At 35.7% G+C, this 62084-nt stretch overlaps 2 long non-coding RNA genes and 1 pseudogene across 4 annotated transcripts; all 3 read left to right on the top strand.

Annotated features, from left to right (window-relative positions):
- Window positions 1-1478: 1478 nt before the first annotated feature.
- On the top strand, window positions 1479-16191 carry LOC127842857 (uncharacterized). 2 transcript variants are annotated; one of them, XR_008031924.1, is made up of 15 exons: window positions 1479-1742; window positions 2223-2323; window positions 2830-2993; window positions 4634-4718; window positions 5200-5300; window positions 5808-5971; window positions 7611-7695; window positions 8177-8277; window positions 8784-8947; window positions 10587-10671; window positions 11153-11253; window positions 11761-11924; window positions 13564-13648; window positions 14130-14230; window positions 14738-16191. It is a non-coding gene; the product is annotated as an uncharacterized LOC127842857 (long non-coding RNA). The 2 variants fall into 2 exon arrangements; XR_008031925.1 differs by lacking the exons at window positions 8784-8947; window positions 10587-10671; window positions 11153-11253.
- An 8209-nt stretch (window positions 16192-24400) lies between these two features.
- On the top strand, window positions 24401-30181 carry LOC127842864 (uncharacterized). Of its 2 annotated transcripts, XR_008031936.1 has the most exons (4): window positions 24401-24436; window positions 26931-26996; window positions 27322-27434; window positions 28080-30181. It is a non-coding gene; the product is annotated as an uncharacterized LOC127842864 (long non-coding RNA). The 2 variants fall into 2 exon arrangements; XR_008031935.1 differs by lacking the exon at window positions 24401-24436 and having other exon boundaries at window positions 26875-26996.
- A 9179-nt stretch (window positions 30182-39360) lies between these two features.
- Window positions 39361-62084, top strand: part of LOC127840378 (N-acetylgalactosamine kinase-like) — a 117121-nt pseudogene continuing 94397 nt past the window's right edge.

Raw genomic sequence — 62084 nt, 5'->3', positions numbered from 1 at the left:
ATCCCCGGTAGTGGAATGAATGTTCACTGAACTACAGAGGAATCACACCCAAATGACTTTCTGCCACGGACATTATGGTGGCCACATCGCGTAGGAATTCCTTAGCAACATGCTCTTTTTGCATTGGTGACTGTGGACATTTTTGCAAAACTTATGCTGTCAACACTGGATTTTAAAGAGAATTACTTTTAATAAATGTCGCTAATACAGGACTTATTTATATGAGAGAGGGACTCTTGGATGCGCATTTAAGTGTCACTTTGTGTACGTAAGCTGTTGAAGAGCGATTTTAGTTGGCGCTTTTTAAGTGTTAATTTTGGGTAGCCGGCTGATCAGCTTGAAAGCTGAAAATTATGCCTTCTCATCATAATAGCATTAATTTTTGTAATTGCAATGTGGATGTTTAGATTGTAAGTGAAGCTTTTAATAATAATTTTCTTAAAAACATGATTTTATATGCTGGTCAGTGAGTGTTTTATTGAAAAAAGTGCTTAAAATTTAAAAAAAGTCTCCTATTTCATCAAGAAAAGTACACTGATTCACAATCAATACATTTATTTGGGCCTTTTTGCTGATATATTGGTGAATTTCGCATGCAATGATACCAGTTTTTGCCATGAAAGTACGCGTAACAATAATTGGAGACGCAAATCAGCTGTCGTCACTTAGACTAAAAATCATGCATTCCGACTTGACTGCGGCCAATTTAGTCACCGCTTTAAATGGCCATTTTAAGGCCTTTACCCCCATCCGAATGCACTGAAATTGCATATTCATTGTGGAAATAGTTGAAATCTCATGTGGAGAAAGTTTGAAAAAGATAGGACAAAGTTGAGTTCCCTTAAGGTTACATTACACTAAATCATTGTGTATCCCTCCGTGGTCCATTCGAAAGTAGTGCCTATTTCTAAAGAGTTCCTTTTCTCTTCTTGAATATAAGCCATTTAACAATGTGAGACATGACTTTTGTGGTTATTTGTAATATCCTGTATGTGTCTGGAGTACTTTGATGCCTTGGATTGGAAGCTAACTTAAAAGATGAACTTTTGAGGGTGTGTTTTCTATTGTGTGGGGCTTTTGTCGAAATTAGGATTCCGAAACACGTTTTTCTACGGTGGGTTCATTCGACAGCGATTTACTTTCTTAGAAGTTGCGAGACGGTATGTTTTTGATTGCAATTATTGGAAGATGACAGATCCATCTTTAAAATGATACCAGGTTCGGAAAAATTGATACGTCGAAAAGGCAAGAAAAATGCTGTGAAAGTTGTCAGTTTTATAATGGGACCCTATGGGAATCGGAATTAGTGTAATATAACCTTTAAAAAGCACATTTACTGCAATGTCAAGGTCACATGGATTCGTCTGCAAGCGAGACAAGTAGAACATGAATTTTAATTAATGTTTTGATGATTTGGGTGCTAAAATAGATGAGAGGTGTCAATATTTTGGTCCAAATGGATGTTTTTAGGTGGTTTTAGACGGTTCCGTATGGGTGGGGGACCTGGTATTGACAAGTAAGGGTAACATTTCCAACAAATCTTAAATGTAAATATTATTATGTCCATAGATTGAAGTTTCAGGTGGAGAGTAAGATGAAAAATATGCAAAATTACATGCATGCAACCCATTTATGCCATTTTTCTCTTTGTTTGTAGGCCTGACCGTTTGTCCTTGAGCCGTAGATGGTCAACAATCCGCTAGCTGTCTTGCTCTGACTGGTGCACTGGACATGATTTCAATGTGAGTCATCATACTGATTGTTTAATTAACACATGAATTTCAGTTTGTTCGTTAAAGTACTAACTTAGCTGTGTATTTTTACAGTGGACGTAGTGGTGCGGTGCAGGTGGTAGACTAGGTATTTCCATATATACACTATGTTTACAGAATTGCGGCCAGTGGAGCAACATAGCTAATGAGTTATAGCACTAGTTTTTCAGACAAATAACTTTATTTTCAACCTATAAAGCATATTTAGCTGTAGGTGGGGCCAATTGGCTGTAAGATCTGGCTTTTGTTCTGTTAAGCCCTTAGAGTAATGAATTTCAGAGTGAAGACCATAGCGCCTTTTCCTAGTCAAGTATCGGGCAGCTGTATGTCTTTTCAGAAATGCACATGTCTTTTTAAGCATGTCATTGTGTTTGCTTTTAATAAGATAGGCAATAAACTCATAACCTTTAGACAAATGAGCATCTGTAAATTCAGATTTCACTATTTCAGAGTCAGCCAGACCATGATTGAGCTTAAGGATTGTGCTGCGGATGCAGCCTGTGCAGTTCCGGGAGAAAGTCACTGTCTCGGGCAATGCGGTCTGGTATCAGGTAAGCATTATTGAAAGCCTCACACTTTTGGGGGGTCTGAAGCCTTGTGCTGTCAATGCGATCTGGTTCAAGTACAATAAGAATGCATTCTCAAAGCAGTACTTCATCAGATATGGTTATCTCAAGCTTACAGTTCGCGGGCAGATATGACTTCGATTTGTTCTTGCTAGCAGAACCCCTACAGGCCAAACTATGCGTTAAGCACTATTTTCCACAGCAACCCTTGCAGACAGAAAAACAATACTTAAAATTACTTCTGGCATTTATTTCTAATTTCCTACATATCTCTTTTGTATGTTTGTTTGCCCTTTTTTACTCTGACATGCCATCTTGCTCACATTGATGGAGCATACCTGTTTTTGTTTAGAGCCAAGTCCCCGGCTGCTCGAGTTTGCCGTGTCAATAATGAGAAAGCCATGGCATGATGTCTCCTCTATGTGTATCCTTATCTCAGTGTTGAACATAATTGCCAGTTTCAGGGGCCTAAACATTTTATTTTATTAAAGGTCTGGATGATCCTTGCCTGACTGCGGGTTTGTGTACACCTCAATCCGACTCTGTGTCCTGAACAGAGGCCGCAGTGGTGCAGCGCTTGTGGACGATCCATCAACATCCTGAAAGGTCAACACTACACTAAGCTGGGAAAATTGATCCTGATAGTCATCCCCAGGTAGTGGAATGAATGTTCACTGAACTACAGAGGAATCACACCCAAATGACTTTCCTGCCACGACATTAGTGTGGCCACTCGCGTAGGAATTCCTTAGCAAACATGCTCTTTTGCATGGTGACTGTGGACATTTTTGCAAAACTTATGCTTTCAACACTGGATTTTAAAGAGAATACTTAATAAAATGTCGCTAACAGGACTTATTTATATGAGAGAGACTATCTGGATGCGCATTAAGTGTCACTTTGTGTCGTAAGCTGTTGAAGGAGCGATTTGCGCCTTTTTAAGTGTTAATTTTGGGTAGCCGGCTTGTATCAGCTTGAAAGCTGAAAATTATGCCTCTCATCATAATAGCATTAATTTTTGTAATTGCAATGTGTATGTTTAGATTGTAAGTGAAGCTTTTAATAATAATTTTCTTAAAAAACATGATTTTATATGCTGTCAGTGAGTTTTTTATTGAAAAAAGTGCTTAAAATTTAAAAAAAAGTCTCCTATTTCATCAAGAAAAGTACACTGATTCACAATCAATACATTTATTTGGGCCTTTTGCTGATATATTGGTGAATTTCGCATGCAATGATACCAGTTTTTGCCATGAAAGTTACGCGTAACAATAATTGGAGACGCAAAATCAGCTGTCGTCACTTAGACTAAAAATCATGCATTCCGACTTGACTGCGGCCAATTTAGTCACCGCTTTAAATGGCCATTTTAAGGCCTTTACCCCCATCCGAATGCACTGAAATTGCATATTCATTGTGGAAATAGTTGAAATCTCATGTGGAGAAAGTTTGAAAAAGATAGGACAAAGTTGAGTTCCCTTAAAGGTTACATTACACTAAATCATTGTGTATCCCTCCGTGGTCCATTCGAAAGTAGTGCCTATTTCTAAAGAGTTCCTTTTCTCTTCTTGAATATAAGCCATTTAACAATGTGAGACATGACTTTTGTGGTTATTTGTAATATCCTGTATGTGTCTGGAGTACTTTGATGCCTTGGATTGGAAGCTAACTTAAAAGATGAACTTTTGAGGGTGTGTTTTCTATTGTGTGGGGCTTTTGTCGAAATTAGGATTCCGAAACACGTTTTTCTACGGTGGGTTCATTCGACAGCGATTTACTTTCTTAGAAGTTGCGAGACGGTATGTTTTTGATTGCAATTATTGGAAGATGACAGATCCATCTTTAAAATGATACCAGGTTCGGAAAAATTGATACGTCGAAAAGGCAAGAAAAATGCTGTGAAAGTTGTCAGTTTTATAATGGGACCCTATGGGAATCGGAATTAGTGTAATATAACCTTTAAAAAGCACATTTACTGCAATGTCAAGGTCACATGGATTCGTCTGCAAGCGAGACAAGTAGAACATGAATTTTAATTAATGTTTTGATGATTTGGGTGCTAAAATAGATGAGAGGTGTCAATATTTTGGTCCAAATGGATGTTTTAGGTGGTTTTAGACGGTTCCGTATGGGTGGGGGACCTGGTATTGACAAGTAAGGGTAACATTTCCAACAAATCTTAAATGTAAATATTATTATGTCCATAGATTGAAGTTTCAGGTGGAGAGTAAGATGAAAAATATGCAAAATTACATGCATGCAACCCATTTATGCCATTTTTCTCTTTGTTTGTAGGCCTGACCGTTTGTCCTTGAGCCGTAGATGGTCAACAATCCGCTAGCTGTCTTGCTCTGACTGGTGCACTGGACATGATTTCAATGTGAGTCATCATACTGATTGTTTAATTAACACATGAATTTCAGTTTGTTCGTTAAAGTACTAACTTAGCTGTGTATTTTTACAGTGGACGTAGTGGTGCGGTGCAGGTGGTAGACTAGGTATTTCCATATATACACTATGTTTACAGAATTGCGGCCAGTGGAGCAACATAGCTGATGAGTTAATAGCACTAGTTTTTCAGACAAATAACTTTATTTTCAACCTATAAAGCATATTTAGCTGTAGGTGGGGCCAATTAGCTGTAAGATCTGGCTTTTGTTCTGTTAAGCCCTTAGAGTAATGAATTTCAGAGTGAAGACCATAGCGCCTTTTCCTAGTCAAGTATCGGGCAGCTGTATGTCTTTTCAGAAATGCACATGTCTTTTTAAGCATGTCATTGTGTTTGCTTTTAATAAGATAGGCAATAAACTCATAACCTTTAGACAAATGAGCATCTGTAAATTCAGATTTCACTATTTCAGAGTCAGCCAGACCATGATTGAGCTTAAGGATTGTGCTGCGGATGCAGCCTGTGCAGTTCCGGGAGAAAGTCACTGTCTCGGGCAATGCGGTCTGGTATCAGGTAAGCATTATTGAAAGCCTCACACTTTTGGGGGGTCTGAAGCCTTGTGCTGTCAATGCGATCTGGTTCAAGTACAATAAGAATGCATTCTCAAAGCAGTACTTCATCAGATATGGTTATCTCAAGCTTACAGTTCGCGGGCAGATATGACTTCGATTTGTTCTTGCTAGCAGAACCCCTACAGGCCAAACTATGCGTTAAGCACTATTTTCCACAGCAACCCTTGCAGACAGAAAAACAATACTTAAAATTACTTCTGGCATTTAATTTCTAATTTCCTACATATCTCTTTTGTATGTTTGTTTGCCCTTTTTTACTCTGACATGCCATCTTGCTCACATTGATGGAGCATACCTGTTTTTGTTTAGAGCCAAGTCCCCGGCTGCTCGAGTTTGCCGTGTCAATAATGAGAAAGCCATGGCATGATGTCTCCTCTATGTGTATCCTTATCTCAGTGTTGAACATAATTGCCAGTTTCAGGGGCCTAAACATTTTATTTTATTAAAGGTCTGGATGATCCTTGCCTGACTGCGGGTTTGTGTACACCTCAATCCGACTCTGTGTCCTGAACAGAGGCCGCAGTGGTGCAGCGCTTGTGGACGATCCATCAACATCCTGAAAGGTCAACACTACACTAAGCTGGGAAAATTGATCCTGATAGTCATCCCCAGGTAGTGGAATGAATGTTCACTGAACTACAGAGGAATCACACCCAAATGACTTTCCTGCCACGACATTAGTGTGGCCACTCGCGTAGGAATTCCTTAGCAAACATGCTCTTTTGCATGGTGACTGTGGACATTTTTGCAAAACTTATGCTTTCAACACTGGATTTTAAAGAGAATACTTAATAAAATGTCGCTAACAGGACTTATTTATATGAGAGAGACTATCTGGATGCGCATTAAGTGTCACTTTGTGTCGTAAGCTGTTGAAGGAGCGATTTGCGCCTTTTTAAGTGTTAATTTTGGGTAGCCGGCTTGTATCAGCTTGAAAGCTGAAAATTATGCCTCTCATCATAATAGCATTAATTTTTGTAATTGCAATGTGTATGTTTAGATTGTAAGTGAAGCTTTTAATAATAATTTTCTTAAAAAACATGATTTTATATGCTGTCAGTGAGTTTTTTATTGAAAAAAGTGCTTAAAATTTAAAAAAAGTCTCCTATTTCATCAAGAAAAGTACACTGATTCACAATCAATACATTTATTTGGGCCTTTTGCTGATATATTGGTGAATTTCGCATGCAATGATACCAGTTTTTGCCATGAAAGTTACGCGTAACAATAATTGGAGACGCAAAATCAGCTGTCGTCACTTAGACTAAAAATCATGCATTCCGACTTGACTGCGGCCAATTTAGTCACCGCTTTAAATGGCCATTTTAAGGCCTTTACCCCCATCCGAATGCACTGAAATTGCATATTCATTGTGGAAATAGTTGAAATCTCATGTGGAGAAAGTTTGAAAAAGATAGGACAAAGTTGAGTTCCCTTAAAGGTTACATTACACTAAATCATTGTGTATCCCTCCGTGGTCCATTCGAAAGTAGTGCCTATTTCTAAAGAGTTCCTTTTCTCTTCTTGAATATAAGCCATTTAACAATGTGAGACATGACTTTTGTGGTTATTTGTAATATCCTGTATGTGTCTGGAGTACTTTGATGCCTTGGATTGGAAGCTAACTTAAAAGATGAACTTTTGAGGGTGTGTTTTCTATTGTGTGGGGCTTTTGTCGAAATTAGGATTCCGAAACACGTTTTTCTACGGTGGGTTCATTCGACAGCGATTTACTTTCTTAGAAGTTGCGAGACGGTATGTTTTTGATTGCAATTATTGGAAGATGACAGATCCATCTTTAAAATGATACCAGGTTCGGAAAAATTGATACGTCGAAAAGGCAAGAAAAATGCTGTGAAAGTTGTCAGTTTTATAATGGGACCCTATGGGAATCGGAATTAGTGTAATATAACCTTTAAAAAGCACATTTACTGCAATGTCAAGGTCACATGGATTCGTCTGCAAGCGAGACAAGTAGAACATGAATTTTAATTAATGTTTTGATGATTTGGGTGCTAAAATAGATGAGAGGTGTCAATATTTTGGTCCAAATGGATGTTTTAGGTGGTTTTAGACGGTTCCGTATGGGTGGGGGACCTGGTATTGACAAGTAAGGGTAACATTTCCAACAAATCTTAAATGTAAATATTATTATGTCCATAGATTGAAGTTTCAGGTGGAGAGTAAGATGAAAAATATGCAAAATTACATGCATGCAACCCATTTATGCCATTTTTCTCTTTGTTTGTAGGCCTGACCGTTTGTCCTTGAGCCGTAGATGGTCAACAATCCGCTAGCTGTCTTGCTCTGACTGGTGCACTGGACATGATTTCAATGTGAGTCATCATACTGATTGTTTAATTAACACATGAATTTCAGTTTGTTCGTTAAAGTACTAACTTAGCTGTGTATTTTTACAGTGGACGTAGTGGTGCGGTGCAGGTGGTAGACTAGGTATTTCCATATATACACTATGTTTACAGAATTGCGGCCAGTGGAGCAACATAGCTAATGAGTTAATAGCACTAGTTTTTCAGACAAATAACTTTATTTTCAACCTATAAAGCATATTTAGCTGTAGGTGGGGCCAATTAGCTGTAAGATCTGGCTTTTGTTCTGTTAAGCCCTTAGAGTAATGAATTTCAGAGTGAAGACCATAGCGCCTTTTCCTAGTCAAGTATCGGGCAGCTGTATGTCTTTTCAGAAATGCACATGTCTTTTTAAGCATGTCATTGTGTTTGCTTTTAATAAGATAGGCAATAAACTCATAACCTTTAGACAAATGAGCATCTGTAAATTCAGATTTCACTATTTCAGAGTCAGCCAGACCATGATTGAGCTTAAGGATTGTGCTGCGGATGCAGCCTGTGCAGTTCCGGGAGAAAGTCACTGTCTCGGGCAATGCGGTCTGGTATCAGGTAAGCATTATTGAAAGCCTCACACTTTTGGGGGGTCTGAAGCCTTGTGCTGTCAATGCGATCTGGTTCAAGTACAATAAGAATGCATTCTCAAAGCAGTACTTCATCAGATATGGTTATCTCAAGCTTACAGTTCGCGGGCAGATATGACTTCGATTTGTTCTTGCTAGCAGAACCCCTACAGGCCAAACTATGCGTTAAGCACTATTTTCCACAGCAACCCTTGCAGACAGAAAAACAATACTTAAAATTACTTCTGGCATTTATTTCTAATTTCCTACATATCTCTTTTGTATGTTTGTTTGCCCTTTTTTACTCTGACATGCCATCTTGCTCACATTGATGGAGCATACCTGTTTTTGTTTAGAGCCAAGTCCCCGGCTGCTCGAGTTTGCCGTGTCAATAATGAGAAAGCCATGGCATGATGTCTCCTCTATGTGTATCCTTATCTCAGTGTTGAACATAATTGCCAGTTTCAGGGGCCTAAACATTTTATTTTATTAAAGGTCTGGATGATCCTTGCCTGACTGCGGGTTTGTGTACACCTCAATCCGACTCTGTGTCCTGAACAGAGGCCGCAGTGGTGCAGCGCTTGTGGACGATCCATCAACATCCTGAAAGGTCAACACTACACTAAGCTGGGAAAATTGATCCTGATAGTCATCCCCAGGTAGTGGAATGAATGTTCACTGAACTACAGAGGAATCACACCCAAATGACTTTCCTGCCACGACATTAGTGTGGCCACTCGCGTAGGAATTCCTTAGCAAACATGCTCTTTTGCATGGTGACTGTGGACATTTTTGCAAAACTTATGCTTTCAACACTGGATTTTAAAGAGAATACTTAATAAAATGTCGCTAACAGGACTTATTTATATGAGAGAGACTATCTGGATGCGCATTAAGTGTCACTTTGTGTCGTAAGCTGTTGAAGGAGCGATTTGCGCCTTTTTAAGTGTTAATTTTGGGTAGCCGGCTTGTATCAGCTTGAAAGCTGAAAATTATGCCTCTCATCATAATAGCATTAATTTTTGTAATTGCAATGTGTATGTTTAGATTGTAAGTGAAGCTTTTAATAATAATTTTCTTAAAAAACATGATTTTATATGCTGTCAGTGAGTTTTTTATTGAAAAAAGTGCTTAAAATTTAAAAAAAGTCTCCTATTTCATCAAGAAAAGTACACTGATTCACAATCAATACATTTATTTGGGCCTTTTGCTGATATATTGGTGAATTTCGCATGCAATGATACCAGTTTTTGCCATGAAAGTTACGCGTAACAATAATTGGAGACGCAAAATCAGCTGTCGTCACTTAGACTAAAAATCATGCATTCCGACTTGACTGCGGCCAATTTAGTCACCGCTTTAAATGGCCATTTTAAGGCCTTTACCCCCATCCGAATGCACTGAAATTGCATATTCATTGTGGAAATAGTTGAAATCTCATGTGGAGAAAGTTTGAAAAAGATAGGACAAAGTTGAGTTCCCTTAAAGGTTACATTACACTAAATCATTGTGTATCCCTCCGTGGTCCATTCGAAAGTAGTGCCTATTTCTAAAGAGTTCCTTTTCTCTTCTTGAATATAAGCCATTTAACAATGTGAGACATGACTTTTGTGGTTATTTGTAATATCCTGTATGTGTCTGGAGTACTTTGATGCCTTGGATTGGAAGCTAACTTAAAAGATGAACTTTTGAGGGTGTGTTTTCTATTGTGTGGGGCTTTTGTCGAAATTAGGATTCCGAAACACGTTTTTCTACGGTGGGTTCATTCGACAGCGATTTACTTTCTTAGAAGTTGCGAGACGGTATGTTTTTGATTGCAATTATTGGAAGATGACAGATCCATCTTTAAAATGATACCAGGTTCGGAAAAATTGATACGTCGAAAAGGCAAGAAAAATGCTGTGAAAGTTGTCAGTTTTATAATGGGACCCTATGGGAATCGGAATTAGTGTAATATAACCTTTAAAAAGCACATTTACTGCAATGTCAAGGTCACATGGATTCGTCTGCAAGCGAGACAAGTAGAACATGAATTTTAATTAATGTTTTGATGATTTGGGTGCTAAAATAGATGAGAGGTGTCAATATTTTGGTCCAAATGGATGTTTTAGGTGGTTTTAGACGGTTCCGTATGGGTGGGGGACCTGGTATTGACAAGTAAGGGTAACATTTCCAACAAATCTTAAATGTAAATATTATTATGTCCATAGATTGAAGTTTCAGGTGGAGAGTAAGATGAAAAATATGCAAAATTACATGCATGCAACCCATTTATGCCATTTTTCTCTTTGTTTGTAGGCCTGACCGTTTGTCCTTGAGCCGTAGATGGTCAACAATCCGCTAGCTGTCTTGCTCTGACTGGTGCACTGGACATGATTTCAATGTGAGTCATCATACTGATTGTTTAATTAACACATGAATTTCAGTTTGTTCGTTAAAGTACTAACTTAGCTGTGTATTTTTACAGTGGACGTAGTGGTGCGGTGCAGGTGGTAGACTAGGTATTTCCATATATACACTATGTTTACAGAATTGCGGCCAGTGGAGCAACATAGCTAATGAGTTTATAGCACTAGTTTTTCAGACAAATAACTTTATTTTCAACCTATAAAGCATATTTAGCTGTAGGTGGGGCCAATTGGCTGTAAGATCTGGCTTTTGTTCTGTTAAGCCCTTAGAGTAATGAATTTCAGAGTGAAGACCATAGCGCCTTTTCCTAGTCAAGTATCGGGCAGCTGTATGTCTTTTCAGAAATGCACATGTCTTTTTAAGCATGTCATTGTGTTTGCTTTTAATAAGATAGGCAATAAACTCATAACCTTTAGACAAATGAGCATCTGTAAATTCAGATTTCACTATTTCAGAGTCAGCCAGACCATGATTGAGCTTAAGGATTGTGCTGCGGATGCAGCCTGTGCAGTTCCGGGAGAAAGTCACTGTCTCGGGCAATGCGGTCTGGTATCAGGTAAGCATTATTGAAAGCCTCACACTTTTGGGGGGTCTGAAGCCTTGTGCTGTCAATGCGATCTGGTTCAAGTACAATAAGAATGCATTCTCAAAGCAGTACTTCATCAGATATGGTTATCTCAAGCTTACAGTTCGCGGGCAGATATGACTTCGATTTGTTCTTGCTAGCAGAACCCCTACAGGCCAAACTATGCGTTAAGCACTATTTTCCACAGCAACCCTTGCAGACAGAAAAACAATACTTAAAATTACTTCTGGCATTTTATTTCTAATTTCCTACATATCTCTTTTGTATGTTTGTTTGCCCTTTTTTACTCTGACATGCCATCTTGCTCACATTGATGGAGCATACCTGTTTTTGTTTAGAGCCAAGTCCCCGGCTGCTCGAGTTTGCCGTGTCAATAATGAGAAAGCCATGGCATGATGTCTCCTCTATGTGTATCCTTATCTCAGTGTTGAACATAATTGCCAGTTTCAGGGGCCTAAACATTTTATTTTATTAAAGGTCTGGATGATCCTTGCCTGACTGCGGGTTTGTGTACACCTCAATCCGACTCTGTGTCCTGAACAGAGGCCGCAGTGGTGCAGCGCTTGTGGACGATCCATCAACATCCTGAAAGGTCAACACTACACTAAGCTGGGAAAATTGATCCTGATAGTCATCCCCAGGTAGTGGAATGAATGTTCACTGAACTACAGAGGAATCACACCCAAATGACTTTCCTGCCACGACATTAGTGTGGCCACTCGCGTAGGAATTCCTTAGCAAACATGCTCTTTTGCATGGTGACTGTGGACATTTTTGCAAAACTTATGCTTTCAACACTGGATTTTAAAGAGAATACTTAATAAAATGTCGCTAACAGGACTTATTTATATGAGAGAGACTATCTGGATGCGCATTAAGTGTCACTTTGTGTCGTAAGCTGTTGAAGGAGCGATTTGCGCCTTTTTAAGTGTTAATTTTGGGTAGCCGGCTTGTATCAGCTTGAAAGCTGAAAATTATGCCTCTCATCATAATAGCATTAATTTTTGTAATTGCAATGTGTATGTTTAGATTGTAAGTGAAGCTTTTAATAATAATTTTCTTAAAAAACATGATTTTATATGCTGTCAGTGAGTTTTTTATTGAAAAAAGTGCTTAAAATTTAAAAAAAGTCTCCTATTTCATCAAGAAAAGTACACTGATTCACAATCAATACATTTATTTGGGCCTTTTGCTGATATATTGGTGAATTTCGCATGCAATGATACCAGTTTTTGCCATGAAAGTTACGCGTAACAATAATTGGAGACGCAAAATCAGCTGTCGTCACTTAGACTAAAAATCATGCATTCCGACTTGACTGCGGCCAATTTAGTCACCGCTTTAAATGGCCATTTTAAGGCCTTTACCCCCATCCGAATGCACTGAAATTGCATATTCATTGTGGAAATAGTTGAAATCTCATGTGGAGAAAGTTTGAAAAAGATAGGACAAAGTTGAGTTCCCTTAAAGGTTACATTACACTAAATCATTGTGTATCCCTCCGTGGTCCATTCGAAAGTAGTGCCTATTTCTAAAGAGTTCCTTTTCTCTTCTTGAATATAAGCCATTTAACAATGTGAGACATGACTTTTGTGGTTATTTGTAATATCCTGTATGTGTCTGGAGTACTTTGATGCCTTGGATTGGAAGCTAACTTAAAAGATGAACTTTTGAGGGTGTGTTTTCTATTGTGTGGGGCTTTTGTCGAAATTAGGATTCCGAAACACGTTTTTCTACGGTGGGTTCATTCGACAGCGATTTACTTTCTTAGAAGTTGCGAGACGGTATGTTTTTGATTGCAATTATTGGAAGATGACAGATCCATCTTTAAAATGATACCAGGTTCGGAAAAATTGATACGTCGAAAAGGCAAGAAAAATGCTGTGAAAGTTGTCAGTTTTATAATGGGACCCTATGGGAATCGGAATTAGTGTAATATAACCTTTAAAAAGCACATTTACTGCAATGTCAAGGTCACATGGATTCGTCTGCAAGCGAGACAAGTAGAACATGAATTTTAATTAATGTTTTGATGATTTGGGTGCTAAAATAGATGAGAGGTGTCAATATTTTGGTCCAAATGGATGTTTTAGGTGGTTTTAGACGGTTCCGTATGGGTGGGGGACCTGGTATTGACAAGTAAGGGTAACATTTCCAACAAATCTTAAATGTAAATATTATTATGTCCATAGATTGAAGTTTCAGGTGGAGAGTAAGATGAAAAATATGCAAAATTACATGCATGCAACCCATTTATGCCATTTTTCTCTTTGTTTGTAGGCCTGACCGTTTGTCCTTGAGCCGTAGATGGTCAACAATCCGCTAGCTGTCTTGCTCTGACTGGTGCACTGGACATGATTTCAATGTGAGTCATCATACTGATTGTTTAATTAACACATGAATTTCAGTTTGTTCGTTAAAGTACTAACTTAGCTGTGTATTTTTACAGTGGACGTAGTGGTGCGGTGCAGGTGGTAGACTAGGTATTTCCATATATACACTATGTTTACAGAATTGCGGCCAGTGGAGCAACATAGCTAATGAGTTTATAGCACTAGTTTTTCAGACAAATAACTTTATTTTCAACCTATAAAGCATATTTAGCTGTAGGTGGGGCCAATTGGCTGTAAGATCTGGCTTTTGTTCTGTTAAGCCCTTAGAGTAATGAATTTCAGAGTGAAGACCATAGCGCCTTTTCCTAGTCAAGTATCGGGCAGCTGTATGTCTTTTCAGAAATGCACATGTCTTTTTAAGCATGTCATTGTGTTTGCTTTTAATAAGATAGGCAATAAACTCATAACCTTTAGACAAATGAGCATCTGTAAATTCAGATTTCACTATTTCAGAGTCAGCCAGACCATGATTGAGCTTAAGGATTGTGCTGCGGATGCAGCCTGTGCAGTTCCGGGAGAAAGTCACTGTCTCGGGCAATGCGGTCTGGTATCAGGTAAGCATTATTGAAAGCCTCACACTTTTGGGGGGTCTGAAGCCTTGTGCTGTCAATGCGATCTGGTTCAAGTACAATAAGAATGCATTCTCAAAGCAGTACTTCATCAGATATGGTTATCTCAAGCTTACAGTTCGCGGGCAGATATGACTTCGATTTGTTCTTGCTAGCAGAACCCCTACAGGCCAAACTATGCGTTAAGCACTATTTTCCACAGCAACCCTTGCAGACAGAAAAACAATACTTAAAATTACTTCTGGCATTTTATTTCTAATTTCCTACATATCTCTTTTGTATGTTTGTTTGCCCTTTTTTACTCTGACATGCCATCTTGCTCACATTGATGGAGCATACCTGTTTTTGTTTAGAGCCAAGTCCCCGGCTGCTCGAGTTTGCCGTGTCAATAATGAGAAAGCCATGGCATGATGTCTCCTCTATGTGTATCCTTATCTCAGTGTTGAACATAATTGCCAGTTTCAGGGGCCTAAACATTTTATTTTATTAAAGGTCTGGATGATCCTTGCCTGACTGCGGGTTTGTGTACACCTCAATCCGACTCTGTGTCCTGAACAGAGGCCGCAGTGGTGCAGCGCTTGTGGACGATCCATCAACATCCTGAAAGGTCAACACTACACTAAGCTGGGAAAATTGATCCTGATAGTCATCCCCAGGTAGTGGAATGAATGTTCACTGAACTACAGAGGAATCACACCCAAATGACTTTCCTGCCACGACATTAGTGTGGCCACTCGCGTAGGAATTCCTTAGCAAACATGCTCTTTTGCATGGTGACTGTGGACATTTTTGCAAAACTTATGCTTTCAACACTGGATTTTAAAGAGAATACTTAATAAAATGTCGCTAACAGGACTTATTTATATGAGAGAGACTATCTGGATGCGCATTAAGTGTCACTTTGTGTCGTAAGCTGTTGAAGGAGCGATTTGCGCCTTTTTAAGTGTTAATTTTGGGTAGCCGGCTTGTATCAGCTTGAAAGCTGAAAATTATGCCTCTCATCATAATAGCATTAATTTTTGTAATTGCAATGTGTATGTTTAGATTGTAAGTGAAGCTTTTAATAATAATTTTCTTAAAAAACATGATTTTATATGCTGTCAGTGAGTTTTTTATTGAAAAAAGTGCTTAAAATTTAAAAAAAGTCTCCTATTTCATCAAGAAAAGTACACTGATTCACAATCAATACATTTATTTGGGCCTTTTGCTGATATATTGGTGAATTTCGCATGCAATGATACCAGTTTTTGCCATGAAAGTTACGCGTAACAATAATTGGAGACGCAAAATCAGCTGTCGTCACTTAGACTAAAAATCATGCATTCCGACTTGACTGCGGCCAATTTAGTCACCGCTTTAAATGGCCATTTTAAGGCCTTTACCCCCATCCGAATGCACTGAAATTGCATATTCATTGTGGAAATAGTTGAAATCTCATGTGGAGAAAGTTTGAAAAAGATAGGACAAAGTTGAGTTCCCTTAAAGGTTACATTACACTAAATCATTGTGTATCCCTCCGTGGTCCATTCGAAAGTAGTGCCTATTTCTAAAGAGTTCCTTTTCTCTTCTTGAATATAAGCCATTTAACAATGTGAGACATGACTTTTGTGGTTATTTGTAATATCCTGTATGTGTCTGGAGTACTTTGATGCCTTGGATTGGAAGCTAACTTAAAAGATGAACTTTTGAGGGTGTGTTTTCTATTGTGTGGGGCTTTTGTCGAAATTAGGATTCCGAAACACGTTTTTCTACGGTGGGTTCATTCGACAGCGATTTACTTTCTTAGAAGTTGCGAGACGGTATGTTTTTGATTGCAATTATTGGAAGATGACAGATCCATCTTTAAAATGATACCAGGTTCGGAAAAATTGATACGTCGAAAAGGCAAGAAAAATGCTGTGAAAGTTGTCAGTTTTATAATGGGACCCTATGGGAATCGGAATTAGTGTAATATAACCTTAAAAGGTTTTGTGTTATAAACAACCGTCATCATGATGACTGCATGAATGCTGGATAAGACGCGAGTTTTGATTGGTTCTTTCTAGGTGTCGGAACCAATCAAATTTTATCGCGTAACCACATAGCAACCCGAATTTCGTGCAGTAATTCAATGCTATTGAAAATCGCGCGGAGTAATGAATCTTCCGCGCGATTTTTCATTAGCAACCCGCAATTTACATAGCAACCCGAGATTTGTACAGTAATTCAATGCTTAATTTTCGCGGAAGATATTTGTGTTCCGCGCTTTGTGGATTAGGTCCGCGCGATTTTATACACTACTATTTGTACAGAGTAGATAATATTAAGGTTCCGCGCGATTATTTGAGCCCGCTTTCTCTACGGGGTTGAAAGATAATTGTTCCGACGGAAAATATATTAAAGTTCTGCGCTTTTAGATTTCGATTTGTATGTAGTATTTTATGGCTATGTTGGCCTTGGTTTTTCGCGGAAAGTGAAAGTTCCGCGAAAAATGAAAATCCCGATATTTACTATATAAGTATATGTATTTTAGCGGGGGTCCCCTTTGGCTTTCCATAGTACAGAGTAGATAATATTAAGGTTCCGCGCGATTATTTGAGCCCGCATTTTCTACAGGGTTGAAAGATAATTGTTCCGACGGAAAATATATAAAAGTTCCGCGCTTTTTAGATTTCGATTTGTAAGTAGTATTTTATGGCTATGCTGGCCTTGGTTTTTCGCGGAAAGTGAAAGTTCCGCGAAAAATGAAAATCCCGATATTTACTATATAAGTATATGTATTTTAGCGGGGGTCCCCTTTGGCTTTCCATAGTAAAGCACATATTGATTTCCGTCCCTTGGTATTATTTTGGCTAAAGCATGACTTTACAGGCATATATCCGAAATACGTGCTTACTTGGCAGAGTTTTGAATAAACCTACACAGGAAGCCTTGCCAATGTTTTGCCAATATTCCTTAGGCGATTTATACTTGAGATACTCAATTAGCTTGAGATTATGAAGCAGTCTTAATATATACTGGTGAAATATATCTGGTATAAACCCTTGGAATTAATCATCATTGATGAATTATCGCGTCACACAGTACATTGACATTAAAGTCCCCGGTCATAGCTATATATATGGGCAGAATCGTAAGAAAACGTGTTTTTATTGAGGATATCACTGAAAATCCGGTTGAAATCGGTTGAAAACAAAAAATACAGCGATTTTTATTTTCGGGTCGAGGACGGTTAAGAACGAAAACGACCTAATTAATATTCATGATTCGACACGTTAATTCAAATCTAAACAAACACAATTGCGGATGCGGACGAATTTAGCGGAGAGAAGGTAAGAACAAATGCAAATACATCTGTTACAGACGGAAACTGAGTTGCAACGCCACGTTTTTGCTAAATCTATGTATTTATCTTCAATATGCTAATACTGTATAGCGAAAGCTAAATATAGATAAAATTTGCATAACTCGCGACGGTGCAATTATTTTCGCATGTATTTATGGTCATTTATATATTATTTTATCGATTCAAACCCGATTTTGACCACGCTTTCGATGTCAACCTCGATACAAAATATATTTCAATGAATTTATGTAAAGGTTTATTTCTCGCTTTACGATTTATATGCAAAACAACGATCTATTCCGCGAACTGGGACTTTAAGCCTTAACCAACAAGAACTGTTTCATTTGCATTTATTTGACATTTCATGATATATACAATTTATATCAGGAGCTGAATGTAATCTCTCCATTCGATCTATAAATAATTGACAGGTGACCTATTGAATTTTGCGTAGAAAGCCTCTTTTGCAGGAGAAAACATCTTCTGGCTAACTGGGTTGTTCCAATACAGGTGTGCCCCCATAAATTAATCTAAGGTTGAATTGTGCACATTATTATGGCTATGTGTTGAACATGTTTCCAATCACCAACGGTTTGTCAATATAATGTGCCTAGAAATCGAATAGTTATGTGCCATATTACAACATTTTATTTTTGTCCAAGTTTTATACTCACAACTGGCTGCCACGGACGATGATAAAATATAATTCTGCATGTCCGGTTTTCGTCTGTAATATATCAATGTCCTGTTATAACTCAATAAGTACAATTACAAATATAGTGTTATCTCATCATGGGATGCTATGTTCATTTCGTATGATGCGGCTTGTCCGTATTAAACATTTTAGATGGTAAATACTATTGGCCACATTATTGGCAAATCTATTTGAACATTGTCTACATGAACTGAGTTCATACTCGGTCATTTTGGGTCAAACCCTAGGTCGGTACAACACTCTTGAAATATCTTTATTAGCATTGGAGGTCAGTTTTCTTTCCTAATCATCATGAATCTTGCAAAAGGGTTATTTTGTATTATTGATATTAATGCCGAGTCTGAAAATGGCTCAAGTCCGCTTTAAACATTACTGCCAGAGGGTGGATTTACAGTTTTTCTTGTGTGATTTTATTGAAACACCGCGAACAAGCAAGAAATCACATGTTTTCCCAATCATCATGCAACTTGTTCATAACTTTTGTTTTTATATTATCATACATTTCTCGGTAGAGCTTAAACATTTTCAGAGATGCACCTTTCCTGTTACCACTTGATTAAATGCGCACCAAACTTTACTGTCATGACTTAAAAACTGTCGACCAACCAGAAGCCTTTTTCTGTGCCTAATTTTCGAACTTTAACATGTATTCCAAGCATGTCACTGCACACATACAATCTGTAAAAAAGGTTAACAAAACCATGTTCGGAAGTCGGTTTATAACACGGCCATCAAAAACATCACAAAAGCGGATCAGTTACGTAAACAAATGGGTCTCAGACGAGACCTCCGCCCTAATTCCCTCTTGTTTGTTATGTGGATGAAGCAGATGGTCTTTGTTATACGTAGTGTTTGTTTGAAAACATTCTGTATATATTTCGTTTATTTATAGCTTAAAAACAATTAGCGCGTCACGTTTTTTGCATTCATCTGTTGATTTTCTGTCTGTATATGTAGAATTGATAAACATCACAATTAAAATACATAAAACAACATATTCAAAACTTGGTTCACATTTAGAATGATGAAAATTCGATGTAAAACTTTTTTCACGGGTTGTAAAATAACACCCGAATGTAACTTTAAACGACTGAAGAAAAACTAAATGAGAAATGATAGGTTTGTGCGCGTCATTTTATTTCCAGAGGTATGTGTATTTGTTATGCCACTCGTGAACAATTACATTGAAGACGCTGACCCTATATAAAGTATGTTGTGATCATAAAGTGTTCTTATATTTCCGACTGATAATACCAATATCAATAAACTTCGCCCACTATCTGTGATATCAGGAACCTCACCGATATCACAATGTTGGACCCTGCCACGATTTGAGTAATGCACATGTAAACGAAACATTCATCTTGGTAAGACATGGTAAAATCATTGAAATATCATTGAAATATGAGGGATGATTTAAAATGTTTGGTTGAGAAAATTAGCAAAATATAAACCATTTACACTTGTTATATAATGAATATAAATAATACAGATACTTTAAATGACGTCTTAGTTAAATGTACTGATCACCATCTTAATTGCAAATATAGCCTACCAGTAACATTAAGAAGCATTTATTTAAATTCTTACATTTAAATCCTCATTTAAAATAGTCCATGGGAATAAATAATGTGTCAATGTATCTACCTCATTTCTTGCGAATAGACGTAGATCTTGATATGATTGATTTTGTGATTGCAATACATTGAAATGTTTCGTCTTTAAAATTCTTATTTTGATTGTATTTAATTCTGCGTGTACCCCCTTCCATTTAACATGCACCAACATCACAAACACGACAAAACGCTTATCAAACAGTTTGACATCCCATCTTTTGTATGGGTTATCCTTAGAATATCAACATTTAAAGAATAAACTCATTGTGTGGAAAGTCGATTATAGATTCGCTTGTTATGCATCCTATTCGTTGCGATCATTATACATCCGTACTAATTCATAGTTTATGATTTTGTTGAATGATTACATTATACACATTTGAACACATCACAATCTGTCATGTAGACCGCAGTCTTCTCTATGTGTAATTAGATGAAATGATGTAATTTAATTTTTATTATGTCTAATCGTACAACATGTATCTTTTGCTCGCTTCAGTTTCGCGTTTGTTTATTGGCGTCGCGCTGGAGCGCGGCGACTAGTATGTAATGCATTATTTTTTTTGCTTATGGGAGGAGAAGTTATTTTACGGATCAATGCATTTATTTTTGTTGTCAGAATATCTTGCATAGTGGTGATTTTTTGTGTAAAGAAGAGTAAATAAATACTGAATTTGTGCCCATTACATTTACTACAACATTTATTGCCATTAATGCAAATTTAATTCTTTTCATTAATCGCTAAACACAGGGACTGGGCACTAATAAAAGATAACAGGGACTGGGCAAATACGCAAACCGGTGAAACTTTAAATAAATAGTAAACATTTTTGTCTAATTATAACAGTTTCTGTGGTATAGTGGATGAGGTGTCCGCCTAGCGATCGGGAGTTGGTGGGTTCGATTCCCAGGCGGGGAGCATTGTTTATATATATATATAATTTATTTTATTTATATATATTATATTTTAATATATATGTATATATATTATATATGTTTATATTATTTTAAATAGAATTTAAATTTACTGCGTTTTAATGCGACCTAAATACAACGTTGCAGCAACGTTTGGAAAAAAAACGTTGCAGCAACGTTTGGAAAAAACGTCAGAAAAACTTTCATTTATCCCACTTTTACACCGAAATCGGTTGATTAAAGCCCCGTTGATTAAATTTCATCTATAATCAACGGCAAGGCTATAATCAATGGCACGAAATGACGTCATCAACTGCCGAACCGGGACTACTTTTTCCCACGCACCTCGTCGCCTGTATTTGCCAAGTGCATCAATAATAAAAACAATCTCAAATGTTTGTCAATCTTAATGACCTTAAAACAAATAAAAGTAGCAAAAAACCGTGTTTTTTGTCATTTATTTTTATTAAATACTCTAGTATTATGTAAATTTAACACTATGTTGCAAATAGGTTCTGTTGTTGTTGCTCCCCTTTGAAGAAGTCAGTTCGAGTTGCTCCCCTTTGACTATAGAACACAATCGTCTGCGAAATCGTAAACCCCTCAAAATGTCTGACGAATTTGACAAAGTCAATTTCTCATTAACTTGGGATGAATTAAATAATGAACATGAGCAACAAGCAACTGAAGTGGAATTAACACTAAGCCAGTTCCAGGAACAATATGGGTTTGATCCATCTATTTTGTTCACAAATGAAATTGAATTGACCATTGAGAATGAAACCAGCCCCAGTAGTAACGCACCATCCAGTAGCAATGTCTTCCCCCCAACTTTAGATCTGCATGAGAATAAAGAGTTCTTAGATGTTAACCTCACTGATGTTGGTGATTTCATTGTCCAAAATGAAAATAAAAAGACTGTATCGAAGACCTTGTCTGACATAAACAAATTTAAAAGGTTTCTTATGTCAAAAGCTGAATCAAAAGAAATCCACCACATAGAACCAACTCTTCTTGGTGAGTATTTGGCCACTTTCCTGTTGTCCCTTAAAAAGTCAAATGGCACAGATTTTGAACCAAGCTCCCTCCGTGGCATCATTGCTAGTGTTGACAGGTACCTGAAACGACATCGCTATGGATGTTCAGTCATGACAGGGACTGGAGCCCAATTTGCACTCACAAGGGACACCTACAATGCAAAGAAAAAAAGTCTTAAGAAACAGGTAAAATTGAGATGAACGGTTATAACTAAAAGAAATTTGGCAAAAATAACATATTCAACAGAAAACGTATCATTTATGACAAAATTGGGAAAAAATCCCAAGTGTAGTCTGTACGAAACTAATACCCTGTCGACATAAAGTTGCAGTTAATAAATAAAAGTCTAAAAGTCACATTAAAAGTAATACTGTAAGCCTACGAAAGATAGAATACTCAAAAAATAAATTTAAATTAAAAAATATAGTCGAAAAGTTAAATGAAACAGTATAATTAATATAAATCACCAATTTAGGGTATGGGAAACCGTCCTAGGGAGGCCCATCCGCTGAGTGATACCGACATCGATCTGCTCTGGGAGAAGGGGATCCTTGGCACGGAGTCTCCGAAAGCCTTGTTAAATACAGTCTGGTTGAACAACTGCCTTCATTTTGGCTTGCGAGGTACAACGGAGCAATACAATTTGCGGTAAGAAACATTTTTACACACAAACACACATATTATGTATCAATTTTTCTCATTATTTTTTCACCCCATTCACTAAGTTCATCCGCTTCAACTTAAATGCTGTATTTCATTATTGTTCATATCTGACATTAAATTAAGATTCTTGTATTTTGTTAGGTGGGGAGACGTCCGCCTCCGTGTAGACTCGAATGGTGTCGAGTATCTCGAGTTAAACGAGCGGCAAACGAAAACGCGCACAGGAGAAAACATCGCTGACATAAGAAAAGTGTCTCCCAAGATGTTCGGCACTTCTGGACCAAGAAATCCCGTGTTAATTTACAAGCTGTACTCGAATATGCGTCCATCTGATTTTTTTTCAGATCAGCACCCTTTCTACCTGGCAACACGCACAATTGACACTGCATCCCAGTGGTTCTTGCGTCAACAATTGGGTGTCAACAAGCTGGGTCAGATGCTGAAGGCCATGGCAAAAGACGCCGGCTTTCCCGAGCACAAGAGAATAACCAACCACTCAGTTCGCAAATTCCTGGTCCAAAACTTCGAAATGCAAACATTCCACCCACCGAAATCATGGCCATAACAGGGCACAAAAATGTCCAGTCCATAACCAATTATTCCACCATATCTGTTGAACAGCAGCAAAAGTGTTCCAACATTCTTGCTCAGTCCAGTAAATGTAACAAACAAACAGCTTCCTCTTGTTCACCTTCATGCACTGAAACTATGGTCGAAATGCAGCCTACACAACCACTGTCTACCGTTGAACAAGTTGATCTTGATTTTCGTCCCACCCAGTCACTTCACCTGCAAATGTCTTTCTCTCGTTCGAACAACTTTGCCTCACAATTCTTTGGTGCCACTTTCCACATTCAAAATTTTAATGTGAATAATTAGATTAAAGCCAAGTTGTTATTGTTATTTCGTCACGAAATAACCACATATTACAACAAAGAAGCAAATGTTTTGCACCTCGTGTTCAAGTTGATAGTTTGAACATCGAAAGTGAATTGTGTGTGGTGTTAGGCTACGTTGTATACAAATGTAGTTCCTTGTATATAACAACTAAATGTTATATTAATGTTATAAAACTTTTAGATTTGCAATTCAATATGAATAAAATTGTTATTAGTAACGCACGATTCTTTGTCACAGACCGATATTCTGATTTTTTTAAATGACAATTTGATCAGCGGTTATTTTTGGAACGCGGAGTAATACACTGATCTTGGTTACACTACAGTCATTATCAAAGTACGACAAACACTCATGAAAACTAATTTTGTTAAAATAAAAAGGTTAACTGAATACAAAAGTGGGATAAATAGAATAATAGGTTAGTGTTGATTATAGATCAGGTTTATCATGCTCGGCACGAAAACGAAAAAGCACTCGCCAAGGCTCGTGCTTTTTGTTTTCTAAGCCTCGCATGATAAACCTGATCTATAATCAACACTAACCTATTATTCTCTATATACATCATTGGTACAACCAAACTGCAACGTTTGACTGCAACCTAAATACAACGTTGCAGCAACGTTTGGGTGCCCACTGGGTATGTGGCTGGGAATGAGATTTTGATCCATTTGGCGCTGACGTCGTTTCCATAATGACTTTAGTTAACTTGTGATGACCGTTTCGCGTGCTTTGTCAACACACTTCTTGAGATAAAACAATAGTTTAATTTTGAAGAATTACCTAAACCATGGTTATTAAGTTAAGGGAACAATACATTTCCGTATTTTCTTATGGTTTGTACATGGTTTAAATTAACCTCAGCTTATACATTTAATCACTCTGGGTCAGCAGACGATTTATTTCATAAATCTTACGGAGGAATCCGAGATAGCCGATGTATCACGATTGACATTTAATCAATACAGTAGGGCACAGTTCGACAATGTTGATTTTCTGATAAACTTCCTGCTTTTTTAAAGGTAAGTTTTTCTTACTTCTTGAGTTGTTTTTCTTCAACAAATTGCAAATTTGTTGGTAAACTGAATCTCTTCCATCAATCATGGTGTTTGTATAAGCCGTTGTGGCCTTGTGGGTGTCACAGTGAAGCTTTTAGACGATATTGCTATGTCAAGTCAGTCAGTCAGTCAGTCAGTCAGTCAGTCAGTCAGTCAGTCAGTCAGTCAGTCAGTCAGTCAGTCAGTCAGTCAGTCAGTCAGTCAGTCAGTCAGTCAGTCAGTCAGTCAGTCAGTCACAGTCAGTCAGTCAGTCAGTCAGTCAGTCAGTCAGTCAGTCACGCACGCAATGAGTTTCATCAGATCGTATATTGTACTTTTAAGAGGTCGGACTCGGGGATAAATAACATGATTATTGTGTGCCAGTCTGTTTTTTTTTATTTTCTCGTTTAAATATTTGGGACTATTTCGGCCTATTTTTTACGAAATTCAAAATTTGGCTCTTTCAAGAGGTGGCCTCCACGTGGCAAGAGCTGGGCAACATATTCATTATGTTGGCAAACAACCTCGTTTATATATAGAGAGAACTTGAGTGCTTTGCAGTGATTTAGTGCTGTGCAGGGGTGATAGGCCGTATGACTGATTTCTACAAAATAAAATCATTTTCTTGACACCTGACGGTTTGTACAGCGGTTTTAGTTCTTGTGTGGGTTTACCGAAATCCCCGCTAAGAGGCAAAATATGCTTGCTTAATAATTAACATTAATATCATTATTATCACTACTATAAGAAAGTACTATAATGCTTTCTTTATGCTTAGTAATTAATACTAATATCATTAAACTTGTTGCTTACCGGTGTATTGATGCAGTCGATAACGAGCACCCCGCCGGGACTACAGTAGGGTGCTAATACACACGTGAACCGTGTGCAATACCCGATCCAAACAACGACGTGTCAGAACGCGGATTTCGATAATTCAACCTGTTAAAAATGTGCTCGCTCGTAAATCGAAATCACCGTTACTCCTCTAAGAGGCAGCGTATGGAGTGCTCAAAAATTAATATAAATATCATTATTTGTACAGTTATGCGATGCCAAGAAACAATCATACCGATGACATAGTGATCCTGTAAGGCGTGAATATGGGGGATTTCGGTACTCGGCGGGCAAATGTAGAATTACCGAAATCACCCCTAAGCGGCAACTTATGCTGTCAAGTGTGCTTAATAATTAACATTAATATTATTTTTTGCACGTAAACATTCAAGCAAAGCCAAAAACCAAGACTACAAATGATATTTTTGACACTTTCAGATGTAAATTTCGGTACTCTGTGGGCGAATGTAGAATTACCGAAATCCCCGCTACAAGTCAATATTTTTTAAAAGAAGTGAGATATTGTTGTTAAGTTTTTGTCTGTACCTCTTCTTTCTAATATCAAAAAGCCACTCAGATGATTTTTTGACACCTGAAGAGCTTTACAGCGGGGATTTCTGTTCCTGATCGTGCTTGTGAAAACATGCACTATGGAGTCATACTCGGAATCCCAATAATTATGTATATATTTTAGTTTTCCACTACCAAAAATGGATAAAAACAATTTTTCATCAGTGAATTGATTGTATTTTGCAATATTCTATCTTAATATCCGCCGTATTTTGATAAATAATAAATATTATTGGGGATTTCTGGGGATTTCGGGCTCGAAATCCCAATAATTATGTATATATTTTAGTTTTTCACTACCAAACATGGATAAAAACAATTTTTCATCAGTGAATTGATTGTATTTTGCAATATTCTATCTTAATATCCGCAGTATTTTGATAATTAATAAATAGTATTGGGGATTATTGGGGATTTCTGGCTTGGAATCTCAAAAATTATGTATATATTTTAGTTTTTCACTTCCAAACATGGATAATAACAATTTTTCATCAGTGAATTGATTGTATTTTGCAATATTCTATCTTAATATCCGCAGTATTTTGATAAATAATAAATATTATTGGGGATTTCGGGGGATTTCGGGGAATTCTGGGGATTTCGGGGGATTTCGGTAATTACGGGGATTTCGGTATTTCTACACACAGTCAAGTTTGTGTGTTTTACCCGAAAGTTGTCAAAATCTAAAACACTTCTTAATTTAACATTTGTTTTTGAACTTTTCTATAATGAAAGTAATGACATTTCGTTTAAAGGTTGTGTCAATATATTACCCTTTCAGTATTATTCTATCACTTTATGTTCTTTAAGATAAAGTGAAGTGAACAGGGTTGTATAATCAACATTCAAAATTCCTTTGCAAAACTTTGTGCAATCACGCAATAGCATGTAAGCAATAACAATTTTATTCGAAGTGGCTACACAATGAATTATGTTATTAATTCTATTTGATGATAATTATTAGAATACTTTTTTATGTTTCTTTTCTTGTCAGATGATCTAGTTGCTTATGTCCATATAAATGGCTGTGTACATGATCAATTCAAAGCAACTCTTCATTCATTTATTTCAGCCAAAAATACAGATTGAGTGAAAAAGACAAAGTGCGAACACCAAAAGATGTGCTCATTATTATCAGGTATGATATGACCATGTAAATAATTCAAAATTAACACCAAACTGAGCACCTTTTTACAGTTTTCAACCCATAAAATATAAGCGCCGGCACATCTATTCAGGAGGAGTGCTGGATTGGAAGTAAATGAAGACTTACAAACTGCATTTTTTTACCTTATATGTGTTAAGCTTTTTAACAGTTTTTCCTGTGTAATAAAAAAGATTATCTTATGCAAAGGACGTTTTGTTAAAAACAGAGAATTATGTATTTAAAGAAATATGTATTACATCAGGGACCTATACCTATGTTTGTATAGGTCCCTGATTACATGAATTGTATGTTACAGGATTGACAACAGTTTATGCTTTTGATGAAGCAGTCATGCCAAGGAAGAGATTAGCATGTAAGCAGCAAAGTTCATCCTTGTCTTCAACACTATGGTGACAACAAATAATACATGTATGATAAAGTAATTAATAAGCATTATACTCTGTTTGTTTTTTTAAATTTAGAACATTGACTATTTTCTGTTCTCTGTGCATGTCTGTCAGACATGGCGAAAGACGGTCACAATTTACAGGCCAGACTGGCCTATGAGGAGATATAATTTACAGGCTTGTTGTTAATTTCACATGCCTCAATTTCAAGTGTTTTATCCTGGAGGGATATTGCATAGTAAATTCAAAAAGGGAATGTTAACGTGTGGTTGGTTTATGAAAGGGCAAAAATAGTGTGAACAGCCTGATTTGAAGAAATAAATGTGTTTTTTTCAGTTTGGAAAAAATATTTACACATATAAGAGTACACAATTGAATTTTAATGATGTATTCAAGACAGATTTCAGAGAGAATTATGTACAAAACAAGAATATTTTCATCTTGATATAAATTTATTAATAATTTGTTATGCTATGTTTGCAAAGATTAATTTTAAAAAGAAAAATAATGATGAAGATTGACAAATATTGCGTGTTATATTGAATATAATTTCAATTTATTGTGGACAAGTATGTTGTCTCCATTGTGTGATGTATTATTGATGTGTTCGTAGAAGGTTGCTTATAAGTATTAAAATCAGTTTTTTATATATTTTTTATCATTGCAGATCTTCGAAATGCATTTTGCCAATCCTGGTGCAACCTGAGCTTACCAAGTTTACATCTGACTGTCAGTTTGGACATTGTGTAGATGATAATATGGACAATATATTGTGTTGTGATTGACTTTTTTTAAACAGATAAAGTGATTTATTCCAGACTTAGCATGTCATTTATAATCAAGGAATAACAAAAATACAATTTTATTGATATGCATGAATTTGTAGTACATAATATCAACAATGTGTATCTTATGTTGTTTTTTGAACAGTCTGTCATCCATAAGTAAAAATATTAAGCATGTTAAGTATGTTTAGGGAATATAATGTATACATTTTTGTTGTTTCTGCAAACTGAGTCAGATACATGTAAATCTGTTTTATGATTAATGATGAAAAACTCACTCATAGTGATCTCATTATAAAATGGTCTGTCCAGTATAATAAATAAAGTGTATTGTATGCCGGGTATGTGTTCTAAAAATAAAATCACAATTACCAATGTAGTTCATATTGACATCAAAATATGTGATGTAAACATATGTAGTCATATTATGTATACATGTATATTATTTTTACCGGTAAACAAAAATTAAGAAGTGTAACATTCAATCTATGATGATGTGTGCCATTAAATATGTCTTGCTGATTGCTATAATTTTGTTAAAGTTAAAAATCGTGTTTTTGAACCTCAACATATGAAATGAGTGAATTTTGTTTTCTATCGACACTACTTAGTTTAATAAAATATTAGCTATAAATATATTGTTGATAACACATACCATGTATATGGAATTGAAAATGTACTGTTTCCATAGCAACTTTAAAATAACTAAATAAAATTTGTCTAATTAATTTTATCAATTGTTGAATAAACTAGAAATGCTAATTAAAAAAAATGTCTGGCAGTATAGATGCACAACACAAATTGTATTATGAGCCGTTGTTTATTAAAGTTTCAAATTTGTAGCTATACAAACTGTTCAATTTCTGAATATTTCAAGAAAATGTGCAAACATTTTTTTTAATTATAAACATATTTATGATGTTCCATATCTGTCAAGGGCATTTTTTTTATTTTGCTGTTATGAAGGCCAGAAGAGCTTATGTGACGGCGTGGTTTTTGTCCGTCCGTGTGTTTCCGCTATTAAGTCCACAGTTTTCATCCGATTCTTTTCAAACTTGTTCATTGTCTTTATATTTATGAGGACTCGAACCTTTTCGATTTTCAGGTCACTGGGTCAAAGGTCAAGGTCACAGTGACTCGAAACAGTAAAATGGTTTCCGGATGATAACTCAAGAATGCTTATGCCTAGGATCAAAAAACTTCATGGGAACATTGATCATGACTGGCAGATGACTCCTATTGATTTTCAGGTCACTAGGTCAGAGGTCAAGGTTACAGTGACTCAAATAGTGAAATGGTTTCTGGATGATAACTCAAGAATGTTTACACCTAGGAAAATGAAACTTCATAGGTACATTGATCATGACTGGCAGATGCCCACTTTTAATTTTCAGGTCAAAGGTCAAGGTCACAGTGACTCAAAACAGTAAAATGGTGTCCTGATTAAAACTCAAGAACAATTAGGCATAGGATCATGAAACTTTATAGGTACATTGAACCCTATTGAATATGAGCAGTATCGGAGAAATAAGTACACAATAATATACCCTTGAGTTTGAGAAAATTCTGCTTGTTTGCGCGTTTAAGTACATAGTTTCCATCTTAATATTTCCAAACCTGCAAATAGTTTATAGCAGTAGAGCGATTCAGGCCCGCATGGGCCTCTTGTTAGGAATTGGATGCTCAAATTTCAGATTTTGATTTGTCAGATGTAGCACTTTCATAACATATGCCTAACTAAAAAAAGTCATTTTTTTACCAAATGGGTCAAAATCTCGTTCCCAGCCACATATCTTAGTAAGAAGGTGATTTTTCAAGCGGTTCCGTAGTGTAGTGGTTACACGCTCGCTTCATATGTGGGAGGTCCAAGGTTCGAGCCCCAGCAGAATCAAATTATTTGATTTGTGTTCTATGTTAACTTTTTGTTTTGATGTAGACATTTTAGTTTAAATAAATATGCTGTTTTATTGTAACCATTTTTTGTTTATATTATGCCAATGAAATATATGTGTGAGAGGGTGGGGGGGGGGGGTTCGTAAACACATTAAAACCTTTACAGTACCTTTTGATTAAAATTAATGGATGCCGCGTGGTTAACATTAATTAAAATTTCTTACATCTCTTAAATATCTTATAAAAAATGCACGTGTTTTAATATTAACAAATAAATGCAAACAACACATCTATTATGCATGTATTTTTGTTGTTGTTTATGGTTGTCTATCATAGGCCCTAAGCACTATCCCTACCACATATAGAGCGCGAAGCGCGACACGTATTATTGATTGTAACAATGAGTTGTGATAAAGGAGGCAGCCGCTTATCAAGGAGGAGCTGTGTCCCAGCAACCCGTTTCCTTAGTCAAGCACTCCTCAGATTTTTTTTTAAGAACCACATATAGAGCGCGAAGCGCGACACGTATTATTATCCAGGTGGTATGGACCCTTCGGTATGGACTATTTTAGGTGACACTGTGAATGCGCGTTTTGTGACACTTTTCCGTTCCTTAATTAGCGCGAAGTGCGACACGTATGTGGTATGGACCTCTCGGTATGGACTTTTTTAGGTGACACTATCAATGCGCATTTTGTGAGATGAAGCAGACTTTTTAAAACCTACACAGTTATGTTCCATTAATGAAAATTGCACACGGATGCCAGTAAAAAAAGGAAACCAATGTTAATAAAATGAACTATGGAATATTTGGGGGTTACAACACAAAATCATAGATAATGGTTATTTGGGTGTTATAACACAACATCATAGATAATGGTTTTTTGGGGGTTATAACACAAAATCATAGATAATGGTTATAACAGTACCTTTTTCTATTTTGTTTAAAATAATCGGCCAATATATTAATGTTTACAGTAGAAAAAAATCGTTCCATGTAACTTCATTGAGTACCTTTTACACTGAAATTCCCGACGCCCTTTGATGCTTTGCATCAATACTTATCTTGTTAAATGTACAAATGTATGTTTAAATAGTATATTGCATGGCTTTTTATAGAACTATTTTGTGTTTGTGAAAGCGCAATTCAGTGTAGGAAACAAACACAACAGAGAAGTGTGCAGTCCCTGTATTTTAGTTGCTATTTAAAACTAAGATAAATTATACATAAGTTTGAACATGTAAATGGTAGATTAAGCAGACGGACGTCACATACTGGAACTTAATACATGAGGTCCATTAACTGGTGGAAACTAAATCCTAACTGAATGTCTACCTTACTGCTCTCCTTACACAAAATTGTGCTTGCTTTTTATACTGTAATACCAGACGGCTTTAAAATAAAGCCTAAACGGTTATGCACGAACATGCATGAGTTACTACGTCGAATTAAAACGTCGCTATAAACCAGACGGAACATTAATGCTTTAAATCATCTTAAATAAAAGACACTGGTAACATATGCGAATTGTTAATATTGTGTACTCGTGAATGTTTTGTTCATTCACGAAAACTGTAGTTATTCGTATTTCAATAAATACTTTTTGAAAGTGAACACTAGATCATTCGAATGATGTAAAATGTTGGACTTTTTGAACACATGTACAAATACAATTTATCGCATGTGTTATACAGTGCACATACAGCAAGTATTGCTATCTCTCCATGCAGTGCATATCTGCGACCGTCAGCAGCAGACGCCAATACTGAGGTATGAGCAAGCAGACATAGACAATGAATCGGATGGAAATAATGTGGAGAATTCATCGTTATACGATGTACCCGATCAATTAAATGAGATCGATTTCACTTCTTCGAAAGTTTCTCCAAGGAAGCGAATCAAACCGAAAACACCCCCACCTGAAGTTAATGAAACAGCATTATAATACAAATACTAAATTTAATGAATGCAATTTATGGATCGGTGTATGCGAGTCTGTTTGATTGGTTATTTAACTGTCAATTGTATTATATTGTAATGGATATACAACTATAAAAACGATTGGACAGTGTAAGATCGTTTGTTATTTCACGAGTGATCATAGAAAATATATTTTCACCAGTGGTACAGAAATCCCCGCTGTAAAGCTCTTCAAGTGTCAAAAAATCATCTGGGTGGCTTTTTGATATTAGAAAGAAGAGGTAAAGACAAAAACTTAACAAAAATATTTACAGCGGGGATTTCTGTACCTGATCGTGCTTGTGAAAACATGCACTATGGATTCATACTCGGAATCCCAATAATTATGTATATATTTTAGTTTTTCACTACCAAACATGGATAAAAACAATTTTTCATCAGTGAATACTTAGTAGATTGTATTTTGCAATATTCTATCTTAATATCCGCAGTATTTTGATAAATAATAAATATTATTGGGGATTTCGGGGGATAACTGGGGATTTCGGTAATTACGGGGATTTCGGTATTTCTACACACCCGTAATTAATTGTGGCCACAAATAAATAAAAACGAGCATTTTGTATCTACAAAAATCTAAGTAATCATACCACATCTAGCGCTGAAATTTTGGCTATTGCTATAAGGAACACTGATTGTTAAGGTGTTAACTTTATTTTACGAAATACTTAACGAAATTTTCGTTGCTTTTGAGCGTTATAGTTACTTTAAATGGGTATATAAACAGTAACTTTTTGTATAAAAGTAAGCCAGTTCACACTACACAAGCAGGGATGTAGTTTCAAACATTTTAATTGTCACGGGTGAAACCCGTTTACGGTTTCGCTAGTATCTTGTTGATTATAGTATTACTGGACTTTGGAAAGTGTTTGTGTTAAAATTTAAGGCGCAAAACAAACATCAATGAAAACTTTGTCGATGTGTTAGTGTCCTTGTTCAACTGAAAAAGCTACAAATTTAAACTGCTTTATTTTTAACGGAACTATATATTAGGTGGAAAATTACAAAACCGTGGTTTTCCGGTGATTTTTATTGAACGAATTGTGTTTTTGACATCGCATTCCTCTCTAAGTGAATTATGGATTCGTAGAATACAATCAAGTCGTGCGATACAAACTACCGGAAAGCTAGAGCAATGAATAGCCGCAACATATTAACCTCCAAATGACCCCCTTCTAACAAAAGTTATGTTTAAGGAACTCCATCCTGGATTTTACCCTTCAAAGATTACGATCTTCCAGACACGAAAGGTATACTACGCGAATATTTTTAGAGAATTTGATTATTCGCGTAATGCTAAATGAGTGTGTCTGTTTTATGTATTTTACACAGATAATACGTTATCACCGCTATTTGAGGAAATGCGTTTGTATTCAAAATCACAATGACTTACATTTAGGTCTGTCCAGCACGGTTTCGTTGTGTTGTATTAAGACTGGTCCGTTATTCAAACGAAACTTGTCTTCCAGAATGACTTAACGCTTTTTCAATCGAATTTCGTTCTTAAGTAATGCATGCAAATCTGAACATGTACACACAATGTTCGTTAGCATATAATTGTTGTACGTTAGTATTAGTCCGTCGTCATTTTATTCAACTGTTATTGTACGATAAAGTTTGAATGGTATTTAACAAGCCCTATACGAATTTTGGAGCTCGCTTTAGAGAATCCATAATGTGTCAATAGCATAGTTATACATATTGCTGTAAAGTTAAACGTGTAATTGTAAATAACTATCTACAGATTTGTTTTCAGTTTTTAAAAAACCAAGTGGTGTGTTTAAATAAATGCACTTGTTTGATTTGCAAGCAATAACTACTCTTTCATCTGATGCGAACGTTTCTGATATTTGTTTGTTCAGGGCAAAGTTCCTGTTTCCTGACGAGTGCATGTTCTACCGCCTGATAAATATACGCATGAAAGATCAGTATTGTCAATTATGTTGCAATTTAAATATGTTCAATTAATTTGTCACCATCATTTGCAATCTAATGCACGTTCACTTTATATCCTTTGGAACTACAATAGCGTTATTTAACATATTACAATGTACATGGAGTTTTATTTTGTTGCGGAATGTATTTTATTAAATATTGGATAGTTTTGTGTATATGACATTTGAATTTCTTGTAGATATCATACGTATTCAGAAGTCTTAATTGTCGAATTTCCCTTTGAAACAGAAATACCATAATAAGAAAATAATTATATTAGAAAGACTTATAAACATAATTAAAAATCAGAAATGTGTTTTATAGATAAATTGAGCACGAGCCCTTCCGGTTCCAAATAGGTCACTTAAGCGTCGCTATAAAAGCTACATGATAAAGCAATTCATTATGAGTGCTTATTTTGCGTCATCATACTTCATAGGTGCAAACTCATAAGTTTACATTATATTTCAGATGGAGCTGTATGGAAATCCATGGTTTTACCTGTACCCAGACGTTGAAGATGCTCAACAATACCTCAGTTTGAGGAATTAAACACGGATAATAATACATTTATATCATCCTGCATATTCAAATATCTTAAATAATACTCGAAATATGTATAAGACACTATACCCTACACGACGAATTTGTGAACACTTCCATATCTACTATATATTTTGGAATGGACAATCATACAGAAGGCAATAATTCAGCTAAAACTAGTTGCGTCAAAAGATTATCTCGTAACGACAATTAGCATATTAAGGTCATTCTATTGTAAAAATATTGAGTAAATCTGGAAAGTATTGAACATTTGGGGCTTTTATATTTATAACTAAAAAAACCCAGATAATAAACACTATGTTTGAATAAGTAGCCTTAATGTATTTCTTTATAATCACCTGCACATTAAGCTGTAAACGTTTAAGCGACATTAAACCGGAAGTTAAAGGAGATTGGAAAGCTATGTTTAGGAAAACAGACAACATGTTATAATTCTGCCAAAACGGTAACAACCTTAATTCATTTCTATACAATATTTCCCACATTAACGTCATTTGATTGTAAAGGTTGAGCAAATCCACACAGCCTTTGAAGACGTATTGAAAACACAAGTTCTTAGACGTACGAACGGACGTAAAGACTGTCTGACAAGAGCAATAAAACGTGTGACAAATTAATATTTATACGATGTTTTGTGCCGTAGAAAGAATATTGTTGTAACACTTTTTTATAGGATGGTTGTTTTGCACTTTGTGGCTGAAAACATCGAGAGCAACCTTTTCCAACCCTTCACGAAAAGAGGCAAATCCGTGTACCGATATTAAAAGATAGCGTTATGCCATCACAACTTAAGATATTTGATAAATCATATGCAAGTAATTAAATTTGGCCGTTCGCGGGGTAAATAAGGTTTTAATGATTTAAGGGTCTTTTTTAAGTTAGTGTTATCATCCAGAAAAACAACATACACACTAATGGTAACCAAGAGTGTAAAAAAATCAGTAGGCACATACGAGAATTACTCATAAATACATGCGCATTTATTTTTTTTATAGAAAAAGCTAAGGTACATAAGTTTATGAAACATTTTAATCGAATGATTCTAAAAACATGCCTTTGTGCTAATAATATGTGTTTAGATCTTACCACCTAGCCACAAAATTAGGCGAGATATTGTGATCAGCACATTCAGATGTTCGTCATATTTTGCCATACTTGTTACTAAAAATTGATTCAACATTCTTGTTATCCTGATCTTGACAATATCAAGATAAGGTTTTAATCTGCATCAAGTGACGTCATATGCTCAATCTTAAAAAAACTTGTTAAAATTTTACAAGACACATTAATTATGTAAGTTTGATGAAACTTGATTAGAATAGTCGTCTTGAGAAGTTCAGATTTGTTTCAAATTTGTTCGAAAATCAGTTCGCCAGGTAAAAACTTACTAGAACGATGTTAGTTGTCTAGTTTTTGCATTTTTGAATCAAAAGTGATGAAACTTGGTCAGATGTGTACACTTGTATGCTCAGTTGTGTAAAAAGCTAGGTCACAAAGTAAAGTTATTTTTCGATGGTATTGTCAAGTCGCCAAAATCGATACATTTGAAAAACTACAGGCAGACATTTCGCGATTTACATTTCGATTTCAGGACACCATTGTTGTAGTTCTTGACGACCTGATTTGCAACATGAACAGAGAGCTTGGTTTCAAATTAAGAGAGCCGAGCGATTGTGCTGTGTAGCAGACCAATACTTCCTTGGCGGAAAGTGTGTATGAGTATGCATTCCATCATGCACATAACAAAGTTCACGTTCAACTGGCATTTTCATTCTGTTTGTATGTTTTTCAGTATTAATAAGTGTCATCTGGTTCATTGAAAACAACAATTACACATTTATTGCTTAACTATGTAGACAATAATTACATAACTACATGTATGGTTTTCCTAGTAGTTTTATCATTTGTGAGAAGTGTTAACATGTGTTCGCCTTGGGCCCTGTGGCGTCGTTGAATACACGCGTTCACTGTCAACAGGTGCAATTTTACTTTTCGACTCTAGGCATGCAGAATGACAGTTACAAGTCAGTGTTAAGGAGGCCTGTTAAAAACCATGAGTGAAAATATGCATGCTATTTATTCAATTAAATCATCTAGATAAGATTTTGCAAAATGTGTTTCATTTGGCGTACTTCTCGAAATTTGGAATTTAAAGGACATTATGTTCAAACAATTTTATTTTAAATAAATTCAATAATGAGTGATGTTGTAAAAACCATGTTGTAATAAGTAAGAATAAACCAATATCACTGTTTTTTACGTATCACCAAAGCTGTGGAAGCCATATATAGAGCCCTGATTTGTAGACCCACGTAATTATGTGTCTGTTAATTTGAACAAAAAAAGCGTTTGTTTGTATCGAATCTATTCTTTTTATCTCTTAAAAAAAATAATTGATAGATAACTATATATCGATATTATTATCGATTACGATTATCGTCACATAAACTTGAAATCGAAAGAGGTCGTTATAATATCATACTATGCGAAAATAGGAATTGTAAGTTTTGCAACGGACACGTTAAAGAAAACGAGTATCATTGGTTACTTGTTTGTCCTCTATATAGAGAAATTAGAAAGGAACATTTAAAACCATATTTTCAAAGGTGGCCAACGTTAAATAAATGTGACATTCTAATGCAGTCGAAAAATAAAAAAGACATTATAAACCTTGCTAAATATATTTTAAAGCTAATGAAATGCGTAACAATATAGACAATCAGTTATAATTGTAAACTGTTACAAGACTATAGCCATTTTATCTGATTTTTTCATTGACTATGATTGTACAATTTAAATAATTCCAAAATTTCCTTGTGTTACAGTTGAAGATATAATTTTATAGATCACTGATATATTACTGGTTTTTTGTAAACTTCGCTTATTGAATCAATGTATTGATATTATTATACACACTGCGTAACTTTCTGTTTGGTGGCAAAAAAGCATTGTATTATGCCTATATGCTAATAAAGGTTGTTGTTGTTGATAGTTAACTATATATTTTGTTATTTGTAATGGAATATAAACGAATACACATCAAAATCCCCAACTTTTAGTGATCTGTGATGAAAGGATTACAAAATCGTTTTAGTGTAAAGTATACATAAAAAACAACTCTTTGCAAAATAAAACATGAAATATACCGTAAAACCAAACATAAACTTCATTAAGACTAATCCAACAGTAAAATTTAGCTTCACCAGCAGGAGGCCATTTTTGAATTTGTACTCGTATATGGTTTATAAACACAAAGTGAAAAAAGTTGTAACAGATGGCAGTTCGTTAGACTAATATATCTCGTATATGATAAATTCACACAAAGTGAAACTTAAGCCACACCAACAGAAGGTCCTTTATTCTCGTAGATGGCATATATATAATCAGTGAAAATTGAGCTTGATGCACTATCAGGAGGGAGACATTTGCATAGTGTGGTGTATTTAGATAATGACTCTACGCCACGCCTAGCGTTCTATATTACTGAATGTTGACCTCTGATCTTGGTTAGTTAGTTGTGATGCATTGGTCGCTTCTATCGTTGAATAAAGTAACCACTGAAAGTATATACGTTACACTTCGTTTGTTTACCCAAACTCAACACACTGGCGACGAGGATAAACTTTATGGATTATATTTCGAAAATTTTATTCGTTTAAGATTGAGCGTGAAATTCTGGATATCAGCACAAAATGGCAACGGGCCTGATTGGGAACAATAACGCAAATGACAGCAATGTCGAAACATGGACTTCCTACCAGGAACGACTTGAACAGTACTTTATGGTCAATGACATCGATAATGAACGAAAAGTGGCAGGACTTTGAACACTCCTCGATGAAAAGACGTACGGTTTGTTAAGGAACCTTACCGTATCAGCGAAGCCGTCCGAGAAATCGTATGAGGAACTTGTCAGCTTTAACAAACTCAGTTGTGCCCGAAACCTTTAATAATCGCGGAACGATTCCGATTTCACAAGAGGAATCAAGCAGTGGGCGAACGTGTGAGTTGTTACGTAACTTCACTTCGGAAGTTGGCAGAATTCTGTGAGTTCGGATCGAATTTGAACGATTCTTTAAGGGACAGGTTTGTTTGTGGACTTTAAAGATGCAGGAACACAGCGAAGGTGATTGTCTATCGCTGATTTGACACTTCAAAATGCCATAGAATATCGCTTGCCATGGAAGCTGCACATAAGGATGCCGCCGAGTTACAGTGATCGGCAGCCGCCGATGAGCCCGTTCACCGAGTTATTCACCAAAACCCAAGGAATGGAAGCAATTGTGAACAAAGGTGACAACGGGAAAATCATTGTTAAGCCGGAGATTTCAAAGTGAACTCTGTGACAACGGAAGGCCTGAAGGTACGTCTAAATACTATACTTGACAAACATAAAGGCGTGTTTAGTGACGGTATAGTACATGTGAAGGGAATTAAGGCAATGCTCACCCTAAATGAAAATGCTCAGCCAAAATTCATAAAGGCTAGGCCGGTACCGTACTCTATTAAGCCAAAAAAAGAGAAATAACTGTCGAAGGGGCAGCAGGCTTGATATACGACAAGCGTATCTACAACTAGAATGCGAGGACGAAACCAATGAGTTGCTAACAATCAACACCCACCAAGGATTGTACCGTTACAACCGAATAATATATGGGGTTTCTTCTGCTCCAGCTATATGGCAACGCACAATGGACCAAATGCTTCAAGGAATCCATGAAGTGCAGTGCATGCTGGATGATATGGTGATTACTGGTGAAAGTAATAATGTGCATTTGGATAACTTACAAAAAGTGCTGTGTAGGTTACAGCAATATGGAATTGAAGTAAATAAGGATAGGTGTGTGTTTTTCGTGTCAAGGATTACATTATGTGGTCATGAAATTGACGAGCAAGGTTTATGAAAGTGTAAGGATAACGTAGAGGCGGTATTGAATACACCACCTCCATGTGATGTTACATCACTTAGGACATATCTCGGGGTACTCAATTATTACCATTGTTTTCTGCCAAATATCACGACCGTAACAAAACCCATGAACGCGTTGCTCGAGAAAAAACGAACTTTCGTCTGGTCAAAAGAATGACAGAGCGCGTTTGAAGAGTCAAAAACACTCTTCATTACTTCAAAACTAGGTCATATGTGGTGAAAATCATGACATAAGGTATAGATCAAGGAAAACGCTTGTGAGCACTCTACAGACTTTGTTTATTACCCAAACTTCATGAAATGTGTTCCAGTTTATATCTATGCCAAGTGCAAAACTGCGCCACGCTGGATCAAACACTAGGTCACAAGGTAAATTTAAGGAAAAGTTAAGGGCCACTCTAGACGCAACAGTTATTAAACCAATCTTTATAAAAATTGGTCATAACATACCCCCCAATGATATCTTTGGTGAGTAGTATAGCTCAAACTATTTAGTAACTAATTGAGCTAAAAATAAAAGTATAACATTATAAGCTATAATGTTCATTTTGTGTTATACTTTAATACTTTGGTAATTTAGTAAACATCCAACACAGGTTATGAATGTATCATAAAGACCTAATTTCTGTCATATGTATCAGTTTGTAGAAAACGTTTCCAAAATGAGTATTCATATACATTTCAGTTATGTTAAAACCAAGATCAGCTAAACATTCTACATATTACATAAAATAAGTGTGCATTTGATAACATAGGGCCCTGTAAACAGTGGTTTGATATGTACCAAATTTGGTTTCTACTTACATGTATGTGTGTTTACATGATCATAGATTAAAACTATGACATGGTTGCATTCAAAATTGTCAGTTGTGATTACTTGATAATATATAAAAATCTTTTTAGGGGACAACAAACTTAACCAAGAAAGGTTATTTTACTGTACCTCATGTGTTTTTCCCAAAATTTAAACATACATGGTAACCAGTCCATTATTCAGATTCCAAACAGTCTTTTTTCACTCATCAATTTTCAGCAAGACTCCACAGGCTAAAACTGTACACTCATGCATAAAGCCCCATTTTCTCAAAACATGGCTCCAATGCAAGACTGTCTGTTTTTCTGCCATTAGTGTGATAAAACCTGATAAGAAATTGCTGAGTCACAAATGACAGACATGCTGGACTGGTTATTGAAAACTAATGGTCTACAACAAAAATGGTGTGTCCCAAACATAAACCAGTCTGTTAAAAATGCCCAATATACCAATTGTGGCCTTTGGCTTATTTTGATATGTGAACATGATGTATTATTGTTTGCATTTGAGCAAATCTAACATTTCTTAAGCTATTTTCGGAATATTTTCTCAGGAAAATAATTACCTAGTTTGTATAAATTTTGATTGCTACCAATATAAAGAAAAACGTTTTAAAAACATCTACAAAACTAACAAATATCATGTTTTTACATTGCATGATTTATTATGAAAGTCAGACCTTTTAACCACATTTTGGAATCCAATTGTAGTTAAATCACTGCCATGACATCCTTATTAAAAAATTATCAACCAGTATTAAAAATGAGCTGTTCTCTGGGAAAAAGGTGCAGAAAATGTTGTCATAGATTAGCTTTTGCAGTATGCACAGGCTAATCAGGGACAACACTTTCTGCCTAGACTTGATTTTAGTATAACTGAGACTACATTCAAGGGAAAAATTCCATAAAACGTTAGTGTTGGACAGTCTCAGATTAGCGTGTGCACACTACATAGACTAATCTGGAATGACACTTTATACATATTGCACATGCATTCAGTCCCATTTTCCCAGACCGAAGTTGAAATGGTTAAGTTAACGAACAGAGACACATTTAATTTCCTTTGCATGCTATATTTTCAGATCTAACTATGCTATATGTAATTTAAAAACAGCAACGCCCATTGTTACTGACCACTGTGATATGCCAATATTACAGAAGTCTTGGTGAACAAACCTTAGTGCTCAAAAGACCTCCATCAAAAATGTTTTTACCCCTTGAAGTACCTTCCATTTAGCAACTTACTTGTTCTTAATCATACTATATTTTCTAATATTTCTGAATAAATTAAGCCTTTCTCTAGGAAATTGGTCTTTAATGCATTTGTGTTAAGTTTCAACTCAACTCCAGAGCGAGATTCAATTAGATTAAAAAAAGCCAACTTGTTATTATGTTTCTCAGGAGAGCATATCGACTACTGTGGCCATGGCATGTTGCCCATGGCTGTAGAGCAGGACATTGACATTGCTGTGGCCACTAAGGACAATGGGAAGCTTAACCTTTCAAATGTTGACAGCAAGTACATGTGAGTTTAGATTAAGATATTTTCTGAAAATGTGCAAAGTGATTCTATAAATTAGCCTAGCTTTGGGAAAAAATCGGTTTAATGTATGTGCGTAAACTGTTGCCCTATATTGGCATGTGCCGACAGCTCAGGCCTTATCGAGATAAAAACGTTATGCTTTTATGGTATTTTTTGTTTCAAGGAACTCTTTTAAAAATCCAGTTTGGGTCGAAAGTGTATGTGCATTAATGAACATGCATTTACATGCATGTATATTGACAGGGGCTGCATTTTGAAGCAAACTACTGAACCATTTGTCAAATGATCGAATTGAAACTTGATATCCGTTACAAAATGAAGTGTGGATGTATAGAACCTTTTTCATCATCAGCAATCTATGCATTCCTTAGACATTTGCCATTTTTAAAAGCTGACTAATTGGTGTGAATTTAACAGGAAAAAGTGTGACCTAGCTCTTTCAATCTTTTAACAGATAATCCCACAAAAACATTTCAGACTAACATGATCTTGAAATGTTAGCATCAACCCCTAGTGTTTTTTTATGGGATCCATTTTACATGCTTAGTTCTATACTTAGTTTTGATTCCAATGTGTTATAGATTTTCACTAAGGTCTTTAACTTATTGTTCATACCATTTCACCATTAAAGGGCCCGTCTGCTTCTAACTCACATATTAGATTGGCCGACATAATGGAGTAGTTCTATGATTGTAATATACTGGTAATCATCGCCAATTCCATGTGTAATTGTAATTATGAATATTGTCTCTAGAGATTTTGAGTGTGATGTGGCAAACTATAAAATCAACTCCTCAAACCCTGTGTGGTACTACTTCCTGTGTGGGTTTCGCGGGATGTCGGAGATGCTGGGGCTCACTGAGCCCGCGGCCATGCAGTGTATGGTGCATGGGCTGGTCTCATGCAGCGCCGGCCTCTCCAGGTCTAGTGCCCTTGTCTGCTGTGCTGCCTTGGCAACAACGCAGGCTAACGGGCAACTGAGGTCAAAGGTCAGGGAATGTGGTGAATTATTTAAAGAACTTAAAAACTATAATTGTTAACTGGAAAATGTTCTAGAATGTTTAGAAATTTGCCAAGGGCCAGTAAATAACAACTTCTTCACCAGGCTGCTTTTTAAATTGTTTATAAGATTTAAGCAATCTATGCTTATTTTAATGTTCTGTCTGTTACCTTAATTGCATTTACATACTTGATTAAGCGATGATCATACAATAGCTCATATCTTATGTTGCAAAAATCCTAATATTGCTATCAAAGGCATGTTCTCGTTACCAAAAGTAACAAATCAAGGGCTTTATACGTAAAATGTCTGCTACCTGTTATTTGTCTATATAAGAAATTCTATTAAAATCTCTGCTGATGTCTGTTCTTTCAGAAAGAGATAGCGGACACGTGTGCGTCATGTGAGCGTTACATCGGTACACAGGGAGGGTGGATGGACCACGCCATATCCTTCATGGCACAGATCGGCACTTTAAGAAACTTCCAATTTATTTATTTCAGTTTCTATTTTGGTTCATTTTATACAAAAGATAAACATACTGTAACAACAAACATTTAATCATTTTGTTGATTTTTAACCTTTTTGTATGTGTTTGCTCCCCAAACAGAGGGAGCTAATAGTTGTTGTTTTGCTCATCAGATTGAATCCGAATTCTTCTGTAATTGAGTTTGGTCCCTTGTAACACTTATTTTCAAGATATTCATATCTCTGATACTGGATGGCAATCTGTCATTCTGTCTGTCCACTACTTATGTGTATGCAACATCTCTATAGAGTGGACGAGCACATATTGTCATTTCATTCTGATAAAAAAAAGTTTTTACCCTTGATTAAAACAAGTGATATTATACAATTCAATGTTCTTTTTCACGCACGATTACAAGAACTGCTGATCAGAGTTGGTAAAATGTAATATAATGCAATAGCTTATTGGTGGGCAAGTGTCTACTGTCCTGTCATATTGCTCCAATGATTTTCAGGAAGTCATATCCCATTTGTTACGAAATTAGCTTTGCTGGATAAATTGATTAATTCATGTTCGTAAAGTGTGGTACCAGATTAGCCTGTGCAGCCTGCACAGGCTTATTAGGAACACAACTTACTGCTTTTATGGAATTTTTCGTTAAGAGAAGATCTCTTAACAAAAATTTTGTGTAGGCAGAAAATGTCATACTTGATAAGCCTGTGTAGACTCCACAGGGTCATTTGGGAGGACACTTTACGCATATGTATTTAACCCAATAGACTCAGTTTGACAATGCCTCGACAGTTTTACACCCAGCTGTCATTCAAAATAACCACAGGCCAAGAAGATTGACTTCAACCCCTTACGTGAAGAGTCGGTCGCACTGCCTGGTGACGTGGTGTTTGTCGTGTCCAATTGCTGCGTAGAGAAGAACAAGGCGGCCTCGTCTGACTTCAACACCAGGGTCGTGGAATGCAGACTTGCCTCACAGGTTTGTTAGTGGAGTGTTGTCCCAGACTAGCCTGTACAAGGTGCCTTAACTTGATTTTTGTATAAGAAGGGACTTCTTTTTGAGGGAAAAATGGCATGAAAGCAGAAAGTGTTGTACTTCATTAGCCTGTGTTGACTGCAAAAAAACGTGCAAGCAAACATTTAGCCCCATTTTCACTGATGCTTAATTAAAGTAGGGAAATAATTGTAAAGTAAAATCCTCTATTGATCATTTTAATTGAAATCAAAAAATATTACATTAAAAAAGGCGCATAGTTTCATGATTTAGGGAATACAATTATGCTTGGAGTTTCTTGATAAAACATTTTAAACATCTGTCATATTTTTATTGTTCACATATACAGCTCCAGATGAAGTAATTGTATTCGAAGGTCTTTTTTAAGTTTGAAGTGAACAGAACGTTTAATAACACACATTAAATTTAAGATATTTTCATTAAAAAAAATCAGTATTTGCCTGATTCAGCATAAGTTTTAAATCCTGAGTTTATTCACATAAATATTTCTGTTTTACTTGACAGTTTATGAATAGGCGAGTTTTTTTTGCGCATCAACATTTTGATTATATTCAACAAGAAATATCTTTCACAAAAAATAGTATTTGTCATATAATTTGATTTTGAAAATCAAGGAAATAAAGGTGGAAATATAGGAAATAAAGGTCGAAATGTACGTTTAAATTCAGTGAGGCAGGAGCTGTTGGTTCTCGGCTGACGGGGGCAGACTGGGGTGGGTGCGCTATTTCCATGGTTCCCAACTCAAAGGCGGAGTCTTTCCTGGCGACAGTGGTGGATAAATATTACCAGGCCCGGGGGTTGGGCCCCAGGGTGGGAGAAGCCTTGTTTGCTACACAGCCTGGATCAGGGGCCGCTGTGTATTTGGCATGAGGAAGCAAACATTTATTTAAAGAGTGCCCACTGTTCTTGAATAAAATGATTAACAGTAAACTTACTCTGGTTTGGATAGGCAAGTTATTTAATTTGTCAAATAAATTTTGGGATAACATTAAGTAATCTGACAAAAATTACAATCGAGTTTTTACAATTGAATTTCAGTGGCCGACTTATATATATATATATAAATGATGTCATATGTTGTTATATGCTTGAATGAGTTGAGGCTATGGTTATCAATAAAAAAAAAGTTGAGCATTGTTTTAATGACATTTACGTAGTGTATTGTAGAGTAATATTTGTTTGGTGATCCTTAAATAATTCAGTTCGACACTGACATTTTTGTTTAAAATATGTTGATTGTTTCCATTATTTATATAATTTCCATTATTTATGAATAGAAGGATAAGCAATAATTGTAACTATTCCATGAAATAACATTGTATAAAATATATACCTTTGTTGCTTAGGCATATTTTCAGACATATATCTTGAATATTTATTTTACAGTTACCATTTTGAATCTTGCTTGTGTGGTGAATGTATATTTTAAAAATAATTATTAATAAGTATTATATAAATGAATTTTAAAATGTTAATGTATTTTCTACAAATGTTTATACAATTTTTTTCAGTCAGCATATTATTTCATTAATAATTTATCAATACAAATACAGGTTATTTTATTTTCTTGGTAATTATTTTTTGTATAAAAATGTTGCTTTAGTCTGAAGATAATGTTTTTGGAAAAACATGTAAACATTTTTAAATTTTTAAGTAAAAATTTAAGTTGAGAATCTGTATAATTTTTTTTCTGTTATAGTTGTTTGACTATAAATATTTACATGGTACCTAAATGCGAGCATTTAAATATTGTCAATCTTATTATTCCATTTATATTAAAATTTCATTTTTATGTAGCTTTATTTACAATTTATACAAATTACTTGACATACGTACAGTATGACTTGATATAAAAAATATTTACAGTCGTTTAATACTATTAAGAAAACAAAATTGAATTGATGTATTGGTTTCTAATACAGCTTATACAGTTCAATTTGATATTGAAACATTTTGTTAAAGAAAATTTAAATACCCAAAATTAATTTTTTGAAAAAGGTTCAATTTGAAGTACAATACACCGCCTACTTAAATCTTCTTTTTATATATAAATGAGCTGGTCTTAAAAGTATGTGCTGGCTGGCTGGCTGGCTGTAGATTGAACAGGTGAAGTTCAACATTCAATCTTGCTTGGGTTGTCAAATATGAAGTTTAGCGTGTGCGACTTTAAACTTTATGTTAAACATTACGGAAGTTATGTCCTTTTTCAAAAACAAAACTTGACATGTTTTCAAGACACGACCTGGTAAGTTTGTAATTGTCTGATACACTGGTATCACCCCCGGAAATCCGATATGATGTGAAAAGTTGCACCTGCTTGGAAAAGTTTACGAATTTTGTTTACTGAATTTCGGTAGGTAAAGTAAACCCAGTTCTAAAATTGTTTAAAGGCATTTTTGAATTAAAATATATTTTGGTATATGCAAAGGAGGTATTATCATTTATGTTAGAAAAAATATGATTATTATTATTCAGGATTTATTAAAATACGGCTATTTGAAGTCGACGATGCAAGGATTTGTCCCCTATTTAGCACTTTATTTACAAATTTCTTCAAAGGTATGCAAGTTAAAAAGTTTTTGCACCGAAAATGATATCAACCAATTGTACCATAATAACACATAAACTCGATGAATAGTTATTTGGTCTTTATTCAGTTTTTAACATACTGTTTCCAAGTCCACGTATTTCTTCAAATTAGTTGTTAATGCAATATTTCAAAGTCCATGTAATTCTCCAAGTAACTAATAACGTTTCCAAGACATGACAAAATCCGTCTAACTCCACCCAGACCAGACCCCACTTGGGGTCCTGAAGATAAACCTCTAGCGTCCCTCCTATGGGATAAATCCTTATTGTTTTAATGTTCGAAGAAACATTGGTTATATACATGTATCGTTACATAAACATGTCAACTTGATGGGTCAAACTTACTTGTTGAAATGCATTTACAGGCGTATTAAGTATCTGGTAATTGCACCGACACTAAAACAAACATCTTTGAACCATGTTATCTTGTCATGACCTATAATTAAAACGGACTGAACCCAGTTATAGCGAACAAAATCTAAACATTAATTATGCGACACACCTAAACCAATATGTGTACCGTTACAACACATACACTAATACACTTGATGAATAGTTCTTTGCTTTTCGTCCCCTATCGATGAAACCGGAGGGGACTTATAGTTTGCGCTCTGTCTGTCAGTAAGTCTGTGACACTTTTCTGGATCCTGCGATACATGTAACTTCAAAAGTTCTTCATATTTTTTCACGAAACTTGAAACATGGACAGATGGCAATAAGGACATTATGCACGTCATTTCATTTTGTTCCTACGTCAATAATTCTGGTGAAACTCCACTCTTTTCATATATATATATATATATATATATATATATATATATATATATATATATATTTGTTTTATATTTTATTATCTGGTAATTGCACCGACACTAAAACAAACGTATCTTAACCATGTAATCTTGTGATGACCTATAATTAAAACGGACTGAACCCAGTTGCAAGCGTTCACTACTGCTGACAAACTAATAAGTGTCCGGCCACACTGACGTAGACACAGGGCAAGCATTATAGCGAACACGATCTAAACATCAATTATGCGACGCAATGTCCCCGAGTAACATATCAGCCAGGGTTTCTTAAAAAAATCGTAGTGGTGTAGAGATTCGACTTTACATTCAACATGTTGATGAAAAAATGATATTACCTGGTGCAGTGCCAAAGATGTCAAGATATGACAGGAGTGTAGTTCATTTATAGACTTAAAAGCTCAAAAAGCTAAAGAAAACATGCGTCCTGGATGAAACTTTCCCACTTCAAGGATATACGTTTAAAGATGAAAATCTTAAGTGCTTTTGTTGCAATTTGTTGGTTTGTTCGCGTAAGACTTCCCGTAAGCAATGCATGAACTATAACCTCTCCTCCAAATGCATTTACAGTATGAGCAATTTTAATTATTGATATAATAGTACTATGAAATTGTAAGGAATAGTGGAACTCAAGAAAGAATTTCAGAAGCTAAATTCTTGTTCGCTGTTTTTTTTTGTTCAAGGTAAATGACAATATTCCTGTACGATAAACGACACTTCAAGAAAGAATTTCAGAAGCTAAATTCTTGTTCGCTGTTTTTTTGTTCAAGGTAAATGAAAATATTCCTGTACGATAAACGACACTTCATACATGCGACATTAAACATAAAAGCATAGTTAAACCGTGAGAGAACAAATTGGATCAACACATCAACGCAGAGCAAAGCATAAACCTAAAGTTCATGTCATCGCAGTTAAAATTGAAAACAGAAGAAAATAACAGGTTGATGTAATTATAATCAAATTACTCAATTCTGACTATCCTATTTGTATGAATATATGTCAAATGATAGTGCACACGTACGCTTAACTTTTCAGTACACGAAACATATGCCTGTTAATTGTTATACACGTTTTGAATGTAAACTAGTGTACGTAGTCACAAACACCAAGTTTAAATTTAAAGTCACTATCACGCTCAACAATACTACATACGTAATGTATTATGCTATATAAAATATATCAACAACAAACAGTACCATACGATGGTTATTTACAATAGGAAGACCCTAAAAACAAGTAACATTGGTGTAAAAACGTTAACATACAAACATTCGGCAACTTTAAAGCATCTAAATATCGTTCCACAATGTCATCTACTTTCGTTTTGTGGATCATGTCGAGATAGGATCGGATTCTTTCGGGTAGCGTTCATTTGCATAATTTATACAAGCTATCCCTGAAATCTGCTGCCGAAGCTATCCGACGCTAACCGAACCCATTCTCGCGTTTGCCCGTAAATGTTCGGATATTTCGCGGGAAATAAAAATGGAAATATTTGTGACACAAAAAAACAAACAAACGAGGATTTCGTATCTCGTTAAATCAATTTTACCAGACTACATCTTACGTTGAAATTTTGCAATTCGCTAAAAGGAACAATAATTTGTGTATGGGTTAGCTTTATTTTACGAAATATTCGATATTTTTGAACGTGATCGTTACTTTAAAATTTGAAACCATTTTTTAACGATACATGTCCATATTTATTAGGGTTCGTATGCATGCTATTTCTTAACTTATACTTAAGAAATGCATGTTTTACATTGAAAGCACAGACGATCTAACATTTAGAAAAAAAGCATTTTCGGACTATCGAATAAGATTTCGCTGAATTGGCTACTAATAATGCCAGCCCTCAAAATTAAAATAAAAAAATTAACTAATCGACAGCTTGTGTAATTAATTACGCATGCAGTTTTGATTGCAAACATGTTTATATAAATTTGCCCTTCACACTGGGAAAACGGGACTTAATGCATGTGCGTAATGTCTGAACAGGCTTATCGATGACGGCACTTTCCACTTTTTTTTTTTTTTTTCGTTTAACGGCAGTCTCTTATTCAGTTCAGACTGGAAAATGTCGTCCCTAAATAGCCTGGCACGTTTGTTCATGCATTAAGCCCCGTTTTCCCAGAGCGAGGCTCAAATACATTTAAAATTGACATCGTCGAGAGAGTAGTAAGTCAGAGACGAAATCAATATTTATAAGATACCGTGCCTTGGTGTGACTGATGAATTTATTGTTATCGTTCAAGTAGAAAGAAAGTTCCAAATATATCACGTCTCTAAGAAATACATCTTTTATATTAATATGCACTTGTTTGGTCGCGGAATTAGCGGCGTTGCTCGAGGACAGAAAAGTCTTTAGCCTGCCAGCCCTGTAAATGCCAGACTACTCAATGACATTAATAATAATATGACTTTAAACCAATTTATAGGATGTGATATAATTGTATCATCCAATTAATTATCTTTCTTGTTGAAAACGTATATCAGATTTGCGTAGTTCCAACAAATAATGATAATAAGCTTTAGGAAGATTTAATGGTCCACGAAATAGGAATAACGCAGACAGAAAATACCATTATTATTACAAGACAATCCAATTTGCCAAACACACTATACACAATCTAAAAGTGGTAAATACGCAGGTTTTTAATAATGTTGAACTTGATGCCCTTCAGTATTTATCAATGGTTATTCAGCGAAAATCTACATGTATTCAAATGTTTTTTTTCATGAAACGTATACTCTATTTTTAAAAGCACAGATTTTGGCTTGTATTGAAGTTTGTCATTAAATGCTTTATTTTATAAATGTAAACCTTGGATCTAAAAAGCTCCAGTAAAAAACAAGAATAAAATTTAAAAAAGAAAACAAGTAACCGTCAACTGGGCTCGAACCACTGACCCCTGGAGTAAAAGTAGACCACTCGGGCATCCGTGCTCATACAATTTATGGTGTATTTTATACTTTAAATAAGCAATTCTCTAAGTATCATAAAATATAACGACAACAACAGAACTCTCCAAATTATTCAATCGTTTGGCTTTATAAGTTTAAGGTTTTTGAATCGTCAACAAATGCATATAAAGGATATTGCAGAGCATCTTAATGTTCAGTATTACTGTTTCTTCACAAATATCATAACAACAACGAAAATGTGCGAATCTGAAACGTTTTTTTTTTATTTTGTAAATTTATCAAAACGTGAAAAGGCCCCTTTAAAACTCAAGACGAATATTAACCAGTTATTTTCATTGAATCAACAGACTTTGATGAACTGTCGACAATTGGTTCCAAATTGACTGTTCTGTTTGCAAAGAGCGTTACCATGCAATTTTTTGTTACTTTAGTGTAATAGTTGTGTGTGTAAATTGTGTCAGTTAAGAGAACTGAACATCGCATCAATTCAACATGAGATCAATCCAATACAAACAAGACTATGGCATGACAGTGTGTATCGATTAATAAATTAAATGCTTTAAAATGGCTTTATTCGTTGAAACGAGATTTACGTATTTTAAGCTTAACCTCCCTGTGATCTTATAGCAGTATAGCACATACCAGGCCTATTGAGTAGGCAACCCGACCAGCCATCAACAATCGAGCCTCGCTCTGGGAAAACTGGGCTCAACCATGCGCGTAAAGTGTCGTCCCAGATTACCCTGTGAAGTACGCACAGGCTAATAATAGACGACACTTTCCGCCTTTATTAGATTTACATAAAGAAGAGACTTCCTTTAAAAGAAAAGCTCAAACGTAGAACATTATATGAAACCTTATACAAATTTCAGATGATAATAAACAGGCACTTTTAGTTCGCTTAAAATTTATCTTCTTTAAAAGCAATGTATCAGTGCTTGTTTCTTTCAAGGTAAAGTAAACGTCTAACGATATTTACTGAACGTCGCAAATCGAATGACATTTATACTATTCATAAACACAGAACTTTCCATACAATGTCAGTGCAACGGTATGCAATATCTTCTGAATAATTATTTTATTTTTGCAAAAAATATTTAACGAATATTTTGTTCCCGTTTTTTGCACGTCCTCGTACTGTGACGATTTTTGCCGGCACTTTATCCATTAGGTTCATTATTCTTTGAGTTCATTCCTAGTATTAACATGAAAACGAAAGAACGTTTCCCGCGTGCAAGTATTTGACTTTTCGGTAAATTCCACGCTAATAGCGTTTGCATTTTTGATTGATCATAATTGTATTTTCATGTACATAATTTGATGATTTAATAATACAAGTCGGTTATGAAGATGCACACTATGTATTACAGAATATAGTCGCAGTATTCTGCAATTACTGTTTGAAACGGTAGGGTTGTGTTTGCATGAAATTAATTGTAGGGTTATGTCTTTAACAAGCGGGTCACGTGAACTATCAGTATATAAAGTACTGCTCTACTGGGAGCAGTCGGTCTGCGTTCGATTGCCGATCAGATCATGTAACGTTAAATACGTTGCAGTTATTGGAGACCATATACCATTGAAAGTATCTTTGACTTTGGATGCCTTTTGAGTGGGGGTGACCCAGGCAACTTTGCGCATAACATACCATAACTTGCTGGGTAAGCTTGAGACTCATATATTAGTCCGGGTCACAGGTCTCCTTTCGTAATATAAAACAGTACAGTGCAAGTTTCTGTTCTCTTAGGTCAGCCTAAGCTAGGGACATTTCTGTGACTTTGGATGCCTTTAAAGTGGGGTGACCCAGGTAACTTTGCGCATAACATACCATAGCTTGCTGGGTAGCCTAGATACTCATATATAAGTCCGGGTCACATGTGTCCATCGGAAATATAAGTAAGTGCACGTGTCAGGTCTCGTAGGTCAGCCTGAGTCTGTCAAGCTACTTATTGTCGCTTGTACTACACTGACTGATTGACTTCCTTGCAAAACGCAAACAGGGGACACTGCATACTCGTTGCTATAGGTGTAAGACACCCGAGGTGACCCAAGTCACCCAAGACATCCGAGGTGGCCAAAATCACCCAAGACACCCGAGGTGACTCAAGTCATCCCAAGTCAACCCAAGTCGACCAAAGTCGACCCAAGTCGACCCAAGTCAACCCAAGTCGACCCAAGTCAACCCAAGATACCTAAGTCATCTCAAGTCGACCCAAGTCAACCCAAGTCGACCCAAGTCAACCCAAGTCGACCCAAGTCAACCAAGGACACCTTAGTCATCCCAAGTCGACCCAAGTCAACCCAAGTCGACCCAAGTCAATCCCCTGTCGACCCAAGTCAAATATGGCATACGAAGCCGGCTTGTACAGCGATTAAACGTTCATCATCGAATAATAAAATATTTATACCCACGCTTTTTAAGAAGCGTGGTGATATTGTGGTTATCTCCGCCGTCTGTCCGTCCGTCCGTCCATCCTGACCACTATCTCCTACACTATAAGCACTAGAACCATGAAACTAACACACATGGTAGCTATGAGCATATGTGCGACCCTGCACTTATGGAATTTTGATCTGACCCCTGGGTCAAAAGTTATGGGGTCGGAGTGCGGCCGGGTCAGAGATTTTCACTCATTTTTTATGTTATTTTACATTACCGTATTCATTTCTACACCGATTTACTTCAAATTGATACTGAACATATCTTATGACAATACGGTAAATCTCAACTATGCATGGCCCCATGACCAACCCTGGGGCGTCCCTGGGTCAAAAGTTATGGGGGTTGGGGTGGGGCCGGTTCAGAGATTTTCACTCATTTTTATCCCCACGCTTTTTGAAAAGCGTGGGGATATTGTGTTTATCTCCGCCGTCTGTCCGTCCGTCTGTCCGTCCGTCCTGGCCACTATCTCCTCCTACACTGTAAGCACTAGGACCTTGAAACGTACACACTTGGTAGCTATGAGCATATGTGCGACCCTGCATTATTTGGTGCATTGGCCATAACTTGTGCAATATTGAAGATAACAACTTGATATTTGGCATGCATGTGTATCTCATAGAGCTGCATATTTTGAGAGGTGAAAGGTCAAGTTCATTGTTCAAGGTCAAAGATAAAAAAAACAAATCCAAGACAAGTAATAAGTTTTAAAGGGAGGTAAGTAATGAACCTGCCAAATGATTTTTTTTTTAATAAATCAAAGCGGCGCATGAGGGGGTAATTGTGTTTCTGACAAACACATCTCTTGTTTTATTTTATTTTATTTTACATTAACTTCTTCAGTCCTACACTGATGCACTTCCAATTGATACTGAACATCTCTTACGACAATACGGTCAATCTCAACTATGCATGGCCCCATTACCAACCCTGGGGTGCCCCCTGGGTCAAACATGCGGCGTGGATACGCGTCGGCCTCTGCCGCGCCATTTCTAGTTATAAATTATTAATAGTGTAAATATTCATTGGTTCCAGTTAAAATTGAGAAAGTTGAGTATCTAATCAAATGGCTAAGGAAAGCCTCAGGAAAATCCGTGTGTTGAAAAATACCACTGGTGTTTGTTGCCATTGTATATATCCTGAAGAAACGGTAGACACGTTACAGTACATTTATTTCCCTGATCTTTGCTTTATAATAGTTAAATTTGTCTCAAAATTAACAAAAGGATTGGTAACATGTACAAACTCGCACCAATTGTTTTTTGATTTCCAATAGGCAAGCAAATAAGCTCAAACAGGATTTTTCGATAAGTAATGTATGGCAGTGAATCGGTGTAAGAATTGTTATATACCATTACATACACTTAAAAAATATTTGAAAAAAATACTGAATTATAACAGAAATATGAGGAGAGCCCACACAAATAGCGAAAATTTAACAGCCGAAAACCAGACTCATACGGATTGTAACAACGATCGTGTGTATGTTTATGTCCACGTCTACATAGTGTTTCCTTTGACTTGTTGACCTCATAAAGAAAAAAAAAGTTTTAAACAAAGGCTATAATAGGCATTTTTATTTGTTTTTTTACTTAACTTGAATGTTCTTTGCAAACTAGTTGACCACGAGCCTTGATATAACTTAAACGTATCTTTTCCCCATGCTTGCGTACTGTCTCGTAAAATATAGTTTCTTTCTTCAAATGGCCGACAGTTCAATGCAAAACTTACTGTCCGATAATGTTAGTTTCCAATGAGTGTTACCTCGTGTAGAGTTCACAACAACATTATTTCATGGTCCCCGGCATTTTAAGAAAAAAATAATTTGTTACATAATATATTCAGTTCGAAATGGGTGGTCTGATAATAATCCATTCATAACCATATTTCAGTCCATTCCTTCATTTAATTTACTCACTTATCCAATTCGTTAATGCTGGGTTTACTAAGGTTGAAATGCAGCAACATGCAAAGCAGCGGGAAAGAAAAATCTCCTTTAAGATGTAATAGTGCATATATGCATGTTTCCTTAAGCGAATGTAGTAAGGTTTCGCTAATAACTAATTGTGAAAAATATGAAACCTTAGCGGATTTTCAGTTAATACTGAACGGGAGGTGGTTAGGGCAATTATTATTATCATCATCATTATAATTACTATTATTATTATTATTATTATTATTATTATTATTATTATTGTTATTATTATTATCATTGTCAATATCAAATTTTGCTTAAGCATGGTAACCATGCATCATTATGGTGCACTCAGAAAACATTTATTTTCTATGTTTATATTCTTATAGAATACTATTTAACTAGACGGGACAAAACGTTTGATTCAGATTAGTATAATATGCATTTGTTATTATAATGCATTATTATACTATTCTTGATCAGTGGGTTGTTTTCCGTGTAGTTAAATATGTTCTCTTTAAAATATGAACTTAGAGGAAAACACGTGTAAAGTGTTTATTACTGACTGCATACAATAATATGTTAATTCTTTTAAATAACGATAATAATCGATATGTCCTTCCTTTTAGCAGTATTATGAGACAGTTGTGTTGGTGCTGAACAAAGCTTTGATCTACACGCATATAACACCGTGCTCATTGCAAATAAATAGCAATGTCGACACCTCTGAAACAAGGCTTACATACCGACGGCTTGTCGTGGTTGGAGAGTTAAAAACTTATATATTTTGTTATAACACAAAAGTCAGCTTGAATACCTCACACAGTTTATTACATATTTTATAGGTTCATTGTACAATTTTATGAACGCATCATATTCAGTCTAACACCTATGCAACATATACATCTGAGCCTCGATCTGGGATAATCGGGCTTAATGCATGTGTGTAAAATGTCCTACCAGACTGCACAAGCTAATCTATGCTGGCCCTTTAGACACACGCATTAAACACCGTTTTCCAAGCGAGAGACTCATTTAAAAAGTGTTTGCGTAAAGTAGCGTTATCGCACGAGATGAAAGACTAGTCATGTGAAGTTATGTAAAGTTATGTGTACCAAACTATGGTTTTTAATATTGTTTACTTATTTGTGTTGCATAAAAAATGAATGTTATTCTTCAGAATCAATTGAAGTAACTTCTATCCTTGTTATCGTTTTGTGCAAAATTAACATGCTTCTTTTGTCGTGAAAAAACTCTTAAAACATTAATTATCAGAACACTAAAATGTGTTGAATGTGTTATTTTGCTACCGTCAGACAAATGCAAGAGGATTTAACGTATATTGTGTATCAGCACTAATTTAATGCCCGACAGGGATCTTAAAATTTAGAGAAAGAAATATTATATATAAATTGCTTTCATTTCGATACCTCAACTGAGTCTTGGTTAATTCAGACGCTAAGTTGCTCGTATTCCTAAATATAACAAATAACGTATAATAACGTGTATGTACACTCCCCATGCATTTAACTCCACTCTTACTTTGTATACTGTGGTTCTATTGAATTAAAACATATGTAGTGTAAATGTAGATACTGGATGAATACTCATTTATGGTGGGTCTGAAACTCGTTATTTCAGTCTAGTTTTATCACTTACTTTGTATTTTATCTAAAAGAAACGATATGTGCCTCTTTATGAGAAAGTTGACTTAATGTATGTACGCCCAAGATTAGCCTATGGGTTAATCGAGGCTTTGTTTTGTTTAAAGCGAAAATCTAGTTTAGACTTTAAGAATCGTCCCTTATGTGGATGTGCGGACGGCAAAGAATCGTCCCTTATGTGGATGTGCGGGCGGCAAAGAATCGTCCCTTATGTGGATGTGCGGACGGCAAATAATCGTCCCTTATGTGGATGTGCGGACGGCAAAGAATCGTCCCTTATGTGGATGTGCGGACGGCAAAGAATCGTCCCTTATGTGGATGTGCGGACAGCAAAGAATCGTCCCTTATGTGGATGTGCGGACGGCAAAGGCTAATCTTGGACGACACTTTACGCACACGCTTTTAGCCCCATTTTTCAGGGCGAGGCTCGTATCTTGGACGACACTTTACGCACACGCATTTAGCCCCATTTTTCAGGGCGAGGCTCGTAGGTATTCTTTAGATAAGGCCGTGCAACAGGGAGCAGAAAGTCTAACAAAGGATTCGTATCGTCGATCATGTTTTAGGAAGCTTCTTTCGTGACGGGTCTATTGCATATGCGTGTATTAATTGTTTCCTTAAATTAATGACATTTTGGGAATGACAACACAGTTATTGAAACTAATTGCGACAGCCTCTCTTTCGGAGAAAGATATATTTACATAAGAAATTTACGTACGTTTTCGTTATGGGGCCTTATTGACACTGATTAAGGAGTTGTGGTTTTGTTTTAACTAGCCAATGTACCAATTACCGAAATGTCAAAGCGGTGCTTAAATTGGATCAATATTTGAATTACTTATTAAAGAAAATTCTTTGCACAGTTCTATAGTCTTTGGCATATTTGTACCAATCATACAAGTCATATTTCTATTTCAAACTAATGATAAGGTGACCATTTTTTAACCATTGTCAATCATATTGTGATGATAATAATGACATAAGACTACCTTCAATGCAAGAACACGGGGAATAATATAGATTAACGAGCTCGACATTTCGGACTAATATTCTTTGGACATAAACAGGTCAAGGCACATAAACAGTAATGGTTTATGGAGAAAAACAACAACATCAATTACTTTAATATGGAGAAGTCATAGAGACTACGATTTTCTGACGTTTTATCGTTCTTGTGGACACATAATGTTTAGCCACATTAAATCATAATAAGTTCACTGCACTCGATTGAGATGAAAACACGTTTATTCAAATTTGCATGACAACTTTGGTTTTAACAAAAGTTAATCACATCTCAATTAATCTGCAAGCTGATCAACCTGTATATTAATTTGATATTATAAAATTCATTTAATAACCAAATGAACACACATTTAGAGAAGGATATTATGTGCATTTAGACACGATTTACTGAGGAATTAAGTCTGTGCGTTTGAATAAATTATAAAAAATTATTTGTTGTCCAAAAAAGAAAAAGTTAAACAATAAAATACATTTTTTCCTCATGTATCTGACTATTTTGGTATTTGCGCGTCTTTAAAACAAAATTATGATTGTATATTTGTTCTCCTACTGCTATTTTTATAGGTAAATACGTGTTTGTAAAATATCCTATATTTATTCAAAGTTGTTAAAGAAATTAAACTACTCAAAATCGATGCTGTTGATGGAAAATAGACAATAATGCAATTATTTATTTTTCAAAAATATCTAAGTTAATTATTGTCACCAGATGGACACATATCTTTGTGGACGTGTGAATATGCAGTTGAGTGAATGTGTCTATATTTATTACATTAATCGAGAGACATGCAAATTTGCAACCGAGCAGATTTAAAATGTCTTCTAATTATTGTTCTGTGAATTTAAGATCAGTAGTGTCTGCCTCAAAATGACTAACTCGTGAAAATGGTGTTGTATTTGTCTGTAGTATGAGCTGATGCAGCTTTAACATGCAGATCGTGGAAAATGGCTTTTTAAATTCGCCGATGATTTTACCTGCATTCATACAATAAAAAACGTTGATACACATGTGAATAGTGCTCCGAGAAAACTTGGATATGATGTTTCGTACCAGATTATTATGTGCATTTCGCACAGACTAACCCATTTATGCCCAGTGGACTCTCCCATCCTTCTAAGTTGGATCAATTTATTTCCAAAATTAGGGATGTCTAGTATATTTATTTCTAAATATAGAATATTTCTTCCAGAAATTTCTTTAAGCAAACAGCGCAGACCCAGATGAGACGCCGCATTATGCGGCGTATCGTCTGGGTCTACGCTGTTTGCAATGTCCTTTTTTCAGGACACTAGGCATGAATGGGTTAACGCGGGACGACGCTTTACGCTTGGATCAGATATTCGCATAGAAGAGAATTCATGTAAACAAAATTTCATTGAAAGCTGAGGGTCTCATAACCGAGAAGCCTCTGCGGACCTCATATGTCTCGACATACATGTAATATCCAGCATAATAAGTATGAGAGCGTGAGTTCTTAACCGACAAAAGAGCTGTATTTGTAAACTCGTAGTATTACATATTTTGCGAGTTTTTTTTTTAGGAATTAAATGGTGAACAACGCGAATACCGGTACTTTCTTTTGACATTTGATAGATAAATGTTACATTACACATAATCAAACACAAACATGTTTTAACTTACACATATAGCAATTTACGAAAAAATCATCATTGAAATTGTTGATCTTAAATGTCTGCAATACTAACAAAATAATGCCGAGCTTATTGCAAGAAATAAGAAGAACTATTGTAATTGGTATGTTCATAATGCAACTTCAAAATAACTTCATGATTGTCTGTTCTTGTTAATCACTATCCGTGTGTAATTAATGTTTTGTTTTTAATGTTATATGACATTAACATCACGGAAAATCATGACTTTCACAGCCATTTATAATTGACCTTTCGACAGCCGATTGATTGACAGGCTTATTAACCAATCAGATTACAGCATAGATTAGGCCCGTTACTATCCGCCATTTTGTCCGTCAAACTCGCCGTTGTCCGACACATAAGCTTATACGTTATTCTGTGTTTTAAACAAAGAAAATGGTTGAAAGGTGCTGTTATGGCACTTGTTATTCAGACAGAAGGTATCCAGAACGGTTAAAAGATGGAAGTACGTTTTTTCCGTTCCCTCAACCGGGTACTAGTCTTGAAAAATTCAAACGTTGGATTCGTCTTTGTGGTCGTCCACACGAACAGCTTAATCTCAACATATTAAGCGATCTCCCGAAAGCAAAACACAGTCGTTATAATAAGATACTACGCGAAAATAGAAAATGTAAGTTTTGCAACGGACACGTTATAAAAAAGAGTATAACTTTGTACTTGTTTATCCTCTATATAGACAAATTAGAAAGGAACATTTAAAACCATTTTTCAAAGGTGGCCAACGTTAAATAAATTTGACATTCTAATGCAGTCGGCAAATAAATAAGACATTATAAACTTTGCTAGATTTTTTTAATGCTAATGAAATGCGTAATAATAAAGACAATCAGTTATTATTTTTAATAATATCACATAGAATAAAACATTTTTTATTTCTTTCGGTTTAAGTCTTCCAAATTTAATGTAAGTTAAGAAACTATTTTAAAATGCGCAAGTAATTATCAATAGGGGCCAATAAGTGTCATTTTACACCATATGTGGGCTTTCTACTAATCCGTTATCAAAACAGATGCCGCAAACTGTGAATGACCCTTTGAAAACCCGGTCTGATTAGCGAGTTTTTTTGTACATGAAAATTCTTTCAACTTCTTATATTTTAAACATTGCAAAAGATAGTTTTCGAGGAAATAATAATATATAATAATATATTGTGTATGTTACTTTTTTGACGACTTTGACTTTGTTATACGATTATAACAATGCGCATGGGTCATTTTGACCAAACGCATTGTAGATATGTGTTATATCGGATTTCAATAAAAACGTTCTTCGTCTTCTTATATAATAAATTTACTTACCTGTGCCACATTTGCGATGTTGCCATCGGTTGCAAAATTAACGGCTTTTAATAAAAAAACTGAAACATTTATTATTCAAGGAAAAATATTGTGACTAACGGACAATTCATACTGTATGCGATAATTTGCGATAATTTTGCCGACTTTGATAATAAAATTAACGGCTTTTAAGTAGACTAATAAACAAGTTATGACTATTTAATAGATATGATAATTATATTTAGCATAACTATTCAATGATAATAAAAACTATTGTATGGCCTTTCTGGTATACCATGAGGCCTTTTTGGTTCACTTATGCGGCCGATTCGCGTAGCCATTTTTATGAAATCGGTGGGCGTGGCTTCACTCTCGCTGTCGAAAGGTCAATTATACGACTATAAGGGTTTTAGACACGAGCTTAGGTTTTTCAAGTGCTTATATTTTACTTCCGCCAGTCAGGTCTATGTGTCGTCGTTCGGCATTTCCCCATTAACGGCAAATATAATGATGATGATGATGTTGATGATGATGATGATAATGATGATCATGATGCTACCGCTGCTGCTGCTGCTGATAAGAATGATGAAGATGTTGTTGTTGATGATGATGATGATGATAAAGATGATGATGATGATGATGGTGTTGATGTTAATGATGATGATGATAATGATGATCATGATGCTGCCGCTGCTGCTGCTGCTGATAAGAATGATGAGGATGTTGTTGTTGATGATGATGATGATGATGATGATGATGATGGTGATGCTGCTGCTTATGATGATGGTGATGCTGCTGCTGATGATGATAATGATGATGATGATGATGATGATGATGATGATGATGATGATGATGATGATGATGATGATGATGACATTGAGTACATAATATTTTGTGTAATAAATACATCGTGGTCTTCCAATAATTTGCAAAAATGTTCATATAATACGATTATTTATTTATTATTTCATGTATACGTACAGCTCCCACGCTGCAAGTTATTTGGAAGAAACCCGGTCGGTTACGCCACTCGTCGATAAAACATCGCGTGTGGGATACATGCGGAAATAGTGACCCGTCCAAATACCATTGATTGTCATTATTTTACGAACTGGTAATACCATATGGGCACATGAATGTTAGGTACAATACATGTCAGTATTACTTAAAATTGTAAAAACCTCAAGAATTCAATGGCAATATAAATATATCACTGTTACATATAAAACAGGACATCTTGTTATATGAATTCATAAGAGCAGACTGTGTGCCAAGAATGTGTGCGTGGCATGTTAAAGGGATGCGGACAACGACAACGAGCGAGGCATGGTATAGGGGTGCTACCCATGTGTTATGGTTAGGGTAAGGGTTAGGTTAGGGGTCGGGTTAGGGTTAAGGTTAGAGTTAAGGCTA

This window comes from Dreissena polymorpha, chromosome 8 (genome assembly GCF_020536995.1).
Source record: "Dreissena polymorpha isolate Duluth1 chromosome 8, UMN_Dpol_1.0, whole genome shotgun sequence".
Lineage (NCBI taxonomy): Eukaryota > Metazoa > Mollusca > Bivalvia > Myida > Dreissenidae > Dreissena > Dreissena polymorpha.
The sequence above is the reverse complement of the archived record's forward strand: the minus strand, read 5'-3'. Positions and strand labels throughout refer to the sequence as shown.